Raw genomic sequence first — 62,091 nt, forward strand, 5'->3', positions numbered from 1 at the left:
GACGAAAAAGAAGCCTTGTTTGTCGAGTTAATCATGATATCTGATGAAATAATGTATTCCAGTAATTTGCAACAGGTGTTAATTAATGATATAGGTCTATACTTTGTTGGATTAGACGAGTCATCAGACTTAACAATAGGGCTTACGTGAACAACTTTCCAGTCATTTGGGACACACCTTCTATCAACGGTGTGTTCGAACATTGCAACAAAAATGCGACAAATTCCAGGCTTGGCTACGTTAAGTAACTTCGTCGAGGCCAGGTGCCGCGTTTACCGGAAGCCGATCAATGGCGGTTAATTGCCTTCGGTAGTGATAATTATATCATGCATGCAGGGTTGAAGTTTTGTTGGTATGGGAGTCTCATCAGTTAATACAGAGGAAACGAAGTCATTAAATTCTACTGAGACCGCAGCCGGGGAAAGAAGCCTAACATCGTTTGCTAGAGATATTGAAACCTATGTCGAGTAGTTGGGGTTAATAACTTTCCAAATTGTCTTGTGTTGTTTTGGAGCATGTTTCAAATGTGCATATTATAAAATTTGTCCTTGGCTGCTTTAATTTCAGATTTACACGACGGCGCATGTTCGTAGTAAAGTTTCCAGTCGTCCATAGGGCTCGACCAATAGACTTTTGAATATAATCATTTCTTTTTGCTTATGCTACGCTTTATGTGTTTTGTGAACCAAAGGCCTGGTGTCGACTCCCTGATAGCGATTCTTGAAATACATTTTTTTTTTTTTTACGCGATATCAATTTGTAGCGCAGAGGCGACCGGTTTTCATTTCCGTCGCGAAAACTGAATGAATGCGTGAACTCAGTAGAAAATGATGCCAGGTCACTGATCAGGATGTCAATGTTTGCTTTGGAGTAATAAAATATAAGTATCTTCTTGTTTTATGCATTGTTTCTGGCTATTGTAAATTTACAGCGCATTATGCCGTGTTTGTGTGTATAGATGGAGTCACCGGCCAGAAATATTGGCGATCGTGGAAATTTACTTTTGCCTAAAATTTATTGATTCATATACATATTGAATGAATTTTTTCGGGCGAACCAGGCAATCGATAGCAGACCCCGCCTATATAAGTTGCAGAAGGCGACTGATGTAGTGCTATCCACAAGTTTTAAACGCCAGAACCTGTAGGAATGACGTGTGCTTGCAAGTTTTCTTGCAAGTATTGCTTTATGTATTAACGCTTTACTATTTCTCTTTGCATTTCACCCCCTAGTTCGCCCTCCCTTTTAGGGTAATGCCTCAATAGGAGCGTTTAAAGATAAAATAAACGATGGTAATAACTTCGGGACAAAAACCGCGGACATCAGAGCATTCAGCTTTAAGTTAATCTTTCATCTACGCCAGGTTCCAGCGAAGTAATTACCGAAGCTGAGCTTCTTTAACGCATACCGAGGCCCAGAACCAATTAACGCTATTATACAACGTGTGGAACTTATGGAGGACGCATCTACTCTCCTTCTATCACCCCCTCTCTCACTGGCGCTTCATCCCAATTTTTAATTGGCAATTAACTTCTACTGCTTCATTTAAATCAGTGAGCGAGTACATTGTGCTTTAAAGTTTAAGCACGTACTCTATGCAGAAGGAATAAGTATGTTTTTTATGAGTGGTTCTGAGTCGTTTCTGTGCAGGAGGCAACCTCGTACAAACGGTCATGCTTCGCCGGCATCACTTAAATTAAAATACTGTCTTGATCGGTAACCTCCGGTCAGCTTTCTGAGACAGCGGTACGTGGCTTTTCTTCCCTTTTCTCTTTGCCCTGCTTCGACTACTTCCAGGTGTCTGTACGAGGAAGATAGAACTTCTCAAGCCATTTCTACAGCATTTTCTGCCGCCTTCCACAGAGCAGTCAGACATGTTGCAAAATCGAGAACTATCTCAGGGCCCTTGAGAGACGTGTATTAGCTCGTATAGTTTGTGCTCTTCCACATTTTATGGCACACCCTAAACAGAGGAGGACAAGGAGTGCATAAAAAGAACAGGACTCACGCTATTCCTGCTCGGATTCTTTGTCTGTACTCGCCATTGTGTCATAATAATAATAATAATAATAATAATAATAATAATAATAATAATAATAATAATAATAATAATAATAATAATAATAATAATAATAATAATAATAATAATAATAATAATAATAATAATAATAATAATAATAATAATAATCAATCAATCAATCAATCAATCAATCTTTATTTAATGTGCGCAGGAACAACCATGTGGTCTTTGTGCTGCAGCACAAATAAAAAAAAAAGAAACAAAAATGAAAAAGCACAAACATGTTTACACACACAGAGAGAACACAAAAAAAGAAATAAATAATACATGAAATGACAGACGAAAAGTATCACGGAAAGTAAGCAAACAATGAGTAGCATCACTTATATACACAGTGAGAGAATTTTTTAGCACACCAGGAAATAAAGAAAAAAAAAGAACGGTAGATAGAAGAAAAAAGAAAACAAATAACTGATATTGATTATAGTAATATAGAAATATACATAAAATAAACAACCCTTCCAGGCGCAACAAGTGCATGGTACTTAAAACACAGGCTAGAAATACAGAATAATACAATAAAGAAGTAAAATTGAACAAGGGGCAGTAAGATTCGAATATAAAGTTTAAAGTTGAAATATAAGTAAGAAACGGATAAAAAGTAGTTCACGATACAGACAGCATTGAACAGGAGAAAAAGCAAAAAGTGAAGTAAATACAATTTAAGGCTAGAAAGTGGGAGTTTTAAGTGATAAAGTACTATTTAGAATACAACGCTACGAACATCCAATGTAAATGAACAGAGCGAGTTTTGGAAGATGTCAAGGTGAGGACAAAAAGAGTTAAATAACCACTGCATCCTGTCCAGAGGGGAGTGGGAATGAAGAGGAGAAACCTGAAATGGTCTGAATTCCCTCATGCTCTTTCGCGGAACGCGCAGTAGGATGTACTCTAAGAGCTGAGGGCACATAATGTGGCCATGAAGGAGTTTGTACAGAAATATGATATCAAGTCTGATACGACGGCAGTGAAGGGAAGGAAGATTCAGTTGGGTGCTCCTGGTGGAGCGAGAGGGGGAAGTTGCGCAAGGAAAGCGATAATGAAATATCCGTAAAAATTTTTTTTGTACTCTGTCAACCTTGTCCAAGTTCGATTTGCAAGTGCCATTCCAAACAACCGACGCATACTCCAAGACCGGCAGGCATATGGACAGGTACAGTTTTAGGAACGGAAGTGGAGTATGGAACTCTCTCGAAAGTCTGCAAACGAATCCGAGTGTGCGCATAGCCCGCTGAGCAATGCGGTTAGTGTGAGAGGAGAAGCTGAGGGTGCGGTCAAAAAGTACACCAAGGTCATTAATTTCATCAACCCTATCCAACAGCACAGAATTCACAGAATAATGGTAGAGAAAGCTATGTGTTTTACGAATAAAGGACACAACCCTAGTTTTGGAAGAATTGAGGGTAAGTCGATTCATCGCACACCAATCAGAAAAAGCAGATATGTCCGATTGCAACAACACGCAATCTTGAAAAGAATGTATTACCTTGAATATTTTTATATCATCAGCATAAAGAAGAAACGAGGAGTTCTTTATCGCCGAGGAAACATCATTAATAAAAACGGAGAAGAGAAGCGGGCCTAGTACTGAACCTTGAGGAACTCCACTCGTTGCAGGGTAAACGAAAGAAGTCTGTCCATTGACACTGACAAAGCAGAAGCGATCAAGGAGATAGTTGCGTAGGAGGGCTACGAGAGAGACTTCAACGCCAGAGAGTAGAAGTTTTTCAAGAAGTAGTGAGTGAGTAACAACGTCGAAAGCTTTGCTCATATCACAGTACACAGTGTAAACCTGACCCCTCTGAAGGACTGCTGCAGAGGCATACGTCATAAACGTGACTAGGTTGGTAGAAGTAGAGCGACCCGACATGAAGCCATGTTGATTCGGTACTATGATATGTTTGAGATGGAAGGAAAGTACGCTGTGCAAAGCTAATTCGAAAAGCTTAGAGGTTGCACATAGAAGAGAAATCGGACGATAATTGGAAACATCAGATTTGTTTCCAGACTTGAAGACAGGAAACACGCGTGCCATTTTCCACACGCGAGGAAAGGCAGCATTTTTTAAACAGTTATTAAATATGGCAGTCAGTACTGGTACGAAGATATAACTGAAGGCTTTTATTATGGCAGCTGGAATGCCATCAGGTCCAGGAGACAAAGAAGGTCTCAGACGCTTAAGACTCTCACTTATCAACTCCTCGTCAAAGAGAATGGAATTAAATAGTGCACCAGATGGGAGGCAAACGGAATCACAATGTGGATGTTTGTAAACGGAGGAAAAATGTTGTGCAAAACTGTCGGCAACATCCCGAATTTCCGAACCCTGAGAGTCAACTAAGCTGATACTTAAATCTGATTTAATGGAACGCTTGCGGACGTAACGCCAGAACTGACTAGGACGATTTGAGGCATTCCTCTCTAAAGACTCAAGATAGGAGTCGTAGTCCCGCTTGTATAAGCGTTTGCAAAGAGAACGCACACGGCGAAACTCATCTGCCCAATTGTGAAACCCAGGGCGTTTCGCCTTACGATGGGCACGTTCCTTGAGCTTTAACGCCGTTATTAGTTCCCTTGAAAACCAGGAAGGGAACTTCCTACGCGTAGGAGTATGCAAAGGGATGTACCGACGCATACCATCAAGAACTATTTCTGTAAAGCGACTGACTTGTCCATCTGAATCATTAATGTCATTTAAAAGGGACCAGTCGACGGAAGAGAAGAAATTGAAAAGACCGACATAATCACCACGTGCATACGCGAAACGGGGCGAATTCCACACCCGATCTGAATTAGTAGAAGGTGAGGCAGAGAGAGCAGTAGTAACTAGAAGCGGAGGGTGAAATTTGTCACAGCGAGTCAGCGGTATGTCTGAACACGAGACTCGAACACTTTCAAAATTCGATAGACAGATGTCAAGAATATTACCGCAACAGTTTGCAATGAAATTGTGTTGCTGCAAAGAGTTAAAGGCTATAAAATCAAGTAGAGCGTTACACTTACTTAATATGTAATGATTGTTGTGAGAAGAAATAAGTGAGTTCCAGTTGATACTAGGAGTATTAAAATCACCTAAAATAAGAAGTTTGTGTTTGCTATGACGGGTTATAACATGTTCGATTGAGAGCAGAACATCATCATAGGCTGAAGGAGGTAGATTCGGAGGAATGTAGAAAGCTGCAAGTAAAAGTTTTTCATATCGATTTAAAGTGAGCTCGAGCCACACACATTCTTCAACAGTTTCCAGATCGGAACGTCGAACACACTTCACAAAACTGTCAATAGCAATGAGCACTCCACCTCCTCTTGATTTGGGACCTGTTTCAGGGCGGTCGCTACGAAAAACAGAGTAATTATTTGGAAAGAAATCATTGGAAGGAATATCACTTGACAGCCAGGTTTCGGTAACCACTACAGCGGTATAACAAGAGGACAAGACGCTAGAAAAAAATTCTGATCCCTTAGTCCGAAGACCTCGGGCGTTTTGATAATAGATATCCAAATTAGGGGCCACTGCAATTTTGCGTCAGTTCAGAGGGATGAAGCATATCGTCGTAAAGCTTCCCACGAAAGTCCTTATATATGCAGCCCATCGGCCACATCGAAGGCTCAACAAGCTTACTGTAGGATTCTTCATCAATTTCAATATGGAAGGACGAGTAGGAGTCGTACCTTGTTTTCAGCTGCCGGCAGGAAATGGGAGTAATATTCACTGATTTTAGATGGTTGGTAAGGTCTACCGATGTAGTATCGGGACTGAGTTTAGAGACGAAAATAGTCTTCGGACGCTTCTTTTGGTAAATGGCAACGTTCAGGACAGATGTGCTCGATGCGCCAGTAATGGCTCGACTTCGGTGCTTCTTCATCGCACTGGGTAAGTCAACCGCACGGCGAGGAGCAGAGGCAGAAGATGAACATGTAATATCTCCAGGAGTCATCCCTCGATGAAGAGCGGCGGAGTAGTCCACAGATGGCTGCTCCTCACGGGTAGGATTGCCCACGGAGACAACGAGAGGACGCTCGACGAGAGGACGCTCACACTGCGAAGCAGCGCACCGCACAAGCTCCTGGCGTAGGCCGTGAACATCGGAACGTAGAGAGGCGATAACCTCGGCTTGTTGTACGAAAGCCCGCGAGTTCTCTACACGAAGGCGCTCGTTCTCTTCCCGTAGCTGGGCAACCTCATCGCTCAGAAAAGAGATTCCCTCAAGCGCGTCGAGGAGGAGAGCCCGTAGCGAGGCAAACTCACCGCCATGTTAATAATAATAATAATAATAATAATAATAATAATAATAATAATAATAATAATAATAATAATAATAATAATAATAATAATAATAATAATAATAATAATAATAATAATAATAATAATAATAATAATAATAATAATAATAATAATAATAATGATGATGATGATGAAATAATAAGGGCAGTTAAAACGGATTGTGCACAAACAGGGCTCTTTTTTATTTGGGACGTACAGAGACGAAGGCGACGAAGACATGGTCCGGAAGGAAGATCGATGGGAAGGGTGGGGCCGCAGTAGAGCCTCGCGCGACGCACAGCGCCACGCCGAGCCTCGCGTCTGGACAGTGCTTTGGCGAAGTGCGCACAGCGCAAGGGGCGCGTTACAGACGCAGTGTGCAGTGCGGCTACGTTGTGGTCGTCGGTGGCACGGCGGCGCTGCACTGGAGGTCTTCCTCGGTGAGCCGGTGGAAGTAGCGGTCGAAGAGCGCCTGCGGGGTGCGGCACAGGAAGTAGTGCCACCGGTGCGTGTACGTCAGCAGGAAGCGCAGACGGCAGTCGCAGTGCATTGGGTTGTCTGCGACGGGAAGCGAAGAAGGAACAAAATAGCTTAGCAAGTTCAGGCAACTTCAGAACAACGAAAAAATCTGAAATCAAGGATTTGACGGAAACCCGTATGGTCGGGATATTACAGGAAGGTTCAACATTAGAGGCAACGGTCAGTTTTCCTACAAATTTCACGCACGCACAATGACTTCAATTTCGTTGTAACTACTATCACTAGTGTTGAAAATGTTTTATAGGCGTTGCACATCTGAGGGAGACTATTTAGAACAAAATAAGGAGTGCGCTGATCGCTGGTGATAGTAATCAGTCGTATAACGTATTTTTATGTTTATTTTCACATCGAAGCTGATTGTACATGAAGAAGAACTAATAATGGCTTCGACTAAAAGCGGAATCAAATCACATGAGCCGAACCGCAATATACTGACTACATTAAATTTGTCCGTTGTTCAGAGTAGCTTTAGTTCGTAACGAAAAAGAAAAACAACCACCTAATGTCTTTTATTAACCACTGATCTCCGTCGGCATACTCGAAAGCAGTGAAGTGCTAATTATTCATGTCTATATTTAATTTCTGAAACTTTTGAGGTAGCGGCGCAAATATACAGGAAATTATAATTCCACTATTGACTAAAATGTACTTTACCGTTTTTATAATCTGCGAGACAGGTATTATTGGAGACATTCAATTTCCGTCGTTCCAAGTTTCGCCTGTGAGCTCTCGGCGCGCAGCTGGACTCTACTGTCGGCACAAACAGTAAGAACATGCTCTTTTTTTTTTTCCTAACTGGTGCGCCGAAAGATCGCTTCCAAGCTTTATTTCCTAACTCATGTTTTGTTGCAGGAATCAATCATTGCTTATTATAGTCAAGAAATAGTTTACAACATTCTAGTGCGGAATTAGCCAGAATTACCAGCTGTCTTGGTAGCCTGCCTCGTTTGTCCTGAGAGAAGAACAAAAGTGGTTGCTCGATGGAGGGAAAAAAAATCATTATTTCGCTAAACAGAGTGAAATTCAAACATAGCGTACCAGCAAAGTTGACGAATACGGTCTTTTCCTTGAGTGGAGCCACGGCCTTCTCGTCCACTGTTGTCAGCTTGTTCCTCTGTACGTTGACGAAGCTCAGGTTGGGCAGCTCGTCGCCCAGACCCTCGGGGAATGCCTCAAGCTGATTGTCTCTGGAAAATAGATTTTAGGCTCTTTGTTATTTTTCTGGATGCTGCTTACCTGTAAAATATAAGCATCACAAGTACAGGACTCCAGCCAGACCACGTGGAAACAGACGTTTTCTTACTTGACCACTTCGGCTGCACCGTTATCAAAAATCGGTAGAGTTACCGAACCATGGCAGAAGAAAGCAGAGAGTAGAGGTGGGGAGTGGAAGGTGAGATAGAAGATAATGCATCCTTAAGAACGCATGACTATTATTTTCGTTCGTTTCAATCATGGCAGCTGGCATTACAATCGTAAACGACATACATTGCAGAAAACTACGTGCCTCTCTACAGCTTCGTTCTGCGGTGCTGGTCGCAGTGAAAAAAAAAAAAAAAAAAAAAAAAAAGGTGTTTAGAGGTGCGCGTCTACTAATTGATTACATATTTAATGTAATTTGACTAGGTCTAAAATTATCTTACATTTAATTCTATGACAGAAACAAAAGAAATTCGAAGGATGTGAGACAAGCAATCAAGAAAACGTGTCCCGATACTCGATGAGTGTTTTTCTTTAAGCTCATCGAGGTTGCCTGCAAGTGGTGCATGAGACTGGTCAACACAGCCGAGCGTATACAGTAGATGACCGAATACCGAATTGAAAGATTGGAGAAACACCATATGTATCTTTTAGCGCATTCAGTAATAATGAGCCGGTCCGCAGCTGAAGTCGTGCTAAGTGTTACGTTAGACACTGAGTAAAAAACAAACAAACAAAAAAAAAAAACAAAGGAGGAAAATATATTAAATGAAGTCATGGCACCTAGCTTTGCTATTACGGCCTCTCTATAGCACTTGCTGCCGTCGTTCTTCAGTGAGGTAATTTTTAGAGCCGGCGGACGTAAATCATTTGATAAGCACTAAACGTTGGCACACAGCAGCTTTAACGAATGGAATAACTTACGGCAGATCCAGGAAGAAGAATTTCGGTGCCGGTCTGGGCAGCCAGCCCCTGGAGAACACCTTGAGGCTCGTCTTGCGCATTACAAGGGCCTCGAGGTTCTCAAGAGACATCAGCCAGTCGGGGTCTACATGCTCCACTGTTGACTTGGTCACGTAGATGCTCTTCACCGTCTTCGGCAGCATGTTGAAGTCTGTGGTCAGCCTGAGATTCTCGTACTCATCGATGCAGATCTCTTCGAGCTTGTGGACTCCCTGGAACACAGACCACGAAGGCGGCAAAGTGCTTCCGCTGTGGAAGACCACCTTGCGCAGCGTGTCTTCGAGACCCTCGAACGGATTGCCCGTGGGACCTTGCTGAGCGAAGTCCATGACGGACACATTGAACAGCGCCAGCTTGCAGACATTGAGGTCAGCGAAGGCCCGCTCCGGGAACCGCTCGAGACGGCTGTCCTGCAACTTGAACCAAGTCTCCTTGTTCGGATCGGCTCCGACACCGCGCTTGACATACTTGGCGAAGTCTTCTGCTGTCTGGAAGTCTTTGCAGACAAATCTTCGGACGTTCTCCGTCTCCATTTGCATGCACGAGGGCTCGCAGAAGGCGACGCTCAGGAACGAGGCGAGCGCTAAGGCTAGCCCAGGAAGGAGGGACGTCATGGTGATGCTCTGAACACTGGCGCTGAGTTGAAGGGAAGCGAGAGGCTGGCTAAGAGTATACGGAGGCCTGTGGTGCGACTGCGAACACCGACCGGTCGCAGACGTGCTTTATATGCACGCGATGCGCGTGTCGGACAAACACGTCTGCCTAAGACCCCCCCAGGACTGGTTTCTGGCCTCTGATTGTGCTCCCCTCCTTTCTTTCACGAGGTCTCCGACCGTGTCACTAACCCCAAGACGGGTCCACTTGACTCGCACCTGCTCCCCGGCCTCCGAGTGGCGGGCCAAACCTGGAGTGGCTTCTTTTTTGACTGTTATTGGTCAGGGCTATGTACAGAGTGAAATAAGTTACCAAATCAAGGATTACGTACCGCCCTGGGGCGTGTACGTGCGTGGTTAGGTAATATTTCATTAGGTATCACGCTAGAAAACAAGCCGCTAACCAACCAGTTCTGATATCATGCCAATGCGGTACTGGGCGACCGAAAACGCAGCACTTGTTCCCACACTCTTTGAGTCTCAGTCGATGTTTACATGTCAGGGGCCGAACGAAATAAAGAAAGGCAGCGCTAAGGGAAGTCCTCTGGCATCCACTTTTCGGCTCCATTGACCCGCTTATCTGCAGACAGGGGCGTTTTTGATAGTTGTATACGCAACTAGATCGCAGAACCGGCTCCAATGAAAACGTGGTGGCAACCCCAAACCGGTCTTTGACCTCTGCAGCATTTGTGTATTGCGGCCGTCACATCAGCTGCCGTGCGAGGACCCGCGATCGCTTTATTCTATACTCTGAAAAACAAGCAAAATGGAGCTTTCGGCAAACCCTGCGAGGAGCATACCACTCTCCTCTCGAGAGTGCAGCGCAGTTTTGCATGGGGGTCGAACACGATGCGCCTGGCACGCGTAATCGGTCGAGGCTGTAGTCCCCTCGCCGACTGAAGGAGGCTTGTCTGGAAACTTCCACTGTCGCATTTCTTTCTACGCGCACGTCTGCGGGTTGCTTCTAAAAAGGCGGCTGCTAGAACGCCAGTGAAGTTTTTTTCGTAAAATGACCTCGCACTATGGCTATGTATTTCCCTTTTTGCCTTCGGACTTGCAGCGATTTATGATGACGGGGATGATGACGCAAGAACTAGCTGGCCAAATAGCTGCATGCCTAACGTGTATGAATTAGATTTCAACCATGAATATCTAAGCACCAGGCCAAGGAGAAGCTTTGGCTCCTTGTCATACCAGAGGTGTCCGGCAGAATTGGAAATCGAACCAGCCACGCCCGCCTTCTACTGATGCCACATTGCAGTAAACTACTCGAGGTACTCAGCCTGCATATTGAGCATCGTGTGAGGAGGTACTGTATGAATTCATTTTCACAAAAGCGATACCAGTACCACAGGCGAGCCTAGCTGATCAGTGTAAATTCTTGGATAGTATAGGCATGGGACCGCCATTGTAACCATCTGCAACTGCTAATTTCTTGTTTTTTGTCCGTGTATATAACTGTGTTGTCATCATATCGAATGTGCTTGCCAGTGAGAATTTAAACGACACGGATTTCGTCACTGAAGGTCCGCGCCACGTTTTGGCTTAAGCAACTTCAATGAGTTAGTGACATCAGACCTATAGAATCAAATTTTTCGAAGCTAGTAACAAAATTGTATACATAAAATAAAAATAGCAAGAATATGTCCATAATACTGTGCCATATAATTGATTTTCAAAAAGTCATCACTAAAACTGAACGCCGCTTCGTGCACAGGACAGCAGCAAACACCGTAAAAAATTTCAATGATTGCAAATTGTCTAGTACAGGTCGTAGCGAAAGGAAATTTTGAGAACCTGCCAATAATATTAGACATTTTAGCAGGCTGTAATGGCTAATGGGAAGCCGCACATGCTTCCAGCGAAGTGTCCGTGATGATCATCCGCTCTCATCCCGACTAAGTTTAGTGAGAACATGAACTAGTTATTACTACGGGAGGTCATCGCTTTCGGTAGAATATTAGAAGGTTTTGATGCAAGGCCCGAGGAAGAAATGCATGAAGAGACTATCTCTATGGACAGTGGCGTAACCAGACATTTTGTTCGATGAGGGCTGATGAACTTAGGTTGCAGCGCGGCCTGCTCCGTATAGAATTTGTCGAAGGATGAAATACATGAATAATAACTGCATTGCCATTGCGCAGTAGATGCTGCATACAAATTCTTGAACGCAGAGCATTGTAAAAAAAAAAAAAATCAAATATGTAATTTTTTGCGCAAGAATATACTCGTATGTCCTAAAAATTGTGACAGAAATAACTGATATCAATGTTGCCATGTTTTTGCGTTTTAATAAGTAAACAAAATAAAACGTGAACTTTAAAATTATATAGAAAACGTGAAGGAGATGAAATGAAAAGTTGAGGACAAATATTTTAAGGAATCTCCGCCTTTCATGAACCTTGTTTACATTTTTGTACATATGCGAAGGCCAGGGAAAAACCTCAATGACGGTGTCCTACGCTGTAGTTTATTCCGCACTGTGACTGACTGTGGCATGTAATTGCAACTCAATTATAATCGCGTCAAAGAGAATACACATGAGGAAGCTCTGCAAAGTATAGACTAGAAATGCGAAAATACATCTTGATAAAGGGCAAAAAAGCGTAACTGGGAACAAAGCTCCCTACATGGACATACAAAATCTCGCAACAAGATATTTAAATATACGTATACTTCTGCAATGAATATACTTATTTAAGCAAACATCATTGTACATACTAAACATGTTGCGCAATCTCAGATAGTAAACTTTAGGCATAGAAAGGTAGACAATCCAAACAAGATAAAAAAAGAATGTCGAAATCAATACCAAACTGTCTTTTAACAGATTGCCTAGACAGTGACAATTATTCTGCACCCAAAAATTATCTAACGGTTCTACTTTGGTTCAAAAATGAACTAAAAGTAGGTAGCTGGCTGGTTGGCTCTCGAAAGCTGCAGGTAGCTAGAACAAGGAAATTGAAGAGGCTTCATGTGTCCTCGCGTATAGAAATTAAGGTAAGAAAAAGAAATTAAATAAGGACGCAGTTACCTCTGCTGGCTTTAGTATACTGACATGGACGCTTTGGTGCCGTTGAGAAAATTAATATTCTTTTCTGTGACATGACGGCCCAACTGAATCGCCCCAATGCTTCGTCTCATAGGACCAAAGAAAACAATGAGGGAACGCCACGGAGAATCGTTGAAGCCTGGTCATAAAAATTCTGGTCATAAATAGCCTAGTCATAAAAGGTGATATAATGGAAATCATTATGAATAAATGGCCGTCACATAACACGTCATGCTGCAGTTCTGGCCTATTTTAGGCTGCAGTTTCACACGCTCATTTCATTAAAGAATGGCTGTGCTAAGCGACGCTTGCTCTCGAAACCAGAGGTATACGCGACGCGTCGCCGATGGAACTTTGAACCTTTCCACCTGCCTTTCCACCTGAACCTGCCCAAGCCCGGGGGGCTGCCGCTGTAGTGCGCCCGTGTATTTCGCGAAGTGTGGTTGGGTCCTGTGAACTGCGCCATGAATTGATGCGGGCCGGGATGCAAGAACTGCACGGAAGAATAATGCCGCACGGGGTTTTCGCGCTTCATCCGGTATCCTGCTATGCACAGTCCGACAAAGACAACCTTTCTAGATCACGGCATGCGCACGCATTGTTTCAAACGAAAATCGTTTTAGTTTCATTTAGGAAATGCAGAGCTGAAAATGCATCGCAGCCAGTATCCCAGGCGTGCAATTAACGTTAATTGGACAGCGTAGACTTCCTGATGAACCCATAGATGAAAAGATTACCTGCAGTTCACTCCAGTTTGTATGTAACACTGATTAGAATGTAACATTTGCACCCTAAGGAACTGAAGCCTTACGAAAAAAACACGGGCTCTCAGCAAACCCCTTTCGACAGGCTTTTCGCTTGAGCATGCGCACCGAGCATGCGCAGTCACTAAAAAACATCGAGTCAGTGCGCACAAGCGCTTCGAGGGAGAGAGAGGGCAGCGGTGGCAGAAGAGGTTGGCCTACGGAGTTTGCGCATCTGGCGTCACGTTCCCTCCTAGATTTATCTTCCTCCATCCATTGGACCTCGTTTCGTGATTTGTCAGCTGAACTGATAGTGTGACTTGTCTCGTTGTTTGGTCTGATGTACGACTTTATAAAAGCCAATGCAGTTTTCGGGTGAGATGTTTATGAGAACTCTAAGCCCGTAAAGTTTCGGAATTGAAATTTCTTCGCTCCGTAGATTCCGTGGCTGTAGGGAGATGCCGCGACAAGCCAGCTCGCAGTCGAAACGCTCTTGATACCTTGTGCTCGGGCGGGGCTCCTTGCGTTTTGTGACCCCAGATGCATGGGCGTTGCCGCGAAAACCCAGCCTAGCTCAGTTCGCAGCTTTCGCGGCGAAATGTCTTTTCAAGCGCAAAAAAGGTATTGCAAAAAAAGATACAGACCGATTTCCGGTATCGGCGGTTATTTTGGTTACTCTTGTCCTCTTGTTACTCCTCTGGAATACGCATGTCACTCGTCGAAATCAGTTTGTCTTCTCTGATGCTCATTACCTGAATGCGACAGAAACTACGTTGTGTTGTGTTTTATGGCCCATAGGTAACTAAGGCCATAATTCAACAAAAGCAAGGTTTAAGCTATGGACACTGTATACGTGAAATGGCTAATAGAACTGAGAGAGCTATACGGTGCTGGAAGTCATATTTGATAATACTCAAGGCGGATCTTCGAAAACCCAGAGAAAGAAGACATGCGGCTGACATAAAAATATGTGATAACCGGCAAAAGGAGGACATTAAATCAAAGATGGAGTCTTGGCCGTCTGGGTCGGCCATTTTGCGAGAAAAATAATAGCCTTTCAGGGCTGGAGAACCTTAGTAATTTCGGTTTTCTTTTTGTGGACAGCAGCATTACAAGACCCTTCTGGTTTTGCAACGATGCTTCTTTATTTAACTCGTTACGCAGTGTCAAATATGAAATATATTATCCGTGTATTCTTGTCACAAAAACCTCCCAAACCAATAGATAATGCTTCATGTGACTATCATTCTAATTATCATCATGAGCGTTGATTCTGCTGCAGTACAAGAGTCTCTATTTATGCGTGTTATCTAGATGCAGCGGCGTTGTTTCAGCAAATTTGTTTACCGCATCACGCCGCCTGACAGTCGTCAGCCCTCTATTACGTTTTCTTTACACCCCGACACCCTAGCAGATCAATGACCGGAAGCCTAAACTAACACGGATGAAAACAAAAAAGAACGGAATAAAACAGAAGGAAGTTATTCCGAAAGCTCGGACTCATTCTAGGAAAAGGAAATAATCACGGGCTGTTTATATGTGCCGCGGGTTAGTTATTCATAACGGCGTCGGAGAAGTTGGAGGGGCCTCCGACGATGCAGATTTCGTCGCCACAGACGGCTCTGCCGCTGGGACAGCCGACAAAGGGACTTGAGCTGTGGCAGGGACGGCGTCTGCTCCCGCCACCGCCGGCGTCTCGTATTCGCACGGCAGCTCAGGTTCCGACAGCATCTTGATGTAACGGCCCTGGTGGATCTCGTGTGACTGGCACAGAAAGTAGTGCCATCTGTCCGTGTAGTCCAGCAGGAACCACAGCTTGCAGTCGCAGTGAATGGGGTTGCCTGCGCTCCAGACAGGGAATATAATAATAATAATAATAATAATAATAATAATAATAATAATAATAATAATAATAATAATAATAATAATAATAATAATAATAATAATAATAATAATAATAATAATAATAATAATAATAATAATAATAATAATAATAATAATAATAATAATAATAATAATAATAATAATAATAATAATAATAATGTGGCGGGAATAGGGACAGTTGTGTTTCTGAATTCCTGCCGACAATATTTGTCAAAGAGTGTCGCTAAGGCGTCATTCGTCGTCAGGCTTTGGACAACTAACTCGGACTGATAGTTTAATGCTTGCAGGTGGATAGGAGGGATAGATACATGTATAGGGGAAAGAATGAAAACAGAAGCGTTCTTTTTTTTTTTTTTTTAAGGTGACGTCACATTTGCACGATGCAAAGCTAGTTCTCGCCTTGATGCTTTGACGGTGACAGCTGTAAAGACTTTAGCCCGTTACAACATCGCCTTTAGTGTAACCAACTTATTTTCGCGACAGTTGACGTCATCACAGGTGCCGAGCAGTACGTTCGTGTTTCCGCTGCTGCCTGCGTGTCGCAAGTGTTTATTAATGTCACTGTATCTTCCGAGCCAAAATATGCGCCCCGTATAGGGGATTGTTCTACAAGTGCTCACAGCCCAAAATAGCGGCTCCTACCAATCACTCTTGTACGAAGCCATACCATACAGTGCGAAACAAATAACTTTTATTTAATCGTTGGCTTATTATAAAAAGATTCGATTGAACCTATATCTAAGAGGTGTGGGTGGTTTCAGATTGCATGGTAGGCTAAATTACTGGGAACTATTTTCTTTCCCAGCTCACCCTTCTGAACCTTTACGGCGCCCGATTATGTTAGGACATGAAAGGTGATTTAGCATCACAATTTAGCTAGTGAAACCAATACTATTAAAAAATTGTTCAGGAGAATCATAGAAGCCAGGGAAAATAGACCTTTTGCTGGGGGCACTTAAGATGACGCGTGCTGGGAAGGAGAAGGAATGAATGTCAGATCATGATATTTGTTTTATTTTTCATTTTTAATTCTTTTTTCCTCTTTTTATGAATTCCACTTTATTTTTTTTATTTTGTTCACTGTCACAGACTACCATAACTACCGACTTCCTCGCGCATTCACTCAGTCCACCTTTATTCACCATGATCAAACGAGCCTTCGTATCCTCTGCAATAAAGAAACAAAAAAAAAAAAAAGCATTCGTATTCAGTGGGTGGCGTGTCAGTCTCTTAATCCGAAGGTCCTCGTTCGATTTCAACCTTGTTCACACTAACTGAATTTTTATTTAAGCTCTGCTACTTTCCTTTGGCTAATGGAAGCTTGCTATGAAATTTTGCCGTCAGTACGAACGTTTCTGGCCCGCTATTCTGTCTGTAGCCTCGATACGCTGTTACCTATCTTAGGTACTGCTGACTACGTCACGAAGCCAGGTTAGTTTCGCTACTGCTTTTTTTTTTAACACTCAGCGCCAAGTTTAAGTGGCGTCCTCCAATGTTCAGGCTTTGACTTCAGCGAACTATTGCGCGCTGTTTGAGCTAAGCCAGTCAGAGACAATATAATTGTAGTGCTATTCCTGCGCGCCACAAAGCATGCGCTAACTCATGAGGAACTTCTTAATGTGCATTAGAACTGCATACATCAGAGTTTGGTTCCACGTGTTGTTGTACGGGATTCAGAGAAAAGAGGATTCGTTAGTTAGAAAATCCGAGCAGCCTCCCCTTAACTGAAAGGTTTTAAATCGTTTGGGTTATTTTTTAGGTCGATAAAGACGAAGCCGCATAAATAGTACCTTGCTACAAACATTTGAATCTACAATCTTTTACGGCTGCTAAACATCTACAACTTCCACATTGACGCTTAATTCTTGAGGAGGAGGAGGAGGAGAAGGAAAGGCAGGGAGGTAAACCGGTAAAAGGAACCGGGTTGCCTTAATTTCTGAGAAGTGGTGAGCTGATTAGGTGTTACTAATTTAGTTTCCAGAGCAAAAAAATACTGTTGAAGTGACTGTCGACAGTCTCCCATAGCCGAAAGAAAAAAAGAAACATAACAAGGATCAGCTTATTATAGGTCAATAGCACCAGTAAAGTCTTACAGCACCAGGTTTAATGCCTCCGGAACACTCCGCGATCCCTTTAAATCTTCTCTTTTTTTTTTTTTTTTTTTTTTTTTTTAGCTGGGAAAACAGGAATACACATTGCAATGAGGACAGCGGCGTGAGATCTCCCCGAATTAGAAGACGGGTGAGCAGTGTTTTGGGAAACGCCGCCATGTAGAGACGCTCAGTCAGTTTTGGTAGTCAAGGATAAGCTACACGCAAAAAAAAAAAAAAAAAGCTTTGCGAAAACGTTTCAGGTAACAAAAGGAAAAACAAAAAAATCTCACCGATCAATCTGACAAGGACGGAGTCCTTGTGGAGTGGTGCAACGTCCTTTTCCTCGAGCGTCGTGATTCGGTTGGATTCGAGGTTGACGAACTGGAGCTGTGGCAGGTCTTCGCCCAGTCCTTGCGGAAACGCACTCAGCTGGTTCTCGCTGCGTACAAATGCAAATGGCAGCGGACGTTATCAGTACGTGACCTGGGTTCAGCTTCTTAGAGATTCTGCTCAGTTTATAGCACTGGACGGACGGTCGCTGCTTGGTGACCACTCTTTGTTCAGTGGCTTAGAGGCAATGTTCGCGTGGTTTTGAATTCAAATCACTCGTAGAGTGTCTTACCTTGCCAGTCTGGGTACCTGCAATAGGCCATTGCCTGCGATGCGTCAACAGTATTAAGGAAGCGATTGGCCTGCAAGACTGAGATAAGCGCTCGGGAGAAAGCCATTAAGTGAAACTGGCTTCCGTGGGAAAATAACAGGCAGATAGAAGTTCGGTGCTTTTCCGCTTATACTGGGGTATCCCCAGGAAGAGAACCTGAAATGACGTGGACTTCTAGCTGTGCTATTTCTGCATTTCTCAAGCCCTATGAGAAGGATGAGGAGGAGAACTCGCCCTATGGTGTGGTGGTCAAGGCCTTACGTCAGTCGCGTCTGGTTTCATAAAATTTAATTGCTGAGCAGTCCTGCCGTGAAACGCGGTATTTCCCTGCCTGTAAGATCTGAAGCATGACTTTGATGTACTCTTCTCTTTCTAGTGATGCTTTTTAACGTTAGAGGAATTAGGAGCATTGAAATAGTATAGTTCATCGGCCAACTGGGCTTGTAACTGTGCCCTTTATCCAAGTGGACTTACTTTCGACTATTCGGAAGGTGATGAAGAGGAGGCATATGTGACTCACGGAAATGCCGCCACTGAAGCGCAAGCACGTGCGCAGCTCAAGATGTTATCCGAAAAAGTAGACGGTTCCTGCGACTGGCATACGCACTTTCCTGCGTTTTCTGCCTTTGCGTGCTTCTCGCTGGCTGGTTTCCAGGCTGGAGAAAATTGTTTTCAGGGTCTTATAATTTTCACAGTTTAGATTCACTTCATAACTGTGTTGTGATCGAGTATAATTTTTCTAAAAATGGTGGCCACCTTTTGAGGTGTCATGAAATTTTTAACGCTGCTGTAGGAACCGACTAATTACAATTCTAACGGGAACATTTGGTGTCTGAAACTGAACTGCTAATTGAGTCATTGATGCATTGTTAATTTGTATTTTTGCATTTTACCACACTGCTTTGACCCGAGCAAGGTCTGCAGCATTGAATAAATAATAATAATACAGTATTGAATTAGTGGGCAACAAGTCGTGCGACTAAACAGCGCCAGAGATATTAAATTGTAGAATATTAACATTAAATAACCAAAGCCAGGTACATTCATATAACAAAGATGCTTATTAATTTTGTCATCTGCAATAATTTTTCTTGTACTGATTACTTCGGGTCATATGCTGTATATCAATGTTATCAAGATTTTCAAGATTGTCAACTTTGTAGTTAGTAATAAGTGTTTTTTTAATTATGTTATGATAGCTCAGTCTAATGGCACATTCGTAACGTACAGCTACCTACTTTTTGAATGTCGAGTATGTGACGTTTTTCTTTTTTCCAGACAGACAGAATGACTCACGCCAAGTCGAGCGTCTTCAGCTTTGGCGCGGGTCTCGGGAGCATCGACCGGGAGAAGAGGGGAAGGTTGGTGACGCGCACTATGACGGTCTCCAGGTTCCCCAGGTCGGCCAGCCAGTCTTCGTCCACCTTATTCAGGGTGGCGTCAAAGACGAACACCAGCTTGAGACTCTGCGGAAGCTTGCCGAAGTCGCGCGTCAGATTCAGGTTCAGGTAGCGCTGAACGTGCAGCTCCTTAAGAGCGGCCATGTTCCCCAGCTGGGACCAGGACGAAGGCAAAGTGCTGTCGCGCCGGAAGACCATCTTCTGCAGTGACTGCTCGAGTCCCGAGAAAGGGTCTTTGCTCTTTTCGGGGCTGTCGAACGAGCCGACCGTGACGTTACTAAGAATCAGCTCCGACACGTTGAGGCCAGCGAAAGCAGCAGGCGGGAGCCGTTCCATGACGCTGTTGATGAGCAGGAACCAGGTATCCTTGGAAGATTCATTGCGAGGCACATGCTTAAAATCTTCGGGAGACTCGAACTCTCGACACACGAGACGTCGGTACTTATGCCCGTCGATCTGTACGCAAGAAGGCTCTGCCGACGACCAGGACAACGCGATGCTTAAGAGCACCGTGAAGCGGAGCGTCCGTCCCGCGTAGTCGGCCATAACTTTCCTGGTTACGACGCTGCCGTATACACGTCGTTGCCCTGTCGACTAAAAGGCCGCACTTCGGCGTGCTCCTTTATAAACTACGGCCACCGACTCCGAAGGAACGGAATGGAAAGTGAGAAAAGATTCAGCACGTCAAGCACGCAATGTACTGTCCAGGTTCTACTAAGGAAGCGAGCGGCTTGCCTTTAGCACCGACTTTTCCTGTCTTTCAGCTCGTTCATTTTTTGCTCATTCCGAATTTCTAAACAAGGACGCTGTGAAGAGTTTAGGTATGACACGGAAGTCTCATCTGTTATACGAAGGACGCCCGTCCTTCGTCGTCTCGGTCTTAATAGGACTCATGCCGCGCGCGGAAACGAGTCATCGCTGTCGGAGCTCCTCTGCGGCCTCTTGAACTCTGCGTCGCTGTCTTCCCAGGTACGGAGCTTGAGTGCGCTTTTGTTTTGTTTGCCCACCGCGTAGGGTGTGCGAGAAAACCGGTGAAAAGGTTGGCACTGAGGTATCCAGGTGCAATAAAACCTACCCCCTGTAGCGACTGCGGCATAAACTGTGATGTCACGGCAATACCCGCTGTTGCGGATGCGGACACGCGCGTTTCACGGCACGAGCGCACGTTTCCTTTTCTTGCTTAGCGCGTGGCCCATGAATTCAATATTCCACGGCGCAGGCGCCAGCAGCGCTGTCACTCCTTTTACCACTGCATATAGGCAACGGGCTAAACGTAAGCCGATAGAATCGCGCCATTGCCTCGAAGGCTGAAAACTTACGTAAACCAGTCGCCCATTGCGCGCTCGGTGTCGTCCACCATCGGGGCATTTGCATTTGTGGGGGTTACGAGTTTCCACATAGTTAGACGGCCGTCACATTTTGTTTTTCAGCTTCCACTGGGCACATTGGGATAAGCGACCACTCGCGCATAGTGCATCCCGTATAATACAGGCTGCAAAAATATGAATCCGTTTCATCTAGGCTTGAGCGACTTCGAAAGTACTTAACAGCGCAACTTAAATCAAAGACCACCGAAAGGGAAAGACGCAAGTGCATGGTACTTCATTTAAGTTGCGCAGTGAGGTCCTTAAGAAATAAAATATCAACTCGGCTAGTATGCTATGTTCAGCTAGTTTGTAACTTTTTACATTACTGCAGAACCGATGTTTTCCAAAATCTTCAATGTGCCGGCCCAATGCAGTTGGTGCGCGGGGACCTTACACGACCACTGCTATCGCCCATTTGCAAACGGCAAAAAAGTGAGCCTTGCCTAAGGAGGCGATTAAACAGTTTGAATGTGAGACCGTTAGTTCCGTCATGTATATAAAAAACGTGGAGAACGCTTAAGCTTCGCCTTAAAGAGTTCAAAGAGATAGCGTTTAAACCACAAAGCTTTGAAGAAGACAGATGTATGTATAAGGCTTTTTGAATCGGATGGCGGCTCGCGCCTTCTGTTGCGGCAGCGCCGAACGATTGAAGGAATTTTCCAGTGAGCGTCGAATCGCAGGTAAGCAAAGCGGAAATGTTCTTTGCTACTCTCACAACTCTTCAGTTCAGTTCAGTCGTTCAGTCGTGTCCGACTCTTCGTGACCCTATTGACCATGTCACGCCACGCTTTCCGGTCTCTCACTATCTTCCTAACATCACATAACTTCATCTGCAGTGCCTCGAGGATGCCATCTAACCATCGCGTTCGCTGCCTACCCCTTCTCCGGCCACCCTCAACCTTTCCCAACATCAAATCTTTCTCCTGCGACTCCTCTCTTCTCATCAGATGACCAAAGTAGCTGAGCTTTAAGTTTAGAATTTGACCCTCCAATGAGCAGTCAGGGTTTATGGTCGACAATATTGACTGATTTGATCTTCTGGCAGTCCAAGGAACTCTCAAGAGTCTTCGCCAGCACCACAATTCAAACGCGTCAATTCTTCGGCGGTCAGCCTTTTTCACAGTCCAACTCTCGCATCCATACATCACAACTGGAAAGACCATAGCACGAGTTATACGGATCTTGGTTGGCAGACTAATGTCTCTGCTCTTTACTAGGCGGTCAAGGCTAACCATTGCTCTCTTTCCCAGAAGCAGGTGTCTCCTAATTTCATGGCTGCAGTCTCCTTCCGAGGTAATCTTGGAGCCCAAGAAGAGAAAATCTGTCACAGCTTCCACTTCTTGTCCCTTGATGCTCCAGGACTTGATAGGGCAAGACGCCATGATCTTTGTCTTTTTAATGTTCAGTTTAAGCCCAAACTTCTCACTCTCTTCTTGTACGCGCATCAGAAGTCTCTTGAGTTCCGCTTCACTTTCTGCCATTAAAGTGGTATCATCCGCATATCTAAGGTTGTTGATACGTTTTCCAGCAATCTTCACTCCAGCTGAAGACTCGTCCAGACCGGCCTTCCTCATGATGCACTCTGCATATAGGTTAAATAGGCAGGGCGACAGTATGCAGCCTTGCCTCACTCCTTTCTCAATCGGAAACCAATCAGAGAGACCATGCCCAGTTCTGACTGTGGCCTCTTGCCCTTCATACAGGTTCCTGAGGAGACAGATGAGGTGAATTGGAACTCCCATCTCTTGGAGAGCTTGCCACAATCTGCTGTGGTCTACGCAGTCAAACGCTTTCGCATAATCAATAAAGCAGAAGTAGATGGGTTTCTGGAACTCTCTTGCTTTTTCCATGATCCAGCGAAGGTTGGCAACTTGGTCTCTAGTTCCTCTGCCCTTGCGAAACCCAGCTTGCACGTCCGGAAGCTCCCGATCCACATACTGCTGCAGCCTACCTTGGAGGATTTTTAAGATCACCTTGTTAGCATGCGAAATAAGCGCGATCGTGCGGTAGTTGGAACAATCCTTGGCACTGCCTTTCTTTGGAATGGGGATGTAAACTGACCTCCTCCAATCCTGTGGCCACTGCAGGGTTGTCCAAATCTTCTGACATAATGTATGCAGAATGTTAACAGCGTCATGGTTGAGGTTTTGAAGCAACTCAGCTGGAATGCTATCAATTCCGCTAGCTTTGTTCTTAGCAAGGCTGGCTAAGGCCCATTCAACTTCACTCTTCAGGATGCCCGGCTCGAGATCAGTTATCACAACCGTCTTATGTTGGGTTTGCACATTCGGGTCCTTCTTGTATAGTTCTTCTGTGTATTCCTGCCACCTCTTCTTTATCTCTGCGGCTTCAGTGAGGTCCTTGCCTCGTTTGTCCTTTATCACGCCCATCTTAGCACAGAAGCTTCCTTTGATATCTTTGATTGTCTTATACAGAGCTCTTGTGTTCCTTAATTGGCTGTTGTCCTCAACTGCTAGGCACTGTATGTTCAGGAAGGCATTCTTATCTCTCCTTGCTATTTTCTGAAAATCCGCATTGAGAACCTTGTATCTTTCTTTTTCCCCCATAACTTTTGCCATCCTCCTTTCCTGAGCTATTTGCAAAGCCTCTTCAGATAACCAGTTTGCTTTCTTGCATTTCTTTTGCTTTGGAACTACCTTAGTAGCAACTTCTTGTATTATATCACGAACATCAGACCACATCTCTTCGGGCTCTTTGTCTTCTAGATCTAATTCTTGAAATCGATTCCTCACTTCCACAGCATATTCTAATGGAACTTGATCCAGATTGTACCTGGAAGGCCTTCTAGTTTTCTGCGTTTTCCTCAATCGAAGCTTAATCTTGGCAACAAGAAGCTGATGATCGGTGCCACAATCGGCACCAGGCCTTGTTTTTACTGCTTGTATAGCGCTTCTCCATCTCTGCCGGCAAATAATATAATCGATCTGATTCCTGTACAGACCGTCCGGTGAAGTCCATGTGTACAGGCGCCTCTTGTGCTGTTGAAAATGAGTATTCGCTATGGTCAGGTTGTTTTCTTGAGAAAACTCTACTAGCCTCTGCCCAGCTTCATTTGGCTCACCAAGACCGAACTTGCCTGTAATTCCGGATATTTCTTCACTCCCTACCTTAGCATTCCAATCTCCTATGAGAAAAACGACGTCTGATGATGGGGTGCGGTCTAAAAGGCATTGTAGGTCCGCATAAAATCTCTCAACGTCAGCTTCTTCAGCAGTAGTGGTCGGTGCATAGACTTGGATAACTGTTATGTTGAAAGGGTGACCTTTGATCCGAAGTGAAATCATTCGGTCGTTTTTGGGGTTGTGCCCTAGCACTGCTTTGCCCATTCTTCTGTTTACTATGAGAGCGATCCCATTCTTTCTTTTGGATTCGTGCCCACAATAAAAGACATAATGGTCGCCGGAGTTAAATTCTCCCATTCCGGTCCACTTGAGCTCGCTGATACCCAAGATATCAATTTTCAATCTGTCCATTTCTCGCTTGACGATATCCAGTTTACCTTGCGTCATAGATCTTACATTCCATGTTGCTATGTGGTACATCTCCTTGCAACATCGGACTTTCCGGTCGCTTCCCGACGCATTCACAACTGAGCGTCCTTTTGGCTTTAGCCCAGCCGCTTCATTCGTCCTGGAGCTACTAGGAATCGCCCTTTGTTCATCCCCAGTAACATGTGGGACGCCTTCCAACCTGGGGGGCTCATCTTCCGGCGCCATATCATTAATGGTATTGTGACTGGCCATAGGGTTTTCTTGGCAGGCGATACTGGAGTGGGTTGCCATTACCTTCTCCAGTGAATCACATTTTGTAAGAACTCTCTGCCGTGACCTGTCTATCTTGGGTGGCCCTACACAGCAGAGCTCACGACTTCATCGAGTTTCGCAAGCCCCTCCGCCACGACAAGGCAGTGATCCATAAAGGGGCCTTACAACTCTTACTTCCGTAATTAGTTTCTTTCTAATGACGAAGCTAAACATTAGCTGACAGTCATAAAGCAGTGCATACATTAGGTCCACCTTTATTCCGAGATAGTTAATGCGGTTCTGCGGCTGAGTGGTTGCGTGCTCGCTTCGCACTGTAAAGCAACCGTGTTCGACTCCGCGGGTTTCGGTAAAACTTGTATTTCTTTACTTTCTTGTGATTTTCGTAATACAAACACAACACGGACTTGCATTTCTGCGACACGGGATCTTTAACGCTGTTTCATTAAAGAAAGAATAATTATCCGGAGGCGTCGGTATCACCGGAGTCTACCATTTGAACCCTCGCAGCCTTGATAAACCATGAGCATGGTTCCGGCAGGTTTTTAGCGTGAGAACGTTAGTGACCGCATTTTGGTGACTCTGGCAGCACATTTCATACGGAAGGCCGAGATGTGAATTCCAGCACCCTGGGAACCTTGCACCGCTCACAGTTTGAAGGCTCTCAGCTCCGAAAAACCACGAACATGCATCTGGCAGGCGCCAGCAGGCCGAGGAGAAGGCGTAGCACTCAATGATCGGAGGTTTCCTAAAAGTAAATTGCCACATCACAATAAATGGATACAGAAACGAGCATAATATATGTCCTTTTTTTTTTGCATAGGTGGTAACAGAATCATGTGGCATGGAGTGAATCTAGCCCTTTTGCGTGTATGACGCATAAATCTAATTGAACGTCCGTTAATTGTTTAAAAATGCACTATTGATTTCTCATATGCGCTTGGGGATGTGGGGATTTCTATATGAGGTACACACACACACACACACACACACACACACACACACACACACACACACACACACACACACACACACACACACACACACACACACACACACACACACACACACACACACACACACACACACACACATACACACACACACACACACACACACACACACACACACACACACACACACACACACACACACACACACACACACACACACACACACACACACACACACACACACACACACACACACACACACACACACACACACACACACACACACACACACACACACACACACACACACACACACACACACACACACACACACACACACACACACACACACACACACACACACACACACACACACACACACACACACACACACACACACACACACACACACACACACACACACACACACACACACACACACACACACACACACACACACACACACACACACACACACACACACACACACACACACACACACACACACACACACACACACACACACACACACACACACACACACACACACACACACACACACACACACACACACACACACACACACACACACACACACACACACACACACACACACACACACACACACACACACACACACACACACACACACACACACACACACACACACGCACACGCACACACACACACACACCTCACATGTAAGAAGCACATGGTGACGAAAACCAAGTTTTTCTATCCCCTTCTTTCCTTGTCTGGACTTCGCATTATCAAAGCGACACTGGTAGGGGTTTGCGAGAATATCCTCGTCAGAGCCCGCGTGCTTTAAAGCCAATATATTTCTTGGACGAATGAAAAGAAAAAAAAAATGATAACTTATGCCGCCTAACTGCTGTTCGAGTTTAGCACGCTCACTTTCACTCTGCTTTACATCTAGTCAGCTTTTCAGGAATCGCGTAACGAACAGGGGTTATCTCAGGCGCTTGCCTATAGTTGGCTGTTTTGCCTTAATTTGCCTGTTGCCCATAGCGACCAATAACTACACGTTTGGGGCGCTTTACCGTAAAATTATTTTAATTTAATTCGAATACTTATCCTGCCCTGCAGGCATTTAGCTTAAAATGTTTCGTTGTTTTATGATGATGTTGCGCCTTTGTAAATGCACATAGGCCCGTAGCTAAGAGGATGGCGAGAAGCCGCATATAAAGACATATTGACCATACGACTGCAATGTCGCTTTTTTTTTGTGTGTGTGTTTATGGCAACGCCCATACTCAAAATGTGTTTTTGGAATTTGATTGACGCTAGCGGGCCAGCCTGTTTGGTCGGACGAGTGCATGCAAGCAGGCGTTCACTAATGATGAACCAGACCCGCTGTTGACGTGCACGATCAAGATCAAGGAGAACCGAACGTCGAAAGGCAAACACAGAAGCCCCTTTCATTTCCATCGCCCCTCCTGCCCCCTTTAGATAATCAAGTTCCCTCTTTATTGGACAAGTGCGAGCTGGCGCATTGCTGTTCTAAAGCCTCCATGTGCGAAATATTTGCTGTCACCATAGCGGCTGCTGCAGGCCGATGCTCCCCATTTAGATAACCTGACGCAACGACGTTCCGTGGTATAACGTTGCAAGGCTCGTATGTAAGACCGCCCAAACCGCACATTCACCATACCGTAGCTGTTCGAACTATTTTCCAAGAAGTAATAAAAAAAGTAGTCTCTGAGCCATCTAGTTGGCATCGGCTTATCTAATTAGTGTTTTCCCTTTCCTTCGTGAGGAAAGTCGCGATCAATTACGGAGACGCAGGGGACGTATGTAATGCAAGCCGTGTAACTGCACGGGACAAATATCGTAAACAGTTATTCAAGACTCCTCCACTGATTGAAATATAGTATATAAGGTATAGCGTCCCGAAGCTAAGGAACACGCCATAGGACTGCGGACTTATTTCGACCATCTAACATTATTAAATGTGCACTGACGTCACATGGCACACTGGCACTCGCGTTTCACCTCCATAGAAGCGCTGTCATCGCGGCCGATATTGAACCGAGGTCCTCCCGGTTTCAGAAGCCGAAGGCCATAACCACTACGGCGTAAGTCTTTCACTCACGACATATTCTTGTATCCTTATTCAATATGTTGTGTCTCGTAAATGGTATTTGGCCACCATCTCTCACAGTATACAAGAAGTATGCAGTGTTAAGTGTTTGCCATTACGTTTTTGTTTGTCGCATATTAGAGGTAAAATTGAGCATTGGTCTCTAATCGAACTCAATTCGGACGTGTTCCGCAGCCACTAAAGCTGCATGTACGAAATTTCGTGGATTTAATGATGCTCACACCTATGTAAATACTTAGCGATTACGAAACGCATTCTTACATAAATTCAAGTCCTTTATTAAAATGACTCCTTGCACGTCATTGAAATGACGTTACATAAAAGCAATGGACAAAAAACAAAAGAGGATGGAATGTAAAGTGTTAAAAGAAACAAAGATGTAAAGTGTAAAAACAAAAACCGAGAACAATGGCAGAGCTTGTCGGAGACTTGATGGGAGGCGATGATGCAGACATGAGCTTCTTTGACCAAGGTTCTGGATCAGATGTGGCGACGGGAGCGTCTGCACAGCTCTACCCTCGTGAGCGATTGGATGGATTTGGCAGCGAAGGCAGTCGGACCAGAGCACAGGTAGAAGTTCCAGCTCTTCGGGTAGGTAAGGAGGAAGGCCAAATTACAGTCACACTTGATCGGATTCCCTGCAACAAATTCAATGCTTGGTGTAGGCATCGATAAACAGTTGTCTTCGACACTCACTGTGACCCACAGGCCCATTTCGTAGCGCCACGTGTTGATGACAAATGAGGAGGCCTGAAATTTCCTGGAACAATTTTTTTATTTGGGCTGATTTGCGCCCGAAAAAGAACTAAGCAATCGGCGGCGTCTATAGTAACAATCTGGCTCGTTGATCGTCGATATACGAATGCCCGTTTCGCGCGTCAGCGCTGGTTTTAAAGGGTATACGTAGGAAGATGAGATAAAACTGCAATGGGTGACTCGTATGCCCTCGAACATTGTAGAAACATACGCGAATGACTGCAATCTTCGATGTATATCTCAGCTCATCTTCTGCGACAAATAAAATGATAAGGCTACTTCTCGCGACAAAATAAATAAACAATACAACGAATACATAATCTATTCGTGCGCTGAAATCGCATTGATAAGGCCGCATGCTGGCGGCTGTAGGAAAAAGAACAAATAAAGTTTTGAATGGTTCGCGGCAATAGGATTCAAGTGAACGTTCGCTGCGGACAATTTAATTACAGTGCCTTTAAAGGAATGATAGGATGCCGCCTGGGAAGCAGCAGCGTCTAGTGCACGACATAACGTCACACAATTAACTAAATAATTTCAAATAGCAGATGCTTTCTTAGCAGCACTTTAGCATGCAGCATAGCGGACGAAGAACTTCACATCTCGCCTTGCGGAACGCATTGGCAGGAAAATGTACTTTCCTACAGGCCAGCAGTGAGAAAGAGAAGATGAGAAAATTGCAACGTTTCATATGAAAAGCCTGCGATCTATGTGTGCGACGAAGAAAACTGGACTAGCTTGGGTCGCTGCGGAAGTCGAATAAATTCTGTGCAGAATAATACGTTGGTTTGGATTGAAGGAACAATATCAGATCATCGGTTAAAGAGAGGGCTCTAACCGAACAGCTAGTCCACCTTCTTGGGTCTTAACCTTTTAATGCACTTCTTGAACCATTTTGTAGTACATTGCTAACTCGTAGCATTTTCGTGAGGCGGAAGCTTCCCTACGTCAACCAGCTCGAGCCTTCATCGTCAGTGTCGGTGGGTGCCTGAAAGAGCGCCAACTCGTGTTTCTCCTTTCATGTGGAAGGGGGACATCAGAATCAGCCTGCCATGACATTTGAATTCATGCCACGCAGGCATGTTCATAACAGGCATAAATGTGGGTTCTGAATAGAACGCCGGTTAACTTTGATGCGTTCAGTGGAACGCTGGTTGTGTTTAATGATATTCTAGGTCGCCCGCAGCCAAAGCTTTCGCTCCATATTCGGTTCAGCAGCGTTAAACCCCTGTAATTTTTTTCATAGTGTTATCTACCGAGCACTGATATTTTATTGTAACGCGAGAGTGACAGCACTCCCATGACGAAAAAAAAAATTGTCCGGCGGCATCGGCTTCAATATGTGAAGTCTAGAAAAATCTCGAGATAGCATGCATCTGATAGATCATAGTTGGGAGGTTTCAAACGCCGGGACCTCTTTTGAAGCATCGCCGCTTCGAAAGAACATGAGCATGGCATCGCGAGACCAGTGAGGCAGGATCGAGTTGGAAAAAGCTGCCGACTCGGGAAGCTCCCTTCATTATGAAGGGCGAGATTGAAATCGAATGCACAGAACCCTTGCAACCCTGAGTGTGTAGTCTCACCGCCGGAACAATCACGGGCACATGCCTCGGGGTGGTGGCTTGGGAGTGCATACATTTCTGATCACAACGCTATGATCATTCCATTGAAATCGAGCGAAGCCTTCACCTGGAAGAAATATCTACGGCTACAAAACATCCAATACGGTCTAAGTCACCTAAAAGGAAATACTACCGCAGAATAAATTGTTCAGAAACGAGCAACAATGTACCTTCCATTTCTTTACATAGCTGGTAACATGACCATGTAACATTTTGTATAAAAGTAACGTTCTTGTGCATATGCCGCATGAATGACATTGATTGACTGTGAACTTTTAAACAAAATTTTATGTCCTTCCCCTTGGGGTCGGGTGTTTTTCCGTGCCACCTAACCAACGCAGTGAACTTCACAAAACCGTGAACTTGGTATCCTCCGCTGTTTCGATGGTGGCAATGCATATTATGTCACCAGTACTGAAATTAGTTTTCGACAGCGTTGATGAGCTCATCGCCGCCATCGTGCAGCGGCTCTGTCAGGTTAGCGTTCGGGAGAAAATTCCCCTGCACGGTTCTACGTCATCGGCGCACGCCAAAGCGCGGCGGCTGCCGCGGCTTTTCGGCGGGTGAGGCGGCACTTAAGGCACGGGATCAGCCACGTGCTTACAGACAAATTCTCCTTTGACATGGAGCACGAGATAACGAGACAACCACGTAAAAGTGGTGACGGGGTGTCGCGTCAAAAGTCTTTTTTTTTTTTTTTTTTACATATAGATCTTTAAAGCGCAAAATAATTTTACGATCCCCAGGGTGTTAACTTGTGACTATCCGTGTTTTAATATTTTAGTCTTTAATACATTTCAGAGGCTTAAGTAATATTTTTTGTACACACCTGTAAAACAGATAAGCTATCGAAAGTCAGTCTAACAAAGTGGCTTCTTGAGGCCTGGGTATTCCTGGAGGCCTGGGTGTTGAGGCTTGGGGTTCAGGGAGAAGAGTGTTCGTTTTGGGTAATAGTAATAAACTATCCATGAAAGGGCTAATCGGGAGTAAGAAATAAGGTTGGTTATCTCCCCTTAAAAAGAAAGGAGCAGCAAAAGGGAAATGCACTCCTAAAGCCCCTTTATATATGGCTGCAGCAGCGGATGCCGCCAAAGTTGAACCATGGTTCAGAGTCCGCCACACTGAAAACGGTATAATAAATTACCAGAGGAGTACCGCGTTACGGGCACGCAGTGCGGTGGCTGGAGCTGAGAAATACGGGGAAGAACATAATAGCATTTCTCATCGCTCAGCCGTCTTTTTGTTTTTATTCTCCGTTACCACAGAATACACACTAAGTGCTAACACACCAAACTCGCCACAATAAACCATAACGTTTCGCGCAAAAATAATTCAGGAGCTTTTTACTTAATTTGTCATAAAAGAAAATTGGCTAACGATTACGAAGCTAGGTAATGCAAAATCTAAGCGCAGCTGTCCATTCTAGTCCTGCAATATACGCTAAGGTAAAGAATTTTGGAGACATGTTTTTATACATGCGCAGTTTCAACCTACCTGTATTGTTCCCCATAGCCATCCTATAAATGACAAGCGTTTCTCCTTTCTTAATTGTTATAACGGAGGCGCATTGCTGACACCTGCCAGCAGCGCCACCCTGCATAGGCGACGTGGGCTCGACCGCTTCTCATATGCACAAACGCATTTCTCCGTGCATATTTTGCTTTCTTCTTAAGCTTTGCCTTTAAGGGCACGATGCGATCTCGTTAGCGGCTCCCTTTTGCGAATACCCTTACCGAATTAGGTTCCCGTTCATGAATTTGGTTAATTTCTATCCACTAGTCTTAATTTGTACCTCGATTACAGCACTAGTTATCTCAAACATAGATCGAAGCTGCCAGACTACGTGGAAGGCCACTCGATGCTGTTATAAAGCCCCGCTTTAACCAAGGCGTCTCTGCGTGGCCTTGAGGTTGCATGTCGGACTCGGAATCAATCGACTCATATGCCATCTCCCCACATGGCAGCTGCCGAGTTGGCAGTTGGACACTCAGGGAGCAACCTGCACCACCGCTATGCCTGCAATCCATGTGACCGACATACTCCTACGTTCCAACGCCCACCGCGATGGAGCCCACCTTCCTTCTCCGCTATTGACCTTAAACTGCCACCTTCTCCTTTACTGCCGCTGCCAGCCTCTCCCTCGAGGCGCCACAACAGTACCGTTCATAATACTTGCCATAGTTTGCGATACTTTCAAGAAGGCCTACACTCTTGGCCCCCTATTCCGGACACAAGAGTTAAGCCTCCCCCCCCTCATTATCCTAAAGCTGCCATCCGTCTGGCTCCGGATGACCATGATGTGTTGCGGCCAAACAATCTTGCGATCCTGGCTTGACAGTGTCAAAAGTGACAGAGTGACGCCTGGGCCATCCTGTAGTCACCCACCAGTCACGCCGTCGGGGACGAAGCTCAATTCAGGAACGTGCGCTTATTTATGTGATCTAAAGGTCGCCCTCGTTTTTTACTCATGAGGGCCTTTATGTTTTCTTTGACGTCACTTACCGCTCATGTGGACGACCCCGCCGTTGTTCTTTACGGGCTCCAAAGTGCTTTCGTGGAAAGTGGTAATTTTGTTGAAGCTGACGTCGAGGGCTTGCAGAACGGGCATGTCAGCTGTCAGGTCTTCAGGTAATGACGAGAGCTCGTTCCCCCTGCGTGGAGGTGAAGAACTACAGCCTCCGGCGAGTTTCGTACCCAGCAGAGAGAGTGACAGAGAGGGGCAGTGGAAAGCGCGTAAATTTTAACCAGGTAAAGGTGCCTGTTTGCTGCTCGGTACAGGAGGAAGTGGAAGAGGGGTATAAATGAAAAGAAGGGAAGAGAACTTAGCAGTACTTTGATTTTACGATTCACTGACAATGCCGCCCTGAAATGTAGTTTCCTTCGCTGGCTTGAAACACTCGTTGAATGTCACATATGGCCACTACAAATGGAATAACGACAAGCTTAGTCCTCGCACGTTTTACCGATGGAGGTTTAATTAACATGCACCAAAATTTGTAATCGGAAAAACTACTTCTTTCGCCGTCACGCTTTCTCACGCACGATGTCAAGCTGTCTTCCTCTATAAAGAAAGGAAGGTTACGGCACTGTGGGTTACTCCTGGGAAGCTGAAAAACCTCGCGAAGTTTGTTGCTCCCTAGCCAAAAACTTCATAGAAAGTTTCGTTTAGAGGGTTTATAGTTAGAAAACGACTCAGGCAATCAGGAAAGCCGTAGTGGAAGGCTCCAGAAATTTTGACCACCCGGTTTTCCTAATCGTGCACTGGCATCGCACAGCACACGCCTCGATCGAAAATGTGTCGCCAGGGCCGGGACGTGATGCTGATTGCTTCGGCGCAGCATTCGAACACCCTTAGCACTGAGGCAGCGCGACGGCAGCTTCTCAAGATGAATTTGTACTATATGTCATCATGTGCACATCTGATCATTATATATCACCAAGCGGAATTCAATAGGGTTTAAATTGGCATTTAACAGCAACTTACGATATATCCAGTTCTCTCAGTCTTGGTGCAGGCCTCGGCAACATCGTCCTCGTTATGTTTTTGATGTTGGTTCTTTTGACGGTGACGTATTTGAGTAGCCGCAGTTTGGACAGCCAGTCCTGGTCAACTTTTTCCACATACGAGTTCTCAATGAGAATCTCCGTGACGGTGATCGGCAGCTTGTTGAAATCTGACGTTAGATTCACACTTCCGATACTATCCAGCCTGAGGCTCTCAAGCCTTTTCAGGCAATGCAGCAAGCTCCAGGACGTGATGGCCTTCGGTTGCTGGTTGAAGACCAGCATTCGTAACGTGTGACTGAGGGCTTCGAACGGATTGGTAGCGTTCGGTGCCGGGTCCCCATATTTGCTGAAACTGACGTTGTCGAATTCAAGCACGGAGATCATAGTTCCGGAAAAGGCGGTCGATGGCAGGTAGTCGAAAGTGCTGTCTTTTAGGACCAAGTATGCATTGAAAGGCACCCGGTTAGGGTTTATCAGGGCGAAGTCAGTGGTACTGGTGAAGTTTACACAAGTGAAGTACGTGTGGATGTAAGCAATACTTGTCCAACATACCGGTGACGCAAATACCGTCGCAATTGCCGTCAGAAGACCAACGGCAAGCGTCAGCAGCAAACAGGACTCAAACATTCCTCCCTGGTGCGCACGTCGTGTTCTTCTGATCAGCCGGCCGTGCTCCTTGGATCCACAAGTTCTCGTCGATGCTGGACCCCTTCTGCCAGGGGTGATCTCGAACGCCTTGCGGAGAGGAACGGGCAGCGGTCCGTTTTGTCGACGCTTTCTGGCCTTGTTTCTTACGGGTCTCCGTTTGCGTGCCCGTAACGCGTGGTCGACCTCGGCTTGCGGGAATAAATAGCGGTACACACGCGTATCCCACTGACTGGCCAAGTGTCTGGACAGCCTCTTTCAACAACGTATAGCCATCCACAGACTTAACACGAATGACGGTACGCGTGGCCTGTACTGCCGTCAGCGCCACGAAACGATGGTCATCGGTGCAAGATAATGCTCTCGGTATGATTACTGCGGCTGACGATAGCTGATGCGCAGCTCGCTTTGACTGATGTTTTTTTTCTTTGTTCCTGATCGCCGCGTTAACAGCACGCTAATCACAAGGGCGTTTCTGCTCTTTTTTTTTTTTTTTTTTTGCTCGCCGATGCGGCCTTTACAGCGCCGGAACGCTCTTTGCAGTTTTCTTATCGCGGGAACCGAAAATTGCATGATAAGCTGCCGCATCTGGCGCCCCTTGCGAATTTGGTTCAAATGCTTCCGGCGTAAAGAAATATTTTCGGCTCTGTGGTGCGCTTCCAAGTAAAGCCCTTATATGCCGAAACTTCGGTAAAAAGTAAAAACGAGATATACACGAAACGTTACTTACGCTTTAGAACTCAGATTCATCTTTTATTTTCGAAAATAGTTTTGTTGATACTGTTTTTGAGCCTTTATGAATAATTTACATGTTTACACGCCCGCACGCTCTCTCTCTCTCAAAGAGAAATTAGTTCGCTTTCTCAGCATAGGAAGGAATAGGGTAGTAACTTTCGTCACTGATTAGGTGAAGAAGAAAACAAAAAAGGAAGAGGTCACAAACCGCAATCTAGGACTTCAATAACAGCGCAGGTAGAAAGAAGGGGCGAAAAGGCACAAGAGGCAAAGGCACGTAGCAAGGTTTTACCGCCAATGCTCCGGATGAATTTCGGAGTCATCAATCCGTCGGTTGCGCATGCGACAAGGATCCTCAAGATACTGCGTTCTGAGTGGAGAAGACAGGCCTACCTCTACAGGGAGTATCTGCTTGTGCAAGTGAACGCAAAAGCACCTCGATCTGCAGCGCTGCACCTTTGGCAGGAGTCCGGCGACGCCTTAACCAGTCAACGGAAGGTCTCTGGCAATGTTTGCTACAGATACTTCGAGCACTTCAGCCTGTAAAGGAGAAGGTGAGACACCGCAATCACGTTCACATTGAAGGCGACGTGAACCTACCGGTGGACGTACTTCGAACTCTCCAGCTTGGCCCAAAATGTGCGGTAGAACCTAGGAAAGATGTCGCCGAACGGCTTGCAATGGTCCGAAGAGACTAGCACCGGAGGAAGAAAGAAATAGCTGTATCTCCCAGGAGGTCGACGTTTTGAACCAGTCAGTGCGATCGAGACAGACTGTGTCGTTGAAATGAGTGTCGGACTATCTGTGTAACAAACACCTTGGTGTCTTCCAAGCAGACAAGGAGGGTGGTTTTGCTGTATTGCCTCATGATGTGTTTCTAAGGAAGGCTCGGGAAGCTGTTAGCAGTCACTTTGAAAAAAAAAAAAAAAGGACCAGAGATGCCTTAAAAAAGCTAAGACAGAGGCAAAAAGATTATGCAAGCGGTCAAGACTAGATAAGCTTGCCAAACAGATCAAGGATAGTAAAAAACTGAGCTCAGGTGTATTCTTTTCTGCCAAAACGCATAAAGAAGCCTGTCCGCTTCGTGTGATTATCTCCAAAAAAGGTACTTGGCAGAAATGTTTAGCGCTTTTTTTTTTTTTTTTTGCAAGAGAAGCTGGCGATGCTTGAAATTAATGACCCATTTTTGGTTAATAATTCCACACAGGTTATTGAATGGTTACGTTGTAACGAGAATAAGAAGGTATCTGCCTTCTCAATTGTATCATGAATTTGTTTTGCTCTTTACCACAAGACGCCTTATTACTGTATGTAGAATAAGCCATTGAAGTGTTTGGTGCTATTTTCTTTTTTTTTTCAGAATAACTCTGGTGTAAATGCAGAGGGAAGTACTTCGCGCCTGTCCTGTTATTTTGGTGTTCCTTCCTTGTCCTCGTCGCTTTCGCGCCGTCTTCATAATCCACTTCAATGCAGAGGGGTTTTTAGAATTACTCACTGTATACTTGAAATCAACTTTCGCGACCTGGGACAAGGTATACCTACCTGCAAAAGTGCGGAATTCGCATTGGGTCATGCATTGCTCCTGTACTAAGTGATCTTTTTCTCGCCATGCATGATAGAAATCTTGCTGAGTGTGTTGAAGGGAGCAGCGTTTTAAAAGTTTTTTGATTCGTGGACGACATTTTAATCATCATTGACGGTGCCAAAGCGAACTTTAAATTTTGTGCTTAAAATGTATGTAGTGTTTTTAGGCGAAACATGTCTCCATTAATCCTGGCGCATGAAATGCCCCATGAAAATTCTATCAGGTTTTTAGATGTGCGACTCAAGTTTCTTGATGATCACATTTTTTGGCGTTATGATCCTCGAGCAAAAAAGGCGCTTCTGCCTGCGGTATCAGCACACTCGAAGCTGGTAAAGCCGGGTGTAGTGAGATACTGTATCAGTAATTCCCTAAATAAGTCTTGCGTACATATGCCCCGTGGAGCCCTGGCGTTACAGATTAGTCGGCTTTATGATGCTGGTTAACCTGAACCCCTTGTTAGCGCTGTGGCTGAAGGTATGCTTAGGAAGAAAAAAATTAGGACACGAGAAGGATGGTCGCAGAAAAGTAGCTGTAATTCCATATGTGCACCAGACATCACATAATCTGAAAAAAACTCGGAAAGCGAATAAGGGTTAAAGATGTGTTTTCTGCTCCATTGAAACTATCAGTATTATGTAAGAAAACAAACTCATTTGCAACTAAGGAGAGCCCTTGCAGTATTAATCACCAAAATCTCTTCATCAGTTATCAAGAGGGTGTAGTATATTATGTGCCTTTGTCGTGTGGCCGCGAATATATCGGACAGACTGGCAGATATATGAACACAAGATTGAGAGAACACAATAACAACGTAAAAGAAGGGAACTAGGGTCAGCTCAGCCTGCATTGCAGTAACTGCGACAATAAATGGGAACGTCAGCATCGGAAAAAGCCATGCGTACCAGCCTTTAATCAATGCACAATTGAAAGTAATCATCAGGATCAGGGAGTTAGAGAAATTATCGAGGCGGTGAAGATTGCGCGTGCGGGAGATAAGTGTGTGAGCATGCCGTCGGTCTTTTCGAGCCAGAAGGAACTCAGATTTTTAGATGGATGAGATTGGGCTCCTGGTGCTATGCTGTGGCATCACGACAAGTGTCGTTTTTCTTTTCCTTTCTATGATTTCACACTTGCTGATGTCTATACATATACATATGGCACGCTTGGTGAAATAAACAGTTGGAAGTCAGCGCTCTATTCTCTTGTGCCTTTCCGTCCCTTCTTTTTACCTGCGCTGTTATTGAAGTCATGATTAACCAATTAGCCCAACGAGCATCGATCAATCTAGGCGCGAGTGGCTTCACCCCGAGCACTCTTTCACTTTGGCTCATCTTCTGAGCCGTATGCACTATGGCAGCACGCTCGTCTGTGGACACTCTGCGAGACATTTTCAGAAAACGATCCTAAAACGCATTGTTTCACACTACTTAAGGTCAGGCATGATCCGATAATATTGTTTGCATAGCCTGTCACCCTGCCTGTAGCGCTATTATCGCTCACACTGCCACGCTGGTGGTTATTTTTGTTAGTTGTTTGAAAAAGCGAAAAAGATCTCGCGCTTTATCATCGCTTCACGCCGCCTCGTTTTCAGTGTCAAGGCTGTTTAATGTAGGACGCTCCAGATCCTAATCATTCCTTTTCTCCCGCGACGAATTCCATACGTATGCAGTGTCGCTACAAGCCGTTTTTATGCTTCTCGCCTGTGCGCTGCGGGAACTTAGCTCTCATTTAAGAACCCCGGGTAGCACAGATCAATCAAGACGTGCTATGACGCCACTAATAAATAGCCTGCGTCACTATGGGACTTAACAGCTTCAGGTAGGCGCGCTATACTTTGGCACAAGGAAACTGGTACGTGCGCACGTGTACCAGTATTGTCTTGTTTTTTGTAATTAGTCCTTGTGCCGAAGTATAGCGCGCCTACCTGAAGACGAAAAACCAACTAGCCACCATTACAGCATTGTTTACAGCCCATATACCAGTCATAAAGATCCATGCGTAAATGATATGATACAAATTCGAGTCATTTTCTAAACATCACCAAAAGATTGGAAGGTTGGAAAAACGGCCTAGTTGGTAGTTCATGTTGTCTGTGTCGTCGTTTCTTTCATTGTCAATGTCTCAAAAGCGCTGCTTTTTCCCAACCAACAAAATATTCCAATATGCAATAGCCACTAGCATAGGGCAGCAGACTCTTTCAGAATTTATTCCTAGACACTTTGCACTGACAGCAATGTATTCCTAGTTAGCTTAAACAGCATTCTTATATTTTGTTCGACCACAAGTTAGCCCTTTCCTCTATAATATCACATCATCGTTTAAAATTTCATCCTTATGTTTTCCTGCTCAGGAAACGCAATATTTTGCCATGCCTTGTCGGAATGTATGATTTCCAGAGCGGAATAGAAAAACCAGGACTCTGAGGTAAATTGTTCTGCAAAAGTAAACCAGCACGCAATGCAGTAGAGTGGGGAAATGAGGAATAATTGTAAATTTGACCTTCAACAGACAAACTGTGTACAAACAGTACAAACTTCAACAACCTTCAGATACAAACAGTATTTATTGCATGGACATTTTCACTGAACACTACTCTAATATCGTCATTCGTCATGGCTCACTTTTTGGTCATCTTCAGTTTTTAATACAAATAATGACCTCCCTAAATGCCTCCTTATTTCGAAATGTTTTTGTTATGTCGATTCTACAACTGTTTTATCTTCGGCCTCGCACGTAGTCAAACTGTTAGATAAACTTAATGTTGATGCAGCGAGTGTACCTGGTTCCGGAATAGTCTATTACTGCATCCAAATCTAGTTTTGTCATTTTCAGCTCGCAGCGCAAAATGATTTGCGGAGACCTGTTAGCCTTAGCTCCACCTCTCTCATTGCTTCTGATCACACGTGATTTCGCGGTGTGAAACTAGACAAACCTAATTTCAGGATCGCCTGGCATGCATCTCTAGAAAATACTTATGGCATTAGAGTCCTAAAGTTTGTCTATACTTCAATGCTCCTGCGCTCATCTCTCCCTATTACGCGTTTATTCACATAAATGTGCATATTCAGTATTGCATTTCATGTCGTGAAAATACAGAACCTGCACATTCATTCTCTTTGTTGTTCTCGCAAGACTGGTATTCGCATCATACCCCATAGTGAAAGGTAAAAAAATGCCATTTCTGTGCCGCGATCGCACCATATTCTACCTGTTCCCAAACTAATTAAATATGCTCTGGACATTCATTATAAGCCCATTAAATATCTTCTTTGTTTTTTACCACGATGACCAAGTTCAGTTCAGTTCAGTCGTTCAGTCGTGTCCGACTCTTCGTGACCCTATGGACCATGTCACTCCACGCTTTCCGGTCTCTCACTATCTTCCTAACATCACATAACTTCATCTGCAGTTATGACATGTCATTGACATGTCATAACTCAATGACACTCCTGAAGATCAAAAAAGATAAGGTATAAAGGATACACGGGGCTAAACATTAACTTGCAATTGAACTTTGTTTGGAGTACGAAACATAGATAGAAGAAAGTTCCCCCAAGAAGAGAAATAAATTGAAACTCAAACCATGCTCCATGCCATCACTATCGAGGAACACGATTTTCCATTTGACAAATTCACAGACGAAGTCCCGACGTACACAGCTGCATTTTTAAGAATCAAACGTGCGTCAATTACTTCAAGTATGCATCGATTCTTGATCCTTGCCTCATAAATGCACTCCCAGAACAATGATTTACAGGTCCTACTAGAGTAGTCATAGCAGTGTTCAGACAAGTTGCTCTTCCTTGGTTGTTCCACATTGCGCTTGTGTTCTGCCAGTCTATCATTTAAACATCTACCGGTTTGTCCTAAGTATACTTGGCCACAAGTCAAAGGAATAAGGTGTACCATCCCTCGTGTGCACTCCGCAAAATTACTTTTATGCCTCTTAGTGCATTCCTATGGGCCGCTAGGAAACGGGTTTGTGATTCCGCCCAATTTTGACCACTTGCTTGGGACAGACAAAACCAGCCTCACATTATCCTTTTGGCCACTCCCATGAGCCTGTGTGAAATTACGTGCATATAAGAAATCAGTAAGATTGCAGTTATTATTCATATGCACGGAAGTTTACATATAGGCTCAAGAGAATGGCCAATAAAGGTAATGTGAAGCTGGTGTTCTCTGCCCCAGACAAGTTGTCGAAATGGTTCAAAGTTGTGCAGAAATTTGCACAATAAATTGGCTTAGCATGCCTTATAGCACATGACAAGGGTTTCTATATTCTTAGCTCCTACGAAACTCTCAGTAGTCTCGTATGCCTGAAGACGTAGGGGAGATACCTTGGTTTCTCCTGTGAAGATTTTAGCCCGCAATTTTCAGTTCATTTGGCCCCACGAAAGTTTGGCGCTGTGAACTCGTATAGACATGCTGGAAATAAACAAATAAAAAAATACGCAACGCATTGTTTCAAGGAGCATACTGGCTGGAGAACTCTGTGGTGGTTTAAATATTTGAACCAATGGGGACGCGTCGTAAGCTGCATCATGACAATGTTGAGGTGGGGACTGTTGAGCCAATTGCTCCAGTCGCTTTCCGCGAGCGCTCGAAAGCCATGGCTTCCTCAACAATCAAATGCCAGAGATCAAATGAATCCTAAATAGGGAAAAGAAGCTTATGGGAAACGGCCCTTGATTTAGTTGCCGGCAGGTAGGCCGATGTGCGTGCCTATTCCTTAGGGTAGGTGAGTACCCCTGCACCCAGGCGGAAGCGGCAAGTACGTACGCCCTGCTCGGGCTGTGGTGTGACTGAGTATGCAGTTGGAAGCCCCTGCACGCCACGTCTGAGTTTATGAGGGGACTGATTATTGGTTGATTAGCATCACTGGTCTATTGTGCAGCGTGGTCTACATCTGTAGCTATGGCGAGCTCCTCGATGTCCGGTGGTGCTAGTATGGAGTTTTTTAGCGATGACCACCGGCGAGCGTCTGTCTTAGCCAAGCGGAGTAACTCATCTCCCATGCACTGACATTTGGGATGCGTCTATGCAAATCCCGTACTGAGGCCCATCTCGTCAGCCATGTACTATAGAGATTTAAGATGCTGCATAAGTGATGTTGCCATCAGGCTTTATGTGCATCTCTAAGCATGTTGTGCGATATATGTAACGCACGAATACGGACGTGCTCGTCGTGGTTGAGCTGTGCGGTGTGATTAGATGTGGTATTGGAAACCGCTCAGCCGAGGGGTGCGATGAGGTCGTAGCCTTACAGGGCTTCATTCACATGCTGCATTTGACTGGTTGTCTGCGCGTCTAAGCAGCTCGTCAGGCGCGTTGTACATTACTAGACGCAATAAAAATATCATTTAGTGGCACGGATGCGAGTTGCTTTCCGCAGTGGGGTTTTCGCTCTCTTGCGGATAGCTCCGTCCAACTTGCGTTTCTCTTCCTTGTTAAGGTTGCGGAACGGTAGGAGGCAAATGAGGCATGAAAAAAACCAAAGCTTGTGCCACCCAGGTGATGTCTACCTCTCTCAGTAAGCGTCGTCCTTGGACACTTACCATACGGTCATTACCGTGTGGATTTTGTGCTTAAGGCCCTGCCCCGCCTTGACTTTATACTCGAAGTAAAATCTAATGACACAGATCCTCACGTTATGGATGGAGGATGAGTGGCCCGTTGAGGCATACTATAGGCGGGACGGGTGGCACGTGTGGGCTTTAAGCCCAAGCACGCTGTATAGCACACATAGGGTCCTTTGTTTCCTGAAGCTCATTCTGCATCCTATCATCGTGCTGTCTAAGGCATACTTATAGGGTCGATGGTGTCGAAAAGTTCAAGATCTGCCAAGTCACAGTGTATTGCACAAGCATGGTACCTGCAGAAATCAAATCAGTGTTTTGTATGTCTTGATGACAACCGGTCGTTGTGGCGACACTCCCAGTATTTTACTCTCTGTCAGAGGGCTGCCGTCGAAAAAGTGGTGTGTTTGCCTTTCGAAGCTGAACACAGGGTATGCAAACTGGAGGCTTTGTATTGTCTCCCCACAGCCGCATGTGTCAAGAGCAACTCCGATGAGGAAGTGAAGTGAGGCTACTCATGGTAGAGTTTCCGTTCAATTGCACGAACCGACCGATGAGACCGTGTGGGCAGGTAAGCCACACCTTTAGCGGTTTTTAGTCGTCGACGACTAAGTTACCGCAGAAGTAATAATCGTTCGATCACACGCAAGTACGCCCACAGACACGCGCACGTGAAGTGCATGAGCACGTAAATAGTTAACAACCCCTTGCAGGAACAAAGCAGTTGGCGTAAAGGTTTGTCGCCAGCATCGGTTGCACAATGAGCCAAAACGCAATTTTTTTCAGCAGGAAACAAAACGCAGCAGATGGGGCTTACGGAGAGTAAATAAAGAGCTTTGCTTCTTTGTTCAGTCACTTCAAGTTCAAGCGCACACCAACATCGTGCTGAGAACATAGCGCTTTTTAACATTACTCCCTTCTCCAGATATCCGACAGATGGCGGTATGGGTTCGGCAGTGGTGCAAGAAACCGGAATTGTATCACCGCAAGAAATTGCATGCACATGTCGTCAATGGCAGTAAAGTGAAACTCACCTGAAATCGTTTGAAGCTGAGCCGAGCGAAATGGCTAAGGTGGTGGTGGTGAAGTTAATTGCGGAAAATACATTGCTATGAGAAAAAAAAAAATTGAACAGACGAAGCAGCAGCAGATACAAGGCGCCAACGGAAAGTATTTATTGGTTGTGCTTAATGCTTTTACGTTAGGGACGTTAGAATGGCAAAGTTCTAAGGACGGGAGGTGCAGGAAAGAAGAATGTTATGAGGATTAGGTCAAATTTCGCAATTCTAAATGGAAATAGGTGGAGAAAGAAGGTCCTTGCTCTCAGTGCTTAAAGTCTGTCTTCATAACGGAAGGGGATCTGACTTGATTACAGAACGAGTGGAGAGGGAAATAGAAAGAGAGAGAGTGGCTGACAGCCTGTTTTGCAGATAGTTAAATGCAAAGGTTAGGTAGCTAGTGCAAATTATTCTTAAAAGTGACTTTTTGGTAACTTCAAGACACTGATATGAAGAATACGATCCCCACGCTTTGATCTACGGTATGTGATTTAAAACAGCTTTCAATGAAACGAAGCGTCGATAACGCGCATGGCATTATTCGCGAACAAAATAAGAACAACGCTTGCTCCCGGCAGCAAGTACAACCTCCCAATTGTTTAATGATATCGCGCGAGCACATCGACAATTCACTGTAAACCGGTGAAATCGGCGAGAGTTGGCGCGACCGCAGGATGCATCAGTTCCAGCTCGGCCGACTTTTATTTTGCTTTAGCTAAAATTAAAAAAAAAAAAAAAAACCTGATGATGATTCCAACTGTAAATCACAGCAAAATTTTCGCAAAATAGAAGAGATATTTCGACAACCACTGAAAAAATAATGAAAAATGATAGGTTTTTAGCGTAGTTAAACCTAGTAAGGTGTACTTAATCTTCCGCTCACAGATGTAAGCTGATGTAGAGGACGACATACAGTGCGCAGCAAGAGAATATGTTGCATTTTAACACATAGGGTGATCGACTGCGGCGATAGCTACAATAAAAAAAAAAAGGAAGCAATGATAGCTAGGAGGTTCTCAACTCGCTTCTCATGGGAAAATCTTAGGTTTAGCTTGAGTGGCGAACTCGTTCGCGTGATTATTTTAACCGTGTAATGAATCAAATAGCGTATCCCAAGCAGAGAACAAGATTTCTTGTTCGCGAACGGGAATGCACGCTTCAAGGAGCGATTTGGCTCCAGATCCGGAGTTCTGAATAGCAACAGCGACGATGTCGCGACGCATGTCGTGCTCCTGCACTTTCTGGCTGAGTTACCCCGTATTGCAGGTAAGCAAATGTGGAGAGAGCACAAGAACTGCGACAGAACTGCTTGTCAGCTATGACGGCCCGTACCTATATGCACAGGGCTCCCTTTGTAATCTGACCTGTCTACCCACGCATTTCTATAAGGCGTAGAGTTTTCTATGCAACAGCCGCGAGGGGCTTCTTTTTGTTTTCGTGGTGACAAGCTGACTAGTTGAGCGAATTACCCCTGCGAGCCGTTTTATCAGTTAACAAATTGCACGCAGAGAAGTGCCTTGGAGGGTGAGTTCGATAATCCTTTGTCTTTCGAGGACGGGCACCGATGGGCGCATTTTCTCAAAAAGGCAGAGCCGTGTATGTAAAAAAAAAAAAAGGGGCACCAAAGCTTTGAATCCAAACATGATCGCGTGAGAATTATCAGCATCGAGTAGAAGCCGAGTGATGGTTCAGACAGCACACAGAACCTGCGAGGCGATTATTCCCTGAGAGATGAGCTCACAATAAAATTTAATTCATAAAACGGCTCACACACGCTAATTCTCTCCCCAACCAGTATGTCACAATAAAAAACAAAACAAAAAGCGGCCATTTGCTCACTTCGCATGCCTGGCACGGGTCATGTCATGTACGTGGCGCTGACAGACGGTCTCATCAGGGTTCCTTTTCTGCTTCTACTTTTGCTTACCTAAGATACGGAGCACAAAGGAGCACAAAATACATCGCGGTAGCCAATCAGAACTCAGGATCTGAATCTAAATCACTGTTTAAAATGCGCTTTCGGGTTCAGGGAGCAAGAAAGCTTCTTCCGAATCATCGCATGGAATACGCTTGTAGATGCATTCGACGATGAAAATATCACAATATAAAAACAAAAACAAACAAACTTGTTATTGTCTCTTGAGCGGTGCAACTAAACTAAAACTGGTTTTTACCCCTCATGAACACAATGGTTAGGTGCCACGCTACAGTCCGCTTGTTCCGTTAGCGCGCGAGAACCACGTGTTGTGGACAGTTTGCGATATGTGCTCCCCTTCGTGCCGACCGTGAAGAGCAGGGTAGTTGAAATTCTCACTTGAAAGTTTCAAGGCGTGGTAAACACCCAAGGGCTCTGAGAGCGAAGGTAAAGGTGGGGTGTCACTCAGGGCAATCTCTTCTCACTGGGAGCGTGCTGCGCTATGCTGCGATAGAGTCTGCTGCGCGACATAGCAGCGCCTCGATGCGGCCCCATGCACAGAAGCTTCTGCCGCCAGTGTCGTGGCCTGTCAACTTTTGGTCTCGACTACATATGATCCAGTAATTTAGAGAAAGTGCACATCAGAACATTAGGGCGGTAATTAGAAGGGTCAGAAGGGCTGCTTGCTTTGTGTGCAGTGATAGTTTCCTATAGTTCATTTACTGGTTTGTGGGGTTTAACGTCCCAAAGCAACTCAGGCTATGACGGACGCCGTAGTGGAGGACTCTAGAAATTTCGACCACCTGGGGTTGTTTAGCGTGCACTGGCATCGCACAGCACACGGGCGCCTTGCTTTTCGCCTCCATCAAAAAGCTGCCGCAGAGGCCGGGATTCGATCCCGCGTTTGGGAACAGTAGTCGAGCGCCGTAACCACTGCGCCACCCCGGCGGGTTAGTTCCTAGGAATTGAGTTTGTGCCGTTAGATTGAGGGAAAGTTACCTATAAATTGCGACTGAAAATTACTTTGGAGCTTTCTACTTTTATTGGTAAGTCCTGAATTACTACAAACCTTAAGGCTGTGCATAAATTTGAGTTTGCCCTCGAGTGTAACTGGAACTGGCTACATTTGGAAACAAATTAAAACTTGTGTGGACGTGAACGCATGAAGCGGGATCAGGAGTGGATACGGATGCGTTCACGACTTCATAATACCCAGGAGTGGATACGATGTAAAGCATGCGTTCCCGACTTCATAACGTTGATTACCTGTTACATGTGAGCCATCAGGCTTGATCAATGTTTCATGGGGCAATCGCGTTTGAGGGTTATTAAGCTTCAAAATGTTTTGTCTCGAAGAGGAGAAAATACGTCCTCGCAAAAAAAAAAAAAGACTTCCGTGAGGAGAATTTAAATTAGTCCGTATATTGGCGCAGTTACAGTACACCATTCTAATATAGAAATGAAATTATTGACAAGATTTTACTTTGTTAACTTCAAAAAAAAAAAAAAAAAAACCAAATACGGGTTTGCTGGCATCCCATCTATTGAACACCAGAGGAACATGTTTATTGATGAGAAATAAGTATATTTGTATTCGAATAAAGGCCAACTTCGTCCTGCTGCTCCAAAACTAGGTTATGGACTAAAATGTTGGAGAAAGACGTCTAGTCTGGTTTGAGATTGATGGTTTCGTAAGGCGATGGAAACATTTATTAGGCGAATGTTATCTTTGCTTATGCCATTTATGCTCTGTAGATATTTAACTCGAGATTAGAGATGGAGGATCAGATAAAGAATATTTTAATCACGGATTGGAACATCATCATCAAATATGGTGAGGCAACCAAAAAGAGAATAAAATAATATGCCTCTGCCCGTGCCAATCTAGGTATAACAGGCTCAATCCAATCGAATATAAAAGAATTGGTCCCGAAGGACAAGCTTGGTCTGTGTTTGCACCCGTAGGCGAAAGAACCCGAAAGTTCAAAAAAAAAAAAATGCGGGAATCTCTACGCAGCGGCCCACAGCCAGAGAGCGGGCCCGGGGAGATCCCCCGTGATCTCCCCTGGGAAGTAGAGGGAAGGGATGGGAGAAGGGAAAGGGAAATGGGATATAGGAAAAGGGTTATGGGATTGTAGGAGGGATCGGGGCAGCTTAGGGATTTTCTCAAATGATCTTGATTCGATTCGAGCTCCAATTCCTTGGCCTCAGTTGAGGGCGAGCACTCGCTTTAGCCAATGCACGGCCCTCGGCCTTCAAGCGCATTCACATCCACATCACGTTCGCCGGGTCTCTGCCACATGAGACAGGCTGCTGGGCCACATTGGGGTTCCCCGTCCCCCAAGTCAGGCTCCCTCGCCCCGACTGTACTAGGGCTACTGGAGGGGCGCATTTCGCCGTACTAAGATTCTTTCAGCCCTACTCCAAGGTACTAAGAGAGGTGCCCAGAGTCACCTGTTGTAGACAACCCTCCATTCACCGTTTTCTCTCCAACATACTATGTTTGACGGCTAATATCTGGTTCTCCACGCCAGGTTCACCGTCTGATTATGTCCGCAAAGATACTCGTGCACGCACCGTACGCACTGAGGGGTCACCACTCCCCTTTTTTTTTTGGCCCTGAGTCAGCGAGCCGCGGTTCCCTTAGTACTTCGCGAGCAGCGCCACCTGGCCCATGGCAGCGGGCTGGGCTTTCCCTCGGCCAGCACTACCGCCCAGGACCAAGGGGTCTAGAACCCCCCGCCTTCTGCCGCGGCTAGCAAGCCGCGGTTCCTTGCGTACTGCGCGGGCTAAGCCACCTTTAGGTGGCCAGCTGGGCTTTCCCATGGCCCGCCTACCAACCTCGGTTCTGCGGGGGGTTGTCCCCTGGAGGAGGTCCAAGTCAGCGAGCCGCGGTTCCTCTCGTACTACGGGAGCAGCGCCATTGTTCCCTTAATGGCCGGCTGAGCTTTCCCTCGGTCAGTCGTACCGACTCGGTTCCTCACAAGGGGACTTTACTTCCCCTTAAGTGCAAACATATGAACCAGCCAGCCGCGGTTCCTCACGTACTACGCGGCTGAGCCATTGTCCCCTTAACAGCCGGCTGGGCTTTCCCTCGGCCAGCCAACTGATTCATATCATTGCGGGGTCTGACTCCCTTGAGTAGTTCTGCGTGTTCGTTGAAGATACTGACAGTGAGGGACACATGTGCTTTAGCACATTGTGCGACCACCCTCTTTTCCCAAGTTTCTGGCTTACTAGAAACCATGTAGGCTACTTTGACACCGTCTTTTTCGCCTTTTCGAGCCTAAAGGCAAGTTCCCCAGAACCTGGACTTGGTTCGCCCCAGCCGCGGCCCCGCGAGGACCCGCTCCCCCTGGCAGCGGAAACCAACGTGTCTGCGGCTGGGAGATGCGCTCTCTCGCACCGAGGGGTAATTTTGATCCAACATACGGAGTCAGCTAACTGCATTTCCTTTAGTACTCTGCAGCTACGCCACCATTCCCTAGGCGGCGGGCAGGGCTTTCCCTCGGCCTACCGACCGCCCCGTACATTGGGAATTTTGTTCTGCTTTTAACCGGATTCCACGTGCCCAGTCCGAACCCCTTCAGACTTGCCCCCGTGTTAGGCATCGGGCTACGTGGGCGCGGCACGCTCACAATGCCGCAGGGAGTAAGCTGACAACCTCCCCGGGGATTTGCAACCCCTCAGTATGGGTTCCGGTTGCACCCATACTGACCGCTGGCCGTTGCAACTGGACAAAGGCAGCCTTAACCGCTCTGGCTCATCCAGCTGGCGGGAGGGACCGCGTGCAGGTCGCCAGATCGGATTTGCCCCCCCCCCCCCCCCCCCCCCCCTCCACGGATTGGAACAGTCACAATTTCGATGAAGTTGAACGTGACAACTATGTCGACAACGTCTTTTTTTTTTTTTTAAGTGTGCAGCTTCGCATATGGCAGCCAGCTGTACCGTCCGCCATCGTGTTGTTCCCGTGTTGTGTTGTGTTTTATGGTGCATAAGCAACGAAGGCTATCATGCGTCAACTGCAGGGTAGAAATCACTGGCTTTGTAAAACAGGTTTAAAATATGCTTAAAATCTCATAGCTTGTTAACAATTGGCTACTTTAAAAAAATGAAAACACAGAAGACATTTACATGAGTGAATTTTTTTATAGTAAACAAGAATGGAACGGTAGGAAAAACTGAGAAAAAGACACTTCCCACTGTTCTACTCTGAGTGTTGTTTCTTTCGACTCTAGCGTGACTCCGCCGTCACGCCCTCTAGTCCCTTTGATTGAAGATATCAGAAGCCTGGCAACAAAAGCGTGACCGCTTTTGCTTCCCCACGGCCAACTAACTCACTACCAATGAAAAGCGACCATGCACGACTGGTATTTAGTAAGAAATAATATACTCATATTTTAGTTGTACTTTTGATAATGGCTATCTAGTGAAATGTGCTGCTCTCACCGCAATAAAAACTCACTAAGGTTCTCACTAAGGGGGCACGCGTGCTGACGACCTAAAATTGCATCGGCAGGTTATCGGGGGTGCCAATTACCTGGTCTTACAGAAAGGTATCTGTGCTGTTAAGTAGTGCCGTAAGATGAGTCAGTTTAAATTCGATATGAAGTTGGCGCTTATTACATAAAGTCACACTGCCACGCAAGAGAGCCTAAATCTTCCGACCCAAAAATTAGCCAACTTTATTTTTTAATCACTCGTGCTTTCTCCCGTAATTAACAATTGCGTGTATGCTTGGTGCCATGCGTGTTGTACAAAAAAGGTGAAAACACAAGAGCTGCATGTTAGACGTCTTTCGCGTCCTGAAAATATTGTCCTTTGAATTTGGAAGTGTATCTGTGTCTCCATTTCTGATGCAGTATGTAGCAAAAATAAACCGAGATTAGTGATGGCTTATGATGGCTACGCAGGCAAACAAAGTTTCTGATTTTGACTCACTGCTTTCTAACTCCTAGATTACAAATACATAAAAATACAAATAAGTAAATTACAAATAAATAAATAAATAAATAAATAAATAAATAAATAAATAAATAAATAAATAAATAAATAAATAAATAAATAAACAAAAGGAACCGAAATTCATATACTTTTTATTTCTTTTTTTTTTTTTTGAACCGACGGGCAGCGCCGCAAGGGCCTTTATTGACGACAACTTGAGGTGCTATAAGATAAGTGGAAAAAGAGATAAGAAATAAACAGCTCTCTAGCTTTTAGCGAAAATAGTGCCTTGTTTCACGCAATCTGTGTGTACACTTTGGTGGCTCTAGCCCCACTTTCTACATGGGCAATGCTGGTGACCAGATGACAACTACTTTCCAGAGCTCGACTAAAACGCTAACACATAGCCTGCCTTGAACCCTTACAAACAATTGCTGTTAGTGCGTCTCACGTTAAATTAGGCCACACTTTCGATGGTCGACGACAGTATCATACTATGCAGTTTGCTGAAACCAAAGTCACCTCACTTGAGGAAATAGCAACATCAACAACAACAAAGACATCTTCGTATGGCAACTACGGCTAGCGGATAAAGCAGTAGCGAGTGCTTCGCCGTGCGCTCTACCGCATGATTTCGCTCGCCCTTGACCGTCCTTCGGGAATCACAATTTTTCCCACGTTTTTTTTTTTTTTGTACATTTAAAGCTCCTCGGTAACTTGGCAAGCGTAATAGTTGCTCTGTCGACTTCATTGCGGACTGAATTGCATGGAAGTCACGGCGCTGCTCCCTTCACGTTATCCGTATCTCATTCTGTCTTGCTCTGAGCGAAATGTGACCATCTCGCTTTCTGATAGAAAGAAGGAAACTTCCTTGCACGGCGCATCGCGCTTCGCTACTTCGCCACTCGCTCGAGGCTAGCGCATGGGCGTAAAAGAATACTGCAAACGTTTTTAGCATGATTCCAATCAGCGCAGACGCCAATGCTTGGCTGGCAGCAAATGCCACGGAGGCCCGGAACAGGATGCCGAGGCTCGGTTTCCTTATCTCTCTTTGCGGATAAAGACGAGACGGCTGGACGTTGTGAAAACTAGCGCTGCTATCAACGCCGGGTGCCCTGTTCATGTGCATTGCTCGATTCAGTTGTATGCGTCTGCGCTCCGTAGGGGTCTGCCACTTTTCTTCTCAGCAGAGAACTTTTTTCGCAATAGACTTACCACAGCTGTCTCTATGTGGTACAAAAGGCTAAGCAGAAATAAAATAAGCTGCGCTGCAAAGAACACGCCACTATTGCAAGGTCATGGTCAAGATTTCAACATATCGTGAGGCATGATATAAGAAGGCTTCCTAGAAAGGGCGATTGGCACCAGTGGATGACATTTTAGTGGAGAGATGTCTTTTTGCTTTCTATCATGGGCCCTGCTTGTCGGCCTTGCGGCTTTATGCCGTTCCTCTGCCGTTCCTTCTTCTTCTTTGCCAACTTGTAAGGCATACGACGGCGTTTGCTACCGTCACATCATCTGTCGTAACTTCCATTCTCTCGAAGACTTCCGCCAGATAATCCATGACAACCACTCCGACAAGCCAACGTGGTTCAGGTTATGGGACTGCCAGGTCCCTAGGATCCCTGGCGGCGCGTTCAAGGACCTCAACGTTTCGATCCTGGAGTTCAGCCGCGTCGTAGTGGAAAATTTCGAGCCTACCGAGGAAGAAGATAATCCGTTCTACGGTCTCGAAGAGTCTCTTCATCGGCTTATGTTCAGCATGGGGACCCTGCCATTTTCATGGTCCATCCTAGGCCACCTGGGACAGCTTGAGGAACTGAAGCTCGTACACTACAAGGACATGCACCTCAGTAGCGACTTTAATAATCTTCCGAGGAACCTCAAGACTCTGTACGTAGCTGACGCTACGGTTCAGAAGATCGACGACGACTGGCTTGCTTACATGGATCATCTACAGCACCTCATTCTGCGGCAGACTGATTTGTACAATTTCACCAGATCCTGGTTGCCCAACCCAGCTCCTCACTTCACTACGCTAGACCTCACGTAAGCGACTCTTTTTTTTTTGTACTTTTAACATGATCATGTTCGCTTTGTATATACCTGGATGATTACAGTTGCCAGCAGCACTGTATTCTCTTTGCATATTATGTATTTATGAACATGACAAAGCGATTTCTGATCTTCAATACAACACTCAGCTGGTAGCAGATTGACGCTTGAAAAGCCTAGCCATGGAGCATCATTGTTGGCACTGAGGCCAACGTCCTCCCGAGCTTCCTGTATTCACAGAAATTTATGTGATCAGTAACATTTTCAATGCTTAATACTTAGACATGTGCAAGGGTAAGCTTTAAAAGTTATACACAGCTGACGAGACTAGCGTTAAAGTTTTCTGAGCACATGAATCTTGCTAGCTGCATTTGTTATCTCCACTTGTTATATTTTGACACTGAAATTTGACGCTCCATCACAAAGCTCGCGCTGTTTCTTCGGCAGGTGAATATAAAATAATAAATGATGGTTCATTATGTGTCCCGAGCATGATAATGCCGAACAAAGTGCACACAAGTTGCTTTACTTTTTAGCGCACTCAATAAAGCGTTATCGAAGTACCTGGGCTCACTATCGTACAAACTAGAAAACATCAATTATGCATCCATTCAACTTGACGTTAATACATCTTTTGTGTCAAGCAGGGAACTTTAGGTCACGATGCATTCTTCAAGTGGAACGAAAGAGATGTAGGGCAGGGGTCCCTTACCTGAACCATGAAATGCATCGTATGTCTTATACAGGCAAATTAGTCTTCTAAAACAATGCGTATAACCTCCATCTAGAATCGAAGCGTCTACAGCTATTTTACTATCGTAGTTAAGAGCCGATAGTGATCTGAAAATTGTTTGTGCGATTTTATTAGCTAGATGATGCCAGATAAATATATTTACCCGTGTGAGAGACAGACCTGCTAGCACGCAGGTCTATCTCTGTGCGCTTCAAGAAGGAAGATAAATACGCAATGTTCGAAAACTCAGCCTTACCTTGGAAAGATGGTTATTTTAGTAGGCTTTGGTTGAAAGGAGATTATCACCTTAAGAAAATAAAGGCATTATCAGCGCGCGTTCGCGCAATAAGAAGCCAGCCAGGTGCGGCTCTTGTCTGTAACGCCTGACTTCCGCCTTGAGGAATATTTCTCAAGAAGAACAAACACCTAGCTTTATTTACGACTACCGGTTTTAAAAAGAAATTGACATTGCTCGATTGCATTTTCGGAAGCCCGCAACGGCGGGAAACCACGCCGCTATTGTTCTGGGAACGCATTCGCACTCTCGCCTGTTCGACCCCCCTGTTTGCAGAACAAACAAGCTTACCTCTTTCCCTGCCGGCTTGGGCGATGGCCTCCCGGCGCTCAGCTACGTCAGCGTTGAGAGGAACCTGATCACCACTGTGTCCGAAGAGGACCTGGCTCCGTTGAAGGACAAGTCCGTCTTTGTAGATCTCATGTGTAAGTAAGCCATCGCCATTTACGGACTATGTACTACCCCTCGTTTATTACGGCGGACCCGATTGGACATTATGCCGCGCCAGACTAACCGCGAAGCTTTGCCTCGGAACTCTGTAAGGGTCATTGAGGGCAGGTTCATGTAATTATTGCGAGAACATTAGAATTCACATTGTGAGAAACAGCAGGAATCCCACCAAAAGAGCGCCATAAAATTACCTGCAGACAGCCACCTATCATGATCAAGAAAATCAACAATTTCAATTGAACTAAATATTAGCCAGCTGCTACCTGCCAGGGTTACCTGGTAGAAGGTGAACTCCATTTTGCTTGCGGAATAGGCTAATGATGGCGTCATCTGTGTCTAAGTACACTTGGTGTGTGTTCTAGGTATAAAGTGCACCTTGTAGCCGATAACGTATCTTTTACATTATAGAGAATAGTGTAAAAGATTAGGTTATCAACTACAAGGTGTTCTCTTTATTACAGAAACGCGGTACACCACTTATTAAAGATTTGTATTTTTCCTCACTATTTCTTCAAATGTATGTAAATAATGCATCTTTCCATTTCAATTCCGAATGAACAGTGCTGAGCTCAAACGGCGCTACACAGTGCAGAAGAACAAGGAAGAGGACAACACTCAGGGCCTTTCCAGCTTGCTATACCTCGCTTTATTTTTTGACCAGTATGTGCTTATGTGGAGACGCTTATTATAAGGCTGAAATAAAATTCGAACCGTCCATTCAATAGGTTGGAACAGGTTAAATCATGATGAATTAAGGGCGGATTGTGCTGGATTGGGGTGGAGAATGGATTAATTTGTATTGCTGGGGATTAATGGTGGATTGTACTGGACTAAGTCTAAAGTTGCTTAAAGGTATCAGCGTGAATTATTTAGCGGGTTAAAAATATTTAATGTTTTGGCCTTTACAGCCCGCAAGTAGTCTTAAGTGCCTTCCGTAACCGTATTTGAGAAAGGCTCCAGAAAAACGGTTAAATACTGAGCGCGCTTGAGTTAGCCTTGTTTCTTTTTCTCTGTTTGGTATTGTTAACCTGAGTGTGCTTCATCGTATTTGAAAACTTTCTTCTCTACTGGCGAACGGTGTTTAAAACATTATTATTCCCTTCACTGCTTCTTCGAGGGGAAAAATAGCTTTACACCAATGCCTCTACTGAACTCAGTTTCTGGTTAGAATCGTCACGAACAGCGTAGTATATAGAGCACGCTGAGATAAATGTATTCACCAACTGTTCGGGCCCCGAGGTTCAGATGACATCGCTACTCGGCGTCATTTTTATGGGAATGGCTGGCGAAAGCAGAAGTGCCAGTTCAGGTTACAGCGGTCTTCCCGGTATCCCCTCCTCCACATCGGCACCCTTGGCATTAGTCTTGCCCCTATGGTCGTCGAGACTGTCAAGTTGCCGAGAGGTAAATGTATAAGATGTCGCATTTACGTGGCCGCGAAGAAGCACGCAGTATATTGAAATAGTGCTGGGACGCTTCACTCTCTCTCCCAGTGTCCACTGATCCGATATACTCCTGCGCCCTCTTAGCGTCACGTACAGCAGCGCTTAGGTACCGTGCCGCTGTTTTTAAGCCCTTGACAGCCCTCTTGTTGCCCAAGACAAGCCTGTCACGTTGTTATAAATGTCTTCTCGTCAAGAGGGTCTGTTGAATGATTGTCTCGTTTGCAGCACGATCCTTTCTGTATTGGACGAAATAATCAAGCCTCCTTGTCCCTATAATTACGAGTTGTTTCACGTGTAACTTCTTCAGTAAAGATTTGTCCCACGCTTGTCCTAATTTCTTTCCCTTTCTCTCGTTTTCTGTTCTTGCCTAAATAGTCGTATACGTTCCCGTCTGTAATTAACCGCTGCCACCTGGATTCGGCGTGCTACTTGGAAAGTTAACTTATACACACACGTCGACACGCTGACATATCCTAGATTTGCATTTATTGGCTTGTAATTAATTCAATTTTCAATTCAATTTATTTGCCATCCTGGTACAATGATGGCGGGAGCCCGGGGTAAAAGCTGCCGTTTGACAGCCTGACAAAGCCACGGGCCCCCACTTTGGCAGCACCACAGTAGTCAGGCATATATAAAAAACACATGTCATGTGAATTTAAACACAAGGTAAGGAAACATTGAAATAATAAATACATTAGGCGGAGATTGTCACGCTACCCCCTTGCGCTCCTGGCGTCGATGTTGTAACTGTCACGTACTGCTCTTGCCCCTTCCTCGTGCCGATACGCATGTCCCACGCACTTCCCTCTCAATTTTCTTAATTGTCTCTGCAGTACCTAATAAGTCCGCATCGTGGTTCCTCGTGTGACACTAACACTTAAAACACTACGCAGGCTGCACCTATGCAGTCTGAGAAGCGTTTGGGTCCTAGTATGTGCTTAAGTCTATCAGTGTATTTTATTTTGTTCGCAAACGTAAAAGAAAAGCTTCGCCGTATGCCATTCACTGTAACATTTCACTAACTACGCGTTATACACCCTATTAGCACTGATTGTCATCGACCCAAGATTTAGTATCATATTCGTACTGCTGGGAAATTACCTGCTCTTATAGTCACTTGACTGCCGAACGTTGACGTTTGTTCTTGCGCGCAGTCAATCCGGTGCACTGTGACTGCAAACTGGCCTACATCCTGGACTACCCAACTCGTTGGCACTACTTCTTGTGCGCCACACCCGGAAACGTAGCTGACAACTACATCACCCACCTCAACGAGGAGCAGCTCCAGTGCTAGTGCCGTAGTCCTTGTCCAGCCATGGCACAGGTTGTTTCCCTCATCGAACAATCTCCGTCGTTGTCTCAACATATACTTTTGTTGCTGTCTTTGTTACTGTCGTTATCGCCCGTTTCTCGTTATGCTAGTCGAATAAACAATACTCACGAGAGGCGCGTGAATCGGAGCTTGAATTTGTGTGTGTGTGTGTGTGTGTGTGTGTGTGTGTGTGTGTGTGCGTGTGTGTGTGTGCGTGTGTGTGTGTGTGTGTGTGTGTGTGTGTGTGTGTGTGTGTGTGTGTGTGTGTGTGTGTGTGTGTGTGTGTGTGTGTGTGTGTGTGTGTGTGTGTGTGTGTGTGTGTGTGTGTGTGTGTGTGTGTGTGTGTGTGTGTGTGTGTGTGTGTGTGTGTGTGTGTGTGTGTGTGTGTGTGTGTGTGTGTGTGTGTGTGTGTGTGTGTGTGTGTGTGTGTGTGTGTGTGTGTGTGTGTGTGTGTGTGTGTGTGTGTGTGTGTGTGTGTGTGTGTGTGTGTGTGTGTGTGTGTGTGTGTGTGTGTGTGTGTGTGTGTGTGTGTGTGTGTGTGTGTGTGTGTGTGTGTGTGTGTGTGTGTGTGTGTGTGTGTGTGTGTGTGTGTGTGTGTGTGTGTGTGTGTGTGTGTGTGTGTGTGTGTGTGTGTGTGTGTGTGTGTGTGTGTGTGTGTGTGTGTGTGTGTGTGTGTGTGTGTGTGTGTGTGTGTGTGTGTGTGTGTGTGTGTGTGTGTGTGTGTGTGTGTGTGTGTGTGTGTGTGTGTGTGTGTGTGTGTGTGTGTGTGTGTGTGTGTGTGTGTGTGTGTGTGTGTGTGTGTGTGTGTGTGTGTGTGTGTGTGTGTGTGTGTGTGTGTGTGGAAACTGAGAGATTCAGTTTCCCTTGCAGTGCGGTAATGTGAGTGTTTAGAAAAGTACACAAAATATCTGGGCTACCCTCAAGCTCCGCTTTTAAGAACATGGTGCCACAGCGTTATTGGCCTAGTTCCCGTGCAGGCGCGGCCAAAACATTACGGAGCACCCTTCTGGCTTCTTAACTATTATCACGCATTTTGAGGTAAAGATAGCACGGCTAGTCGGGTCCTTACGGTAGCGCATCAGTGGAATGTGCTGTCGTATACGCTTTTCTTACAATTCATATAATGCTTAAACTTGCGGAAGACGACGAGATTGACTGTGTATTATATTGTGAAGCACAACTTCATACGATCAAATGCGGTCATGATCCTTATGGGACAAGTGGCCTTGAGGATGTCCATTGCGGTAGCATAGTAGAAGTCCACCCATACCCAAGTCATCCGTAGTAGACCTCCTGCCCAAAAAGTGTCACATGGTTAAACATTGCCCGTCATGTTAGAAATGACCTTTGATCTTTGGGTTCACCTTTCATCTTGCATGCTACACGCTTTCGCAAATTTATCGGTTTAACCAGAGTTAAAGGACAACTATCCTTAATGACGCGATGCTGATCGTTTATTTCGCTCGTATTCATTATAATTTGAAAGGCCGGTAGCTGCCCTTGAGCTGCATTGATTATATTCTCTTCTTAGGTCACACTGATTAACACGCGTAAAGGGCGGATGGTTAATGCACACTTTGTTCAGTGGTTAGAAGGAAACTTTTCTGTGTCACGGCCAAATACCGAAGCAATGCTTATGCCATCTAAGGGTGTTTTAGAACCTATTACTAAATATCGGCATCAGGTATTGACCAAAATGTATTCATCGTAAGCAGGCCGTTAATTCCCCGCACTTCGACACCGGCTGTATCCCCTAGAAGTATTCTGAGCGCAAGCGGAGGTCATACACGTTTGCGGCAATATAACCCCACCACTGCGGGAAAAAAGGAACAATTATTTTCCACAGTCTTTCAAAGCTGCACAGCGTAGGCTCGATGGTTGAGTAAAAGTTAAGCTCGAGACGTAAAACTGTCGTCAACTGAAAATAATGTTTCTTCAAGCACAATAATGATATATAAAGGTCTACATCAACTATGCACAGCAGTTTCGGTTTTTATTCATTGCAGCTAGTTGTTTTTCTTTATTCCTTTTTTTTTAATGGTTTTGTTTCTTGAGGGCCTTCATTTCATCTTTTTGTTTTTGTTATCTAAAGCCTCACCACACTCCTGTTGTAGTGCCACAAATGGTTCTTCTGCAAATAAATAGATGAATTATCCAGGTGCACGGATGAGATTATTATATGCAAAATGGCTCCAGGTATTCACTATGTCCTAGAAAAAACAAATATGACATAAACCTGTTCTTTTTATACGTGGCAGGCACTGAAAATTTAATAATAATAAAGTAATAATAATAATAATAATAATAATAATAGTAATAATAATAATAATAATAATAATAATAATAATAATAATAATAATAATAATAATAATAATAATAATAATAATAATAATAATAATAATAATAATAATAATAATAATAATAATAATAATAGAGTCTGAAGACCATACAGTGTATTTAAGTCCTTCCTTGTCGTTCTATTAAAGGCATATGATTAATTATAGCAAGTGAATGGTCTCATGTGCCTGCTGTAGGGTGTAAGTAAAAACTGCGCCGAAAAATGGTCCTTGGAAGGTACAGCCCCGGAAAAAAACTTCCCCGGAAGAAAAGGTCCCCCAGGGAGTGGTCCCTAGGAAAGAAATGTCCCCAGGGCAGAAAGTAACTCTATGAGCAAATCTTTGAGGAACTCACTTTGGCTGAAATTGTACATTTTATTGTATATATATATATATATATATATATATATATATATATATATATATATATATATATATATTTTTTTTTTTTTTTTTTTTTTTGAGAAGAGATGAAACCATTTTTTCGGACCTGGGTCCTCTGACTGAGTACCTGGTATGTTTACAGGGACTGGAGAAGGCTTGGCGAGAAAGCATAGGATGACACAATCAAGCACAACGTGACATCCAGTCAGTAATACCGGGTTAAGTGGAGAAATATGGGAGAGGCCTTCGCCCTGCAGTGGGTATAGTCAGGCTGATGATGATGATGATGAATACATGTTCCCCAGTCCCTTTCGCCCTCTACCGAAGCAAAAGCAAGGTCGATGTTAACGCAGCCGCTGTTGGAGTACCAGATCAGACCGCTGTCATGGAGCACAGATCCTGCCAAGAAAAATTACTCAATCCAACGCTTCGACCAGTGATGTCCTTGATGTTCCGAACGTTCTAGAGACGCACTTGCCCTCGGCAGCAATTCTTACGTTACCAACATTTTTTTGTTGTTGTTACGAGCGCACGTTATCAGTTCCACGTTTTGTAACTTTCAAGCCGACGGGTAGAAGCTCTACGGCATACGTCATTGCGCCTTGCCACTGGGAAACTCAGTCTACACCTTATATTACACGAAACTTCAGAACGCCGGAAAAACGAAGGGATTCCAAAATACAAATGAGGTTGAAGCTGAATCTACGAATTAAGACGTAAAATAAAAAGTGTAAAAAAAAAACTTAATTCCCCTCTGATGAGAAGGGAACCAGACATGGGGAAAGCTGCACTTTGCAGTACGTTTGGCTGTAATAGTTTGGGGACATTTCTTCTTACTTCGCAAATGGGAACTTTTTATCCGGGGATGCTGCTGCTGGCACCATTTTTATCGGGGACATATACTCCGGTGACGTTTTTTCCGGGGACGTTTTTACCGGAACCCGCCTGTGTATTCCCAGGTGCGCTTACTGCGCAGCTTCTGTTTCCACGGCGGTATATACTATGTTATCACTCTCATAATATCTAGGCTTTCAAGCAACGCCTCCAGGAATTCAAGGACTGAAGTTACCGTAAAGCGCTAAGAGAGCAAAGTTTTCGAGATCTACACGTAGCAAGCACGCTTAAATGAAAACTAGAACAGTAAATCGCCTTTGTCTCGCTTTCTCGATGCGGCGGAAAAATCACTTTGTTGGTGGGCCCACTTTTATACAACACTACAGGAATAAAAGTCAGGCAAACCAATTAGTTACCATATGAATTTACTTAAAAAAATGCCGTATCTCTATTTAAATTGAGCAAAAGAGTCGAGAACTCTGCCACAGAGCAGCTGGGAGATGCTTAAGTTGCAATGTATATAGCTCGCTTGTTTCAGAGCAGATATAGAGTTAAGTGAAGACCGGTTTATTCAAAAGTACGCTTAAAAGTCACTTCACCACAATCTACACAACAGGTCAAAAAAAAGAAAAAAAAAACAGTTAGTTCGAGCATTCGAATCTGGTTTCTCCTCACACAACAACGAGTGTTATTCGCTGCGGCCCTCACTACATACACAAGACCACCGCGGATAACTTGGCGAGGTCTCTGAGCCCAGAAAGCAGAAAGACCCGGCTGGGCAAACAAAGATGCTGCTTGTGGTAAGGATGCTGGCATGCTTTATTTATTTCCACTGTGAGCATAGCGTGTTCGTCTTCTCAGAAATATGAACAGCGTGCACGTCTGTGAGCTCCCTTTGTCCAGTATTCGTCATGTTCTGTTTTCTCGGTAACCGCTCTCTAGACAAGTCAACGGATTGGGCTAACCGACGCTGTTTTTGGAAAGCCTATTTTTCTTTATAGTTAATATAAACTTCAGCCCTCATGTCTTGCGTCTCAGCGATATATAGCAAAGGAGTTAACTTCATCTCTCAAACTCTCCATGCTCGCAGAAGTGCAGATACAGTGATGACAGATTAATTTTTCTCTTCTATTTAGACAACCAGCCTTAAAATTATCGTATTATTTTAAAAATTCACCTGCCGGCATCCCACGTTGCATGCGAGCGTTACAAGGTAACGCGCTTGGCCGCAATCCCGCCTATCATCCTAGTGATTGACTGACCCGGGTTATCAGCTTTATGTGTATCTTTGGCTAGAATGATGCCGATCTCTTTTCGCATTAGCCAAACTCCTGGTTGGGTTTGCCTTCAAAACCGACCATGTCGTGTTGATTATTGCTATATAGAAATTGCGCAGTATCGTAATGTATTATTTTGTTTAATTATACATGCAATATTCTCGCCTGAGCCAGACATGATGTGTAGATGTAAGCTGGCGGAAATTAACGTCTATGTCGACCAAGTATAGCGTGTCTTTCTTTTCAGTAGACTGCATATTATAACTTGAGAAAGAAGAAGTGGCCGAATGGAACAATACTCATTCTGGGAAAACTTATGATCAAAAGCCTGTTTTCGCTCTTCGTTGATCTGCTTCAAAAACTTGGAGTGGTCCGTGTCCTACTCCTTCTGGAATCAATGAGACACATGAGTTCGACTCGAGGGGCAAGAAAGTTCGTCAAACGATCGCGTTCTCAGCCCTCGCCAGTTAAACCTTATGTAGTCAACATATTTTCTCTATTAAAAACAAAAACATTGTCGACATAAAGAAAAGTTGCAAGTACACTTTAAAGTGGCATCCACTGCAGGGAAAAAAACAACTTATCAAAATCTTGCAAGCTTTTATAAACGTATTTTCAGCGACCTCTTCAAATTTCCGCCACGGTAATTGTGCGATATAAGCAGGCTAGTGGCTTCGTTGAAGCAGGAAAGCAACTAGACACTCTTCTGCATTTCTTCTTCTTCTTCTTCTTCTTCTTCTTCCTTCTTCTTCTTCTTCTTCTTCTTCTTCTTCTTCTCTATTCTTCTCTTCTTCTTCTTCTTCTTCTTCTTCTTCTTCTTCTTCCTTCTTCTTCTCTTCTTCTTCTTCTTCTTCTTCTTCTCGC

The 62,091-nt window shown here is 44.8% G+C and overlaps 4 protein-coding genes and 1 long non-coding RNA gene across 5 annotated transcripts; 2 read left to right on the forward strand and 3 right to left on the reverse strand.

Annotated features, from left to right (window-relative positions):
- Positions 1-6,523: 6,523 nt before the first annotated feature.
- LOC146185359 (uncharacterized) lies at positions 6,524-9,661 on the reverse strand. The gene is made up of 3 exons (XM_084605514.1): positions 9,009-9,661; positions 7,923-8,071; positions 6,524-6,902 (listed from the first exon to the last, which is right to left on the reverse strand). The coding sequence occupies exons 1-3, from the start codon at positions 9,659-9,661 to the stop codon at positions 6,733-6,735; spliced, it is 972 nt and encodes a 323-aa protein (XP_084461640.1). The 3' UTR covers positions 6,524-6,732.
- On the forward strand, positions 6,801-19,511 carry LOC146185360 (uncharacterized). Its single transcript, XR_014707792.1, has 3 exons — positions 6,801-7,043; positions 7,562-7,649; positions 19,412-19,511. It is a non-coding gene; the product is annotated as an uncharacterized LOC146185360 (long non-coding RNA).
- LOC146185361 (uncharacterized) lies at positions 14,632-20,776 on the reverse strand. The gene is made up of 3 exons (XM_084605513.1): positions 19,430-20,776; positions 17,763-17,911; positions 14,632-15,336 (listed from the first exon to the last, which is right to left on the reverse strand). The coding sequence occupies exons 1-3, from the start codon at positions 20,077-20,079 to the stop codon at positions 15,053-15,055; spliced, it is 1,083 nt and encodes a 360-aa protein (XP_084461639.1). The 5' UTR covers positions 20,080-20,776; the 3' UTR covers positions 14,632-15,052.
- A 7,249-nt stretch (positions 20,777-28,025) lies between these two features.
- On the reverse strand, positions 28,026-34,571 carry LOC146185362 (uncharacterized). Its single transcript, XM_084606308.1, has 3 exons — positions 33,620-34,571; positions 32,638-32,786; positions 28,026-28,395 (listed from the first exon to the last, which is right to left on the reverse strand). Exons 1-3 carry the CDS (start codon positions 34,267-34,269, stop codon positions 28,238-28,240), a joined length of 957 nt encoding a protein of 318 aa, XP_084462434.1. The 5' UTR covers positions 34,270-34,571; the 3' UTR covers positions 28,026-28,237.
- A 16,650-nt stretch (positions 34,572-51,221) lies between these two features.
- LOC146185363 (uncharacterized) lies at positions 51,222-56,539 on the forward strand. Its single transcript, XM_084605515.1, has 3 exons — positions 51,222-52,152; positions 53,463-53,611; positions 56,239-56,539. Exons 1-3 carry the CDS (start codon positions 51,494-51,496, stop codon positions 56,376-56,378), a joined length of 948 nt encoding a protein of 315 aa, XP_084461641.1. The 5' UTR covers positions 51,222-51,493; the 3' UTR covers positions 56,379-56,539.
- Positions 56,540-62,091: the final 5,552 nt, after the last annotated feature.

This window comes from Amblyomma maculatum, chromosome 6, assembly GCF_055883805.1.
Source record: "Amblyomma maculatum isolate TAMU_Amacu chromosome 6, ASM5588380v1, whole genome shotgun sequence".
Taxonomy (NCBI): Eukaryota; Metazoa; Arthropoda; class Arachnida; order Ixodida; family Ixodidae; genus Amblyomma; species Amblyomma maculatum.

What these genes read in the sequence shown, in the direction of transcription:
- LOC146185362 (XM_084606308.1), bottom strand. Translation starts at nt 34,269, where the DNA reads ATGTTTGAGTCCTGTTTGCTGCTGACGCTTGCCGTTGGTCTTCTGACG. An exon ending in CTGAGAGAACTGGATATATC is followed by an intron (nt 32,787 to 33,619) that starts GTAAGTTGCTGT and finishes ACCTCCACGCAG; the next exon opens with GGGGAACGAGCTCTCGTCAT. An exon ending in CGGGGTCGTCCACATGAGCG is followed by an intron (nt 28,396 to 32,637) that starts GTAAGTGACGTC and finishes AATTTGTTGCAG; the next exon opens with GGAATCCGATCAAGTGTGAC.
- LOC146185359 (XM_084605514.1), bottom strand. Translation starts at nt 9,661, where the DNA reads ATGACGTCCCTCCTTCCTGGGCTAGCCTTAGCGCTCGCCTCGTTCCTG. An exon ending in TTCTTCTTCCTGGATCTGCC is followed by an intron (nt 8,072 to 9,008) that starts GTAAGTTATTCC and finishes TCTATTTTCCAG; the next exon opens with AGACAATCAGCTTGAGGCAT. An exon ending in CGTATTCGTCAACTTTGCTG is followed by an intron (nt 6,903 to 7,922) that starts GTACGCTATGTT and finishes TTCCCGTCGCAG; the next exon opens with ACAACCCAATGCACTGCGAC.
- LOC146185363 (XM_084605515.1), top strand. Translation starts at nt 51,494, where the DNA reads ATGTCTTTTTGCTTTCTATCATGGGCCCTGCTTGTCGGCCTTGCGGCT. An exon ending in TTCACTACGCTAGACCTCAC is followed by an intron (nt 52,153 to 53,462) that starts GTAAGCGACTCT and finishes CCCTGTTTGCAG; the next exon opens with AACAAACAAGCTTACCTCTT. An exon ending in CGTCTTTGTAGATCTCATGT is followed by an intron (nt 53,612 to 56,238) that starts GTAAGTAAGCCA and finishes TCTTGCGCGCAG; the next exon opens with TCAATCCGGTGCACTGTGAC.
- LOC146185361 (XM_084605513.1), bottom strand. Translation starts at nt 20,079, where the DNA reads ATGGCCGACTACGCGGGACGGACGCTCCGCTTCACGGTGCTCTTAAGC. An exon ending in CTGAAGACGCTCGACTTGGC is followed by an intron (nt 17,912 to 19,429) that starts GTGAGTCATTCT and finishes ATTTGTACGCAG; the next exon opens with CGAGAACCAGCTGAGTGCGT. An exon ending in CGTCCTTGTCAGATTGATCG is followed by an intron (nt 15,337 to 17,762) that starts GTGAGATTTTTT and finishes TCTGGAGCGCAG; the next exon opens with GCAACCCCATTCACTGCGAC.